The following is a 71,801-nucleotide window of genomic DNA, read 5'->3' on the forward strand; positions in this document are numbered from 1 at the left end:
TGCTGTGCTGTTGTATATTGTACATTCACTTGTGATGAAGTCTCTCCTGCTTGCTTTCTACTGCTGCTGTGGTTACCTGCCTTAGCTATGTAAATGCTACTACAGGTATGTCTGCCATGGGATATCGCACTTTCATTTTGCTTTCATTTTAGTCAGGTCTCAGCATCTTTAACATCTCAAACTGAACTGGATGAAAGTAAAAACCAAACGCTTATCGTGATGGTTTTTACTGGTGTAAAGCTTCTCTGAGGGATGCTCTACAGAAGGGGGTATTGTCTTTTGAACAATCAGCCACATCAGGTTTCTTGGAGTATTTGCACTTTCCTTCATTATACTGAAACAGAGGGATTCTGCATGCCACAAAGCTGAGCTGCACTGGATGCACTAGTATGACCCTAAGCGGGAGCAGGCTGAGGTAGGATTAAGGTTCACTCAGTTGTCATTGATGAATTGCCAACCATCAGTTTTAGGAACTGGTTTAGAAAGGATGCAATGAGGGCAGCCCTGTAGGGAATGTCGTCTCTTCAGCCATTTCTTCGATACCTCTGGCTGGGGAAGGAGGGGAGGGAGGAGTTAGTGTTTTGAGTGTAACTGCATGCATGGTAATAGACCAGATGAGAGTTTGGGGTTTGTACTACATCATCTGGGTTTTGTGAGACCAGTGCAATTTTTTTCTCTTACTTTTTAAACCTTGCACAGAAAATAAGAATTGTCTTATTTAAATAAAGTGTACAGTATTGTCATGATAAGATATTGCTAATTACTTGCTATTGGGTATAGTTCTATGATACCGTCTATTATAAATGCTGGTTGCTTACATGAACAAGAAATATATTGATATTGTCTCTGCTCCAAAGAACTAAAATTCAGCATATCTTAAGTATTCAAATTATTGCATTATTCTAGTGCATGGCTGTCTGCATCACTGAAATAGAGGAACTGCAGCAATGCAGCAAACAAATTTTTAATAAAAGCATTTGCTTGAACAGCACCATGCTGGATAGAATCCACCAGTATAAAAGCAGTTTGAGGCTGTAGTGTCTTGTTAAACACATTGTAAATGTTTTTGACAAGAAGCCTGGCGGAATCCAACCACTTCTGAACAGCCAGCATGTCAGAGCATTTCCAAGTGAGATATATCATCCTGACCTGGACTGATAGTTTTGGATAATCCTCTAATCTGAGTGATTGCTTAAATGTTACAGCCTATTTAGTTTTACTCAGCGTGGGATGACTTGCTGCTAGAGAACTCAGGGTGACTTTGATTAGGTTTTTTTGTTTGGGTTTGTTTTTTTTTTTTTTTAAATGACTGCAGCTGAATAAGCTAATTTAACTCCAGCTGTCTAGGGTCCAGGCTGGATTTAGGGATGTTGTATCCTAATGTTCTGTTAGAGACAGCTCCTGAGCTCTGTTGTTCCTCTGACTTCTGAGGTTTTTGCTGAGGCCATCAAAGAGAAGGTGGCTTGAAGAAGTCAGCTTGTTGTTGGTTTTGCTCTGAGGACACTGACACTTTTGCTTATCCTTGTGTCTGATAAGTGTAGTCTCTAGTCATGGACTGCTTGCCCTCCACATGTACCTGTCTTCTACTCCCACTGCCATTGCTACCTCCTTACAGTGGGGCCAGACCACTTTCCACACTCTATAGAGGCATGCAGTAGCCAAAGAACAATTAGAGGCATTTTTCTTCAGCTGTCTGCTTGATGGTAGAGCAAAGTTGTTTTCTTTTGCACTCTTGAACTGCAAAAGAATGGTAAGTTGAAAGGCCTGCTTGGAGAATGCTGTGGAGTGAAGCATTTCCACTAAGAAGACTGTCCAGTTACTGCTTGTGAAACAGCATCACATCAGGATTGTTGATTTTGCCCTTGTTTTGGGGTTTGTGGAGAAAGTCAGGCACCAGGGCAGTGCCTCAGAGTCCCAGTCTGCTTGCTGGCCTCTGCCTCCCACCAAGAGGACAGAGATGGGGGTGATGTCCCTTGTGCCTGGGTTGGGCTGGCGTGCCAACATTGCTGCAGCAGAGCAGAGCTCTTCTCCGGGGGGAGTAAGAACCACCCAGAGCCCACCTGTACCTCGCGTCGCTGGGGCCTGCTCTTCCTCTTGTCTGGGTTTTTGGGTGGCTACATGCTTGTTTAATCCCTTCTGCCCTTGGCCAAGGAAAGTTACTGCTTGGACTCACAAGTGAGAATGCTAAGAAACAAAAGATTAATTGCTCTCACTTCTTTTCACCTCCTTTTCCTGGCTCCACTCTTTATTGCTCTGAGAATGGAGAGACTCCTCCTCCCTCCTCCTTCAAGAATCACAGCCATTTTTTGTTTTGTCTTTTACAGATCAATTTTGTAGCCTGTCAACTGTTTGCACTTTTGGCTGCGTTTTGGTTTCGTATTTACTTGGGTCCCAGTCATGCCAGCTCTGCTGTTCGCCATGCATTTGCCACTCTCTTTGGAATATACTTTGCTGTCTTCTGCTTTGGGTGGTGAGTATTTAGTCACCATTTAGATAAGGCTTGGGTAAAAATATTTCTTAACTTCATATCAGCTTTTCTGGATTACATCTTTTTAGTCTTAAGGGACTTCCTATGTTATAAAGAAAAAAAAATCATAACCAGCATAACCATCCCAAACCCTCACAGTAAAATCAGCCATGAAAGTATTTGTGAGTGAAGTATTTAATCTGTGATGTTTGTTCTGGAAGTTAAAGCCACACCAGTCTACTGTAAAGATACCTCTTTTCAAAAAGATGCATCCAGTTTGAATATTCACTTTGAGCCAGGTTGCTCTTTCTCTCCATGATGAAACATGTTGACAATATCGTGTCAATAAGTATTAATCTATGTTGGATATTCAGGCTATAAAGGTGTCATTGTGATAATCCATGTTTACTGATACCCTGATATGACATCACATTTATGTCATTTGCATGGAAAAATATTCCCTCGCTCTGAACTGCCAGCCTTTGCAGGTCACATAGAAATTATCTAAATACCCACTTTGTTGTTTTTAAGGTATTCCATTCATCTTTTTGTCCTGGTGATGCTGAATTATGGCATTATGAATATGGCGAGTATTCCCAACATCCACAGGTGAGCTGATGTGGCTGCAAGTGTGGAGCTGCCCCTCTGACAACTTTTCTCCATTCATGGAGAAGCATGAGGGGCTTTTAGGACCACTTTCTTTTCTTTTCTGCTTTTCTTTCCCCAGTTCCTTGCAGGAGGTTTGTTCATTCAGTTACAGAAGCAGCTGTGATCTCCATTTGTGGTTTTTGCATTGATATATTGCATTTCCTTTCTAAATTGCTGCCCTCAAAAATTGGCTTTTGCAGTCTTAATAGTTTATGCCTAAACCTCTGGTTTCTTAAACATAATGAAGTCATATTCTCCTTGGTCTTGTGTCCTTGAGGATCGCTTTTGATAATCCTTTTTAATGTGTTTTCCCCCATGCTGTTTGGCCTTTAGGTATTTTCCACTTCTTCTTGAGTTAGGTAGTTCAGATAAGGTCACTGTGGCTGCTTAACTTAGAAGTCTTGCATTTGGTACTGGGCTTTGACCTTGAAAAATTAGGAAGTACCGGAAATGTCATTGCTTTGAAGCAGAAGCTTAGGGCATCATCATGAGAAGTTTTGCATCATGGGATCTTTCTTTTCCTTATAGAAATGTCTCAGAGGAATGAAGACACCTAAGACTGCTAAAGTGCTTTATCAAACAAGTGCCTTCCTGGCTAAAAGACAAGAAGCACTTTCATATGAAAATGAAAACTACATGGTAGTTTTATGTGCTTCTTTTACTGCCTAAGAGGAAGTTCATGTAGAAGAACTTCCCTGCTCGGTCACTGAGCCTTCTTGTGTGCGTACCATACTCTCTCCTAGAGGTCAGCACATGAGAGTTTTTAAAACTGTGTAGTTGGAGTCATTTACTTCACATTAATCTGCACAAATGGAATTTTTTGTTTGTAAAACTGCAACTTTATAGTGGGCTAGAAGGACAAACTGGCAGTGCTTCCCACTTCTTTACTTTTGTGTTGGTCTCCCTCACAGCATGTGGTTAATACTGTGGTTTGGGTGTGTTACAGGTGATTTCTGTCTCTACACTGTGTGGCAGTTTCTGTAGCTGTTGCTGAATGCTCACATTCACATCAGTCTGGGCTGGGGAAGGGAAACCCTTTCTTCTCTCACCCGTCTTCAGGGTCAGGGCTGTCTGAGGATCTGATGCTCAGATAATCATGTCCTCTTCTTCTTTATCACTTCCTGAGGTGACACCTCTCTAACATCTGCACGGGAACCATCACTTAGGATTTCTCCAGGATTGTTTAGAAACGTGAACCATAAACGACAGTCTTGTTTATAGCAGTCACTAGCATTTTGAACCAGCAAGATCGGTATTAATCAAGGAGACTTTTTTCACTCCCTCACAGAGTCCAAAGCCTGCAAGTCCGAGTTATTTTTTTTTTTTAAAGTAATTGGACAGTGTTCATGGAAGAAATGCTATCCAGAAACCAGAAGGAAAGTGTGTATTACTTTCTTCCCGGTCATTGTCCCTGCCCATCACTTGGGGGAAATGCAGGAGTTGCTGACTGTAGATCAGAGGAACCAAGTCTGCAGAGGGAATCATCCAATATTTATGTCTTCTGAGACAAGCTGAGGTGGTGGTAGGGAAACAGACATAGTTTCAACAGGAAACCCACTCACTCTTACTGTTTAGCCAATTAGGGAAAGAGAAAAATAGCTGTATACTGCAACACAAATTAAGCTGGTTCATATAATGTTGTCCACTGCTACAAGATGGTCATGTCTTGATTTGAGTTGATGTGAAATAGCAATCCAACATGCTGAAAAACTTTAAGGCGGCTGGGGTGATTGGGTTAGGACTCTTCTACTGTATTGCACTAGCCATGACAGTGTGACTCCAAGTACATCCACATTATTAATTTTGGCAAAATAACAGTGTATTCAAGCTGCTTGAGAATAAGCTTGAAAAATGCCAGTTTAAGGGCTGGACCTGTTCATACAGAGGGCCTGTAAGAGCACTGGATCCCTCATAGCGGTGATCCAGGACTTGGCTCTTTTCCTTCCCAAACACAAGTGGAAGTGAAGAAGAAACTACATAGTTTAACCTGCATGCTCTTTTCCCTGGTTATTTTCTGGTAGTTTGCTTTCCTGGTGAGGCTGCCAGCCTTAAATGGACAGATTAATCCAGCATCAGAAATATTCCCAGATGCAGCAGCAATTCAGTATATCTCTCTCTGATCACCCCCTTTCAATCTAGGTGCTTTATGCTTAAGCACTGAGGCTTATTTTGCTTGATCCCATCTATCACTGTTAGATGTCTCAGCTGGGTGGCTTGCGTTTGGAGGGATGCTTGCTGTTCTCTGTTGATGAGAGGGAGCCCAAGGACCTTGCTGAGGCTGGGCTGGATGCCTGACCCAGATAAAGTAAGATACATTCTGCTCTGAATCTCCTGAAGAAGCTATCATGTCCTCTCAGTCTGCCTTTCATCCAGCTGTTTGCTGCGGGCCATGTGACCTGCAGGTTGCCTTGCTATCCATCACTGTCATTCACACTGCACTTTATTGGTCCCCAGGGAGGAAAAACTAATTTCTTCTAAAGCCAGCCATGTTTTGACAAAGGCCTGGCTCATGTTTAGTCATCTGCTAACTTTGTCGAGTCTGATTTCACCTTTAGTTCCCCACCATGATCAATCCTCCTGTGGGTCTGGGGGGACCCTGCTTGGCAATGTGTGCTTACCAGGCTGCCTGACCTCCCGTGGCCCAGCTCTGCTGGGTGTGCAGGATGTGCAGTCTCAGTCTGTAGTCTGCAGGTCGTTGCATCTTCTCTCCCATGTGGCTAACTTCTGACACAGGGGGCACCAGTAGACCTGGTCCTGGCCTGTCCATGTGATGCAAGCCTTTTGTTCTGGTGTTCCAGCTCTCCATTGCACTGTCTAGCTTGCTTCATGTGTCAGTCGGTGTCCAGATACCCATCTGCTTCTTTCCTCCCCAGTATCCTCTTTCTTGCTCAGGGAGAAGTGAGTTGTATGAAAGGTTGCGTCTGGCCCACCTAGACACTGCAACACTTCTAGTCCTCAGACCATTCAACTCTTAAGATAGTCATGCTACTGTCCTGCCTAACATAATTTTGTGATCATCTTGAAAAAGAGAGAGTGAAGTTGTCATATTCCATTTAAGGAATGCTGCTTCGGTTGGACTCGATGATCTTAAAGGTCTTTTTCAACCTAAGTGATTCTATGATTCTTCTGGAAGATGGCATTTAGAGCCAAAAAGATTAAGCTATATGTTATTTATCAAAATCAGAAGAAAGAAAATATCTTGAAATATTTTAGTTTCTGGTAGATCTGAGGAAGACTTGTACATGTGAATAAAGAACATTTACAGATAAAAAAGTTAGTGGATAACTTTGGCAACACACATACAGTATCATCTGGTTTCAAATACGTGAGTCAGAAATTTCAAAATAATACGTGAGCATGGGATGTCTGAAATTGAAATGCCCAACTAGAAGTGATCCTATTTCTTCTTTCCTTTTTTCCCACCCCAGTGTGAGGAGATGCATCTGTAATGTTTTAGCTGGGTACACAAAACTATCAGTCCTCTTTGAAAATTTCTGCCAGATCTCGTAACATAGCTTCAGACTTGTTAACAACCTCATTTGCAAAAATCAAACTCGACTCCTAAACAAGCCCAAACCCAATTTAAGTGATTTTAGTTCTTGTTGGTACTTGTGTTGGTAACTATGTGTTCTGTATGTTATTGTTTTAGGTACTCCTTTGTCGTAGCTATGGGATACCTCACGTTGTGCCACATAAGCCGAATATACATATTTCATTATGGTATTCTCACTACAGATTTTTCCGGGTGAGTGAGTCTGCAAGCTGGGTCCTGTGTCAATTAGTATTAGTTGAAATCAGTATGTTCTAAGAACAATTTTTGTTACCTGTGGAGCACCTGCAATTTTGTTTCTCTTAAACTTTTTCCAAGACTTTTCTTTCTAAGGAAGGAATAAACACTGTATGATTTTTGTATTGACTCATTGTTTCTGATGTTTTCTTGCTAGGTGCTATCTAGTTAGGAAGGTAGAGCTTGGTTAGTTAGACTTTCACCTAGAGCAGGTGATAAGTCTGCCCAGTCACTTACTGGAGCTGGTGGAGTGCTTACAGCCCTGGTAAGCAGCATGGCTGGTGGGCTGTCCTGAGAGGTGTGGTGGGCTGCTCTCCTCACACCTTCCTAGTCACAGCTGTCGGTTCTGGGTTATCCTTTCCCCTATTCTGATTTATCTTGATGCCCCAGCTGGGAAGGTGTTTCCTACCCCAGTGGACTTGGACAGGGAGTGGATGACTGGGGGAGCTGGGAGGTGGGTGGGTAACCTGGGCACTAGACACTAGAATAGCTTCCGCTTTTGGCGCCGTTCTTATGGGTTCTCTCACAGCAGCAGGTTGTAGCTGCTATTTAAGTAGCACAACTTTTTAAATGCCATGCATTTCTGTGGAACAGTGTTTTTCACATATACTGTAGTCTCTGATTTCACTGAAGTAGTAGAGGATGCTTTGCAAAAATACCAACAGCTAACCCTATATATTTTGTTATGAAGGGAAGGTATGCTTTTGCATAATTTAAAAGCAATGTGGTAATCTGTATTCCACTTGTTTAATTAAATATCTGAATACAGAGTAATTAGTAACATACTATGAAAAACTTATGTAAACTGGCACAGTAAATTGCAGATATCTCTTCCAAGACTTTGTCTTCTTTGAGGCATAGAGTAGGAAATCAAAAGGTTTTGCTGTGTATGTGCATGTGTCTCTGTGTGAGGTGGTGGGTTTAAGCATTTAATTAAATTTCAGGGGGCAGGGGGAAAGTTCCTCTGAAGGGGCAGAAATGGGAACTCATACAATTAAAGAAATAGAGTTCTATAATATTTTCTGTGGTTCTTTTAATGCACAAAAGCATGTCCTGAAAGAGCATTACATACCAAGAAACCTATAAATGGGATTGGAATGTTGTAACTGTGCATGTGAGACAGAGAGAGAAACAAGAGAGCATGCTTTTCTCAATAGCGCGTTCAGAAATGCGCTGTGAGGCATATTAGCTCTCTTTCTGTGAAGACATTTAATAAAGATCCAGCTGAGACTGGGGGTGGAAGAGGAGGAACGGTGGCTGTTTATATTATAGATTAGGTAGGATTTTCTGCTCTCTTGATGAAAAAGAAGCTATGCTTACCTAATGATGAGCTTGAGGATAATAATGATACTGAAAGAATAATACCTGAACTTTGTTATTTGATTTTGTCCTGATGCTTCAAGATATAAACCAATTTCTAAACTTCAGTCAAACATAAAACTGCCAAGTAGTAAACACCTGGAAAATGTAGTATGGATATGAACTACACCTTCATGGTATATTTTAAAAACTAAGAATAAATAAATAAATTGTAAAGGTATTATTAAAATCTTGCAATCCAAAGTGCTGAAACACAGTTCAGCCTCATAAATCTGTCTTAAAACCGTTTTTCCTCAGCTGCAAATAATATGTGCCCACTGAGGCTTTATGTACATTCCTAAACAGATGTGATGACCGAGAGAGACAAAATATACTCCCTGACCACAGAAGTACCATGTATGAGCAGCAACTGAACCTCCTCTTGCTTATTCTTTCATGTTTGATGGTTCCACATCTATTGCATGTGGTAACAGGGAAGCATTCAAACAGGCTCCTGGCTGAAAGGGTGGCCTTAAAGTTCTCTCTCTGGACTTCAGAAACAACCAAGACAGAGTCCATCAAGCGATGCCCATCTCCCTCCAGCCTCAGATCCTTTTGGGTGAACATGGCTGGGGATGTACGTTGAGAAGGCAAACCACTGGATTTAAGGGAATCTTCAAAAGGGAACAAAAAGCTTGTCATCTGCTGACTGGTATTTGAGGTCTCAGTATCCCCTAAGTCTCTGGTGATAACCTGATTGCAAGGAGGAAGTTTTGATCCAGATCAAATAGGCACATAACCAGTCCTAGTGCCATCAGCTTTCCAATGTCAGTTCTCTAAACTGACAAGCCAGATGCTAAATGGGTGTTTCCCAGTGTCGATGCTGAAAGCTGGCATACATAGTTTGCTCTCTTGACCTGCTTTATACACTTAACAGCTTGCATGTGTAACCCTTTTGATGTGTGCTTGCAAATCCTTTTCTTTTTTGTTCTTTAGTAATAGTTGATTGTGCTATTTGTTTGGGTCCCCCCAGTTTGAGAACACAGCTTGTAAAATACAGGTAGAGATGGAGAGAACAAGCTAACTTTTGAGTCATGACTTAAGTAAACTGGAAAATTGGAGATCAAACTGTGACTCATCAATTAAGGTTAAGAACTAAGGAGACTTGTTCCCTACTAGTGACTAGTTAAGTCTTCTAACTCAGGCAAAAGGTAGGTTTGGTCACTGACTCCACAAGCAAAACTGTACTCAAGCTGCTTGCAGCAATTCCTTGATTTAAGAGTTTTTCACGTGTTGCATAGTGCTTAGGTGAAAACTCCATTTTATTTTTTTTTTAAACTACATGCCAGGTTTTAATGAAAACCAATTCCAGTTTGCTACACTTTTAATTACTTTTTAAAAAATATATATGTATTTTATAAAAGTTCTTTATGTTATTTCACAAAATGTAGTGACATAGTTTAGGAATTTTCTCTTGACTGCTTTCTCAAAGAAAACTATTCATTTTTGAACACTAATCATAAAATACCTGAATGCTGTGCTTCTCCCTTAATTGAAATCAGTCTTTGAGAGAAACATGCATATTTTATTTTGCTTGGTTTGCCATGGCATTTATACATTGTACCTAGGAAAACTAAATCCTAACTCTTTCTCTTTTTTCTCTCTCTTATTTCTTCTTCTTTATGCTAAGAGGATTATGCTGGTAAGTTGTCTGGTTTCTATACAACTTTATAAAAATGGTAATGCGAGCGTACAGTTTTGGGTTGGTGGTTTTTTTGTATCACAGGCTCAGACCAAGTATAGTAATATTATGGCTTTAGAGAGAAATTAGTTTAAAATAAATCAAGGGATCTTGATTGGGATTTTTGGAAACTAGTAATAGATATGGTTTCAATCTAGCAAGCTACATGAAGAAATGCCATATGCATATGATCATCTGTATGGAATTCGGAAGAGCGCCTTGTCCATATGAAGCTCTGTCTGCTTTAATCCTTTGCTTGATTAAGACCATAGAGGTTTTTGGTTTCCTCTTCAAATGTGTGCAGTATCTGAGCAAGGTTTCCTAATATTGCAGCTCATTCAGTGAATGTCATGGAATGGTTATGCATATGTGAGTTTGTGCCATTCCTTACAGAAAAGAAACTCAGTTTGTGAAAATCACCCCACACACTGGCATTGCTTTTAATCTTCTGATGGTCTTGGAGGTACCAGAGCTGAATTATCAGGGGGACACGAGCAGTTTTCCTCCCTGCAGATGTCAAATCTGTACCTCTTAGATGAGTGTTTTGGTGGACATCACTCTCCAGAAGGAATGGGCATCTTGATGTGTTTGCTTTATCCCAAATGCAGAACAGCAACAGCATTCTCAGCAAACAGCTTAGAAAGGGATGGCCATTCAAAGAGTGCTCACCAGAAGCTATGTAAGCAGATACTTTAGTAACAAGTGTCACTTCACACAGTGAATTTCTGTCGACTGGTTGTGCTTTGTTGCTGGTTTTGCCCCTCTCAATGGCTTAGTTGCAAAAGAAAGGAACAAAGGTATAACAGCTGGTTTTTACAAAGGAAACACACTTGCTGATGGAAACAAGCATAGATGTACTCTGTTACCATGTTAAAACACAATGCAGAAATACTAACTGGCCCTGCGAGTTCAGTTGGTTATTTTTATTTTCTTGTCTTTTTAAAAAGTGTATGAAGTGCAGTAAGTTGTTGAAATGTGTGTTCCAGCAGCTCTGGGTAACTTTGGTCAGCAGCAAGTCCCCAGCGGCAGTACAGCAGCGCAGGTGAAGGGGCAGTAAGGGGAGGTCAGTCAGTTTTCTGTGCCCGCTCGCTGCTTGGCTCCTCCCCTGGGCATTTTTCCACTTGAAACTGCTCTGAGGTCATTTACCATTCGTTACACAGAAGCCCTGCAAGAGCTGCAATGTGGGAATTAGCCAGAATTCAAGCAGGCAGTCATTACTAGAGCTCCATGCTAGTGCATCCCAGGACACTTCTCCAGAAGTAAATACTCTAAGTAAAGTGGTTTCTACCATGAAGGTGTAAGAAACGCTCTTTGGAAGCAAAAAAAAAAAAAAAAAAAAAAAAAAAAAAAAAAAAGCAGCAAATTGGAAGCTGCTTTGGAGACATTAGTGTGTTTAGTGAAGTATTTTTTTTCCTCTGTGAGCTTCAGCACTTTTTCATTTTGTTGTCGAAAGCAAAAGTAAGTGCTCACTGCCAGCAAAGCTGTGGTGGTGCCTCTGGCTTGACGATCCCCTCGGCAGTAACAGTTAGTGTTGTATCAGTGTGACTGTGTGAACTTCTCATCATGGCTTCAGGGCTAAAGAGATAAACCTGAAATAAATGTTTGCTGTTTTGGAGCCTTGTCTGCAATGAGCCTTTTGACTCCACCTCCTCTCTTAGTGAAATCAGGTCAGTGGAAACTATTTCTAGCAAGCGTGTGCCAGACTCCTCCACAGGATTACCTAAGGTCAGACAGACTCTACTGGGTAAACGTCATTTCTGTCATAACCGTTGAGGCTTGCTCAGTGCAGAATCCAGCCTGTGTTATGGGGAGGATCCCCACAGCAGGCTACAACCAATGCTGACATCTTCAGTTCCACTGGCCTGTGCTTCTGGGCAAATTTATTGTGTTGGGGCAAACCATGTTTAAAAATGACACTAACTGGTATGTTTTCGTTTGGAAAGTTTAATTAGGAGGTTAAAACCTTTTACTGATCATTCTCTGTAAACTGTTGCATCTTTGACTTCTGTTACTTTTCAAGGAATCTAATGTAAGGTAAAGACAGTTTGGGGGCTTTTTAAACTTTTTTTTTATTTGTTGAAATTTTCTATTTCATACCAACTCGCTGGGACAATTTCTTGATTTTTTTTTTAAATATATTTTTTCTAGTTAAAAGTTGGCCTCTGTGGTTTGTGTGTGGGAGGTACAAGGCAGCTACACCTAAGATTAAACTCTTAGCCAATATCTAAAACATTGGGGGGGGGAGGGAGTCACACCACATGTAAATCAAAATCTTTGTTCCCATGCTAATTTGTAACTGTAGTGCTTAATAGGACAGGTGAAGAGGAGAGGATGTAGCATCACTACTCTGCATGTGGCTGCAAAGCCTTTGGAAGGTGTTCAAATATAATGGAGTTGAAATAATTTAGACTTCTTAAATGTGTTTTATTTCAAATGATTCCTTTCTAGAGGTAGGTCTTCATGCCCAAAGGAGTGCCAGAAGAAGGGAGAGCTCCAGTACTGCCATTGTTTTGTTGTGCTCTGCCCTTTCCTGCAGTGAAGGGTTGGTCCCCCAGTGAGATCAAGTCAGTGGGAGAATGGTAGACAGGTGAGGGATGAGCAAGATGCTCCCTGTTCACCTGAAACTTTGCTTACCCTTTGTGTGAGGCGTTTAATGATATCTGATACTGATCTTGTGAAAGATTTAGAGGATGTTTTCCCATTGCCACTGTACAGCAGGTTTCCATCTTCCCGAGTATGGTATAGAACAGGTATGTAGATGTGTAATACGATAATGGCAGGAAAGAGAACTGAAGGTATCTCAGATGCAGTTTGTGGGTCTTCCTCACCCACAGTATCAGCAGCATTGCTTTTGTGCTCACTTGTCTCATCTGGGGTTGGGATTTGAGGGAGGCAGACCACTGTCTTTTCTGATTAAAATGCGTGAGAGGTGGTGAATTCCTAATATAGATGAAGAAAACCACTCTTCTCTGTGTTTATACATTGTATGACTTCAGTGCAGAGTTCATTTCTGCTTCCCTTAGATAATCAGCACATCAGGATTGTTTGCATTTTGGTTCTCTCCTGCTTACGATGGGGGGCCCAGTCTTCTAAGACAAGTGTCTAAATTTAGGCACTTAAAGGCACACAGTTTTGGCTCTGAGCCTGAGGTTTAAAGTTACCCACTTCAATATTGGCATGAAGTGCTTGCTGTAAGAAACATATGCATCAAATTGAACCAATTTGAAACAAGTGTTACTGTTCACCCATAAAGCTAAAAGGTCAAGCACTGACAAAATAAAAATCTGTGTTTATTGCAGCAGAACTGCTTGTTCACTGACAGCCTCTGTCTCTCTTAAGGATTAAAAAAAAAAAAAAAATCTGCTTTTTGTATGCTTAAAGGATTGGGATATATGTACCTTTGAAATCAAAGCTAAATTTTTGTCTGAATAGGAAAATTACTTGGAGCAATAGGATGTTGAAGATAATGGCGGAAACAACTTCCAAATGACTTTTCTTGAAAGGTGAATTGGAATAAAAATTACAATGACTATTTCACAGTATTGGAGTTGTCTGGAAGGTGAAAAGTCATTGTTGAATTTGTGCATTCCTTAACTGCAATCAGTGGACTAGGTGACCCAAGGAGAGCTGCTGGACAAACCCTTGTGTTATAGTTGTATTCCAGATCTGTGTATATTTAAGGTTGTTCCGGATTTTAAGTGCAAGATTTTATACTGACATTTCAAGTAGAGACTGTTGAACTGGTAAAAATAGTTTCTGATTAAGAAATTGGCTGATATTGCATGTTCTCTGGTTTTGCCATGCAGAATTACATGTGGACTCTTGAAAAAGATCAGCTATATTTAGTATTTAAAAAAAAGACCACTTACGATGAAAGAATGTCTTTGTCCAGTATTCTTGTGTTTACCATGCTCAGCATATTAATTATCTTGAAAATCAGTTTGATTTATCATAGTGGGATAGTCAGATTGCATACAGTTTATATTAGCTATTGGGTTTACATTTGGCTGTAACCAGTAGGTTGATTTAGTCAAGGGTGATTCAGAATATCTTTAAAATCTCTGCAGAACATGAATAGTTGACTGTTATTTTAGACAGAGGTATCATTGAATGTAACTTGTGCTTTTATTTTCTTACTTTGAGAAATGAGTGGGGAAAATACAGTGCTCAAACTAAAATAAAATCCTTCAGCTTTTTTTTCTTTCATTGAATTCCAGAAAATATATTACAATATTTAAAATGAATAGCCATAATATTTGGAGTAATCATCTACGTTCCTTAAAAAAGTTCCATATACTTGTCAAACTCTGGAAATAGCAGGTACACAAACTTGGGTTTTAATTTCCATGTTGAAAACATTGTTTATGTTCAAGCAGAAACCACTGTATGGTTTGTGTTGATAATTTATCACCAAGTCGAGAAACAATTCATTGTACTAATCCTCAGCAAAGCCAAATCTCTTATGTTGAACTGGTTTTACATATAATCACCATGATTAGTGATTTGAAAATAATTATGTATCCTCATCACCCATTACAACCTCCTGGCCATTGCGGTGGTAAAGGTCTCGTAGGTAGTGTGAGATCTGGGCCCCCTGTGCTGGTGTCCCCAGTGGCAGAGCGATGGGAACAGGCATTGTTAGCAGGTGCTCGTCCCTTGCTTTGCCTGCCATGGGTCCTTCCAGATTACAGATGTTCTGTGCCAGGTTTTGTGTTTTGGGCTCCACAGCCCTTAGAAGCTGTATATGGACCACAATTAGCCCTGGAGCATCTGCCTTTGAGGGACTGGTTAGTTGTCCCCATGGTTTCCCCCCATCTTTCTTCTTGTGTGACTCTGAATCTGTGTCCTTTACCCTCCTGGGGGCTAGCTCCTGATGCCACCAAGCTGAGTTTTGCCTTTTTTCTATTCCTTAGCTGCAGCAGCTCACATTTGCCTACAATGCTAAGAAGCTCCATAAAGCTGGATACTGGAAGTATAAGCAGCCCCTACTGAACATAGTTCGCTGCTTGTCTGGTTGGCCCCAAAGCTGCTGGGTGGTTGTAGCCTGTAAGCATGGCTCAGGTACAGATAGCTCATGTTTTTGAGAGGCTCCAGATCCCACATGCCCAAATACTCTCAGCTGGATGGCACATCTGTGTCCACAAGGCTGTCCACAAGGCACTTGCATGGCCAAGAAGCAAGTGGGAAACTGCTGGGCTGACAGCTGTTGTGGTATTTGAATGCAGTCCTAGCTGATAGGGCTATTCATGTGGGGAAATAAGCACGTGTATCTGCAGTCAACTTTTTTTATAGGGCACTGAGGAGACAGACAATAGGAGAGTAACAGTAAGAAGAGCCAGAGTTATGTTACAACAGCATTGCTGTATTCTAGTGTTGCATTGTGTGGGGCTTGAATTTGGACTTTGCCTGAAAGGAAGCCCAGTGGACTGCAGAAGCTGGTTGTTTCCTAGTGGTGCGATTCCTTCTGAATTACAATTTGCACTGCTGCAGGATGGGAAGACATAAAATAAGGCTTTGTGTGCACTTAGCAATTAAAAATTCCAGTGCAAGTTACTGTGGGGTTGTTTTGAACCCAGGCAATTGTCTTATGCCTGAGTTCCTCCTTCAGTTTTAATTGGATGTTTTTCACTTGTTGCTAATAGAGTTATGCCTTTTAAAGGGATAAAGACATTCAGTAAGAATTTGGGAATAATTTGTATTACAAGACATGTAACTGTTGTTTCTGTCTTTGTTATAGTCCACTGATGATAATTACACAGAAGATCACAACACTTGCATGCCAGTTACATGATGGTAAGAAAAGGAATCTCTTCCCATGTCCTGAAGACAGCGTTTTTATTCCAGTCCATTCTGTGGTTGAGTTACAGAGTTGGATGAATATAGTTCCTCAGATTGCTCCAAATGAAGATGAATGCTTTGTGGAGAAAAACGAGAAACTTCAAGTTTTGATCAGTTTTCTAGGATCAAACTGTCTTTGCAGTAATGAAGACAACTGTTTTCCTCTTTGGGTGCTCTACTTCCTTGGGGCCTGATTTGGATTTTAGCTAGTACCAGTATCTGCTGTTTAGATGCCACAGTGCATCTCCATTAAGCGCTCTGAAGCTGTTATTGATTCTCAAAAGTCAAGAGTTGTGTTTGCTTAGGTTCAATCATTAATGTTAATGTCGCAAAAATATGCTATCATTGATATATTCAGTGATAGTTTACTCCATGAGTTGAGAGATGGAATTCAATAGCTGTTTCCCAGTGCAGAAGGAAGCACAGTTGCAAGCAAAATAACATTGTCTTCAGTCTTGTGCTGTGCTGTGACAAAGAGAACTATTATTTCCCAGTAAAATGCCTGTGTCTAGTTCAGTGCAAAGCCTAGAAGTGTCAGATGTCATCAGTACCGTTATTGCTCATGTCTACTGATGTTGCAGTGTGAATTTCTGATGGTCTGAGGCCCACTGCCTTATAAACAGTGAGCGGCTAAGTAAGTAGCCTGCTATAGAGTTGTTATGATCTGGGATTTAGCTGATGGCCACACCGCAGACTGCAGGGTCTGGTATCGTTTGCAAGTCATGTTTACGCCGGTGGGTCTGCTGTTTTTAGCTGACTATAATGAGTGCACCTTGAAGCTTGGCTAATTGTCCTTACCATTGACATTCATGTTGCTGGGGCTTCTCTGCTTCTGTCATTTAAGCTTGCCGGCTCAAGTATTCTGCGTGCCCTAGTGGTGTGCAGCCCAGATTCACACCTAGAATATTGAAGGTAAACGAACAGACAGAAAGGAAGAGATAACAGCAGAGGCAGGAGCATTTTAAGCAAACCAGAAATCCACGGGTTAATGACAGTGGAAAAGGATCGTTACTTTGTAAACATCCATATATGAAGCAGTTGATGGGATGGAGGCAGCTTTGCAGTTCAAGCATCAGTGACAACTTTCTATTTGTAAAACTTTAATGTAATTGCCCTTAAATGGAAACAGACAAACAAAATCCCCAGCCCTTTAAGTGCTTAATTGTTTCCCTGGAACTTGTATTCTCAGTATTTACAAACTGAAATAAGGGAGAGAAAATGGAAATCAGCAGTTTATCAGCAGTCTTTTTAGGAAATGGGTCTTGTGTGTGTATTGGTAATGGCCAGTAAGTTTAGAACAGTAGTGTTGATGCCAGGCCCCTGATCTTGTGAAGCTCTATATATTGCATGCTCAGCATCAAGTGCTGTGATTCATCCCACGGTGGGTTGTTCTGCTGAAGTCAGTGAGATTTCTCACAGTATGCACAGCTAAAACTTCAGAGTCAAGGTTTTGAGATACCAGCTATGAACAACATCTGTTTATACGCTGGCCATCATACAAGACTTTTCCATAGTTTTCCTGGGACAGCGAGTCTGTGCTCTACCTCTGGCCCCAAAGGTCTCGTGCACTCAACAGGAGGTTGCCCTTCCAGTCTGGACCTTGTACAATTCCAGATTATTACTGATGTTTGTATTTAGGCTTGCTCCAGCAGCAGGCAGCCAGGCTGCTTGTTCACACCAGTGGAGCTTCTGTTCCGAGAGCCCTTTCTCTTCCACTGCCCACTCCTCCTGCTGTGAAATGCTCCATTTCTCACCAAGGACCCAGCGGGAAGCTTGTGTTTAAATGAGCCAGCAGCTTCTGGGAACAGAGGTTTTTCCAGCCCCGGACTGTTAGTAGAGGCTGCTGGGGGGTCACTGCCTATTGGTGGCATTGGGAGTGGCATTGTGTGTGTGGGAATACTATGGCTGCTCTTCCTGAAAGTGTAGCAAGGGTGAGAAAGGTGGAGTGAGGTAAGGAACTGGGTGAAGAGGTAGGGTAGAACATGAATATACTTGACCTGAAAGTTAGGAACTGCCTGTGACAAAGCAACCTTGAAGCTCGAGGCTTTAGAAAGTTATCTGTGGGATGCAAATGTAAGGCTTTGGGGATAGCTTTCACAGTTTGACTTTTGGAAAGATCTAAAGTGACTTCTTTCTTTCTAGGAATAGGGCGACAAGCTGAGGAACTCACTGCTGAGCAAAATCGGCTTGCTGTGAAGTAAGATTTTAATTCCCCTACTAATTTGTGTTTAATTTCATCCAAAGAAGTCCAGGGTTTGGGTTGTGTTTAGGGTTTGGTTTTTTTCCTTTGCAATGTCAGGACCAACTTCATGGCCTGGCCATGAAAATGTTCCTTGCTTCTTTCCAGTCCATAATAAGACAAAAGTCCTACCTGCTTTTTCTATTTGCTTGAAAAGTTTGGGTTTTCTAATGTGGCTGTCAGTGCCCTCCTTACACAAACACAGCTTCTTTGCTATATTCCTTATTTCTTCAATCCAGGACTTTTGCCTCTGTCACCCTGTGCTGGTCTACTGAAGTACTTGGCAATATCTCATTGACTTAAATATATACTCCATATGCAACAAAACTAGTCTTTGCTGAAGCGACTTTTTATATTCAGGCTAAGACTGTACTATATAGACTTCTTAGCTGTTGTCTTCATCCTATGTATAATATGCTATTTTACCAAGTAGAATAATCCTCATCTGTCAGCAACCCACTGTATAGTAAAAATCCATTTTGGTTTGACTCTGACACTTCAAGTACTGCTTTTCTTTACTGTCATTTTTGGACACTGGAATTTTATTTATCCTTTCCCTCTCCGTAACATTAATACTTATGGTCCTTCATGTTGTGTGACTAGTTGTCTCATTATTCAGAGGGAGATAACATGCTGATCCCATGATTGAGCACCTTTCTTTTTTCTATTTTGTGTTTCAATACAAATGCAGGATGCAGGCGAATCCCTTTTTTCCCTTTTTTTTAAAGAGTAATTAGTGTTACAGAATTTGTCTTAGAACTGTAACTACTTTTTACGATAAAGTATTTGTTTAAGGCCAAGGCAATTATTTTCTTAATTTCTAAGGCAGAAGATTCAGCCATCAGAAAATCTGCCTATGAACTTCTAAAAGTAAGAAGAGAGTAATTTCTTGAAAAACAGAAGTCCTGTAGGGAGACTTGTAAAACTTTTGCAGTGGCCCATAGCTTTATGTCTATTTTTAAAACTTAGAGCATAATGTTTAACTGCACTGAGCCCTTGTGACCATATGATTAATTCTAGTCAGATTCTCACCAAACAGGCTTTTTTTTTTTTTTTTCCCCCCTTGTTCAGTAGATGAGCTCATAATAGAAAAGTGCATGCCAATAGCTCAAGTGTTGGTGGCAGACAAGTCATAACTGAAGAGTTTTAAATCCCCTTTGGTAATACAGCCTTTTGTCTTCCCTCCTGTTCTTGGTCTGTTTTTGTTTCTCACTCATCCTCTGTACATTCCTTCGTGCATTGCTCATGTCTCCCCACCCACCCATGTGCAGAATCTAAATTGAAACTAATGACTTTATTTTTAATCTTACTGTAGAGCTCAGAAACACAAATCATGGACTCATTTTTCAGAACAGAAAGATGAGCCTTATCCCAAATTGTTTGCTGTACCTTTCTGTGAAATGCTTTCACAAGACAACATATCATTCGGGCACTAGCATAACCAGCAGGGTGGATGCAGAAAATCCTGGCCAAGCTAACTGTTTATTCAAACTAATTCTGCTTCAGAATAAAAGTAGGCAGCAGCAAATGTTTAACTGTTGATTAGTTTTTCTGCTAGAAATTTATGTTTTGGTCTGAAAGAATTTTAAGTGAGTTTCAGTTTATGCGTGTCCATCTGTCTTGGACAGGAAAGTCTTGAAACACTGTGCCCTAATTTCTATTCTCATCTGGGGACTCCTTGTTTACTTGGATGGTGACTGTTAGCACATTTGTGGAGAGCACTGTGTATCCCAGTGCAGAATTTAGATGTTGGTGTTCTCTTCTGCATAAATAAAGCAAGCCCAACAATTTACTAATTACACTAGCGGTTAGAGGCCTGTGCATCTTATTTTTCCATCCTACTGATCTGTAGCAAAGACAGTGAATCTTCTTCATTTTACATCTAATGTAAAAACCCCCCAAGGAACTTGTGGAATATGCACTTTCAAAGTGGAAATAACGAACATAATGGACTTTCCTTGACTTTCATCTTCCGTTGTCTTTGATTTAGGTGTATTTTCTCTTTAGTTCCTTTTCCTGTTCATGATGAAATAGAGGCAATTACTTCCTTTATTTGCACAGTAGGACAGAGTGCCTCTTCATTCTCTTCCTCTGTCTCGCATCCCACTTCCCATTTTTCAGAAGGCTGAACTGAAGGGTGGGTGAGAGTTCCTTTCAAGCCTGAGAGTCCTGGTCTTAAATGCTCCCTGCCCTGTGGTTTGCATAATGAGGCAAGGTACTGCATTGCACAACTTGGTGAGACCAGCGTTACTCAGCTTGTGGTCTGCCAGCCGTTACTGGTCCCCAATATGCTGGACAGATGTCCAAAACCAGTTGCTGGCTTCTTGCTCCTGGTACTGCTGGCCTGTTCAAAATACGCAAGTCAATTTTTTTGAGAGTGGGTATTTAAGTTTATGACTGGTTTTAACTAAAATGTTTCTAGTAATAAGATTACAACTTATCAAATTAGTAGCATTCGTTCACCGGTAGCTTAAGCACTTCCATGTTACCCTTGTTCTGACTGCCATCTGCCAGACATCACTGGGATATAAGAGAGGCTGTGCTTCGTTTTCTCCAAAACAGATCTAGTGAGCCTTCAGCTGGGGGGAGGGTGGTAGGAGAGAGCTGGGCATGGAGGCAGACAGTACAACAAAAAGCATTTGTGAAAACCTTTGCTGGGTTTTACCTTGATTTTATTTTTTTTTTCTCTTTTGTCATGTGTGGATGATTTTCACAGGACAAGACCTTCTTTACTGGAGTATTTAAGCTATCTCCTCAATTTTATGAGCATCATAGCTGGGCCTTGCAGCAATTACAAGGATTATATAGCCTTCATTGAAGGGAGGCATGTGCACATGAAACTGTTAGAAGTGAACTGGAAGCAGAAGGGTTATGACAGACTTCCTGATCCTTCTCCAACTGTAAGTTTTAAAATGACAAAGATTAATTGCAAAGGGCAGGAGAGTACAGCTTTGTACATGATTCTCATAATTAAAAACTAAGAAGAAAATCCATTTTTAGATTATCTTTCTAGTAAATGTTATGGTGTTTGGTTTTTTTTTTCTATGAAGTGGCTGCTGTTTTTATCACAGGGTCGGGGTGAAGGGGCTAGTGTCTTCCTCTTGTATTCCCCAAATGCCTTTGGCTTGCAAAACAGGTCATTGGTTAATGGGTGTCCTTTGTGCAGTGATGGGAATGGTCTGCAGGTTCTGGCAATGACGGGTTGCAGTTCAGCTCCAAACAGAAGAGTCAATGTCAGGAAGAAAAAACACAACTATCAACTCTCACCTGTAGTGCAGGAGATGTTAGAAATACATGAATCAGGGCTACTCAGAAGCTGTAGCTTGTCCAGGTGCTTTGCAAGAGATTTTCACACTTTAATATTATTCAAAGGTAATTTTTCACATACAGTTAACACTTTTTTTGTTGTTGTTTTGAATGTGTAGCTTTGTGAGTGTGTGCAGAATGTCTCCTTTGAAATTAAGTACCTATACATACCCCATTTCTGTTGCACATGGTTGTATTTCTACTAATTTCAGTGGTGTTGCTTCTGACTAGTCTGACTGAGGTCAGAATAAGGCCCGTATTGTGTTAGATGCAAGTCAGCAGAGGATATTAAAATTTGCATTGTAACCATTTAAAGATAATTGCACAATTAATTTATTCCTGAATGTGAAGAAGATATAAAATGAGTACTTGGGATCAAAAAACGCATTGTTGTTTCAATAGTATATTGCACTTTCATTAGTCTTTTGAGAACATGAGTCAATTTTTACATGGTACCCAAGTGCCAGATTTGCCTTTTTAATTAGGACTATATCAAGGAGAGTTTATTCCTAATATGTATTTGAAATTGAGCTTCTAACTACTGACATGATTGTCAATAATATTAGTATATAGAAAGCTAGGGGGTGGTAACAGAAAACAGTACTGCTTAGCAGATACCCTATATGATAAGAAGGTAGGCATGCTGTGTAAAACGTTTTTTTTTTTTCGGACAAGTGATTTTTAGAAAGACCTCTGGATGGTAACTGGGCCTACTATTGTACTAAATACTGATCGTATTGGCTTCCAGGAGGAATCGAGTCTTTAGTTCCAGGAGATGGCAGTCCATATAGAGAAGATTTCTCCTTTACATTGTAGAGTTTGATGTTTTATTTGCTTCCTTTCTCATTTTAGGACTTTCTCTAACTGATGTAGGAGTCTCCTATGAAGTTAATCACCAATATTGACTTCTAATTGCCCTTTGTACCTATCTATAGGTAGTTCAGTAAAACAAACCAAAGCTTTTCTTTGCTACTTCTTCTAAATTAATTATCAACTTTGTAAGTGCTAACTTAATTGGTTCCTGAAGTGCATTGGTTTTGTATGTCATGAGTACTGCCTTTTTTTTTTTTATTTTTCCTTAGGCAAATGTTTCTAATCATTGTTTCATTGCTCTTTGTGCTTTTTAGGGAGCAGTAATGTACAAGCTGTGTATCACACTAGTATCTCTCATTTTATTCTTGACACTTACCAAGAACTTTCCTATGGCATATATTATTGATAATGAATTTCTTGATAAAACACCCTTCTTGTCAAGACTTGGTTACCTGTATGTTGTAACACAGGCAGCAAAACCAAAGTATTACTTTGCATGGACACTAGGTAAGTCTGGCTACATAATTTATTTTTGTAGGTAACAAATAAGTTCATTAATGAGGGAGGGGATCTGAAACATTGGGGGGCGGTGGAATTAGTTCCTAGACCTATAGTTCCCATGGGAGATGTACACGTGCTCCTGTAGGCAGTGGACCCCACTGAAGTGGAGGGATGTCAAAAGTTTTGAAAAATGTGCATATAATCTCTTCTAGCTTGTTTGACATCCCCTGCCTCTGGAACCAGATCACTTTTCAGCTTCTTGCCAGTAAAGTCAATGTAATGATTTCCTCTTATTTAAAACTTTGTAATTGTACCAAAATATTTTTTAATGGGAATTCTTAGGGGAAGAAAAGTTTGCCTCTTCTAAACCTTGATTTTTATGCTTTATTCATAATTTGCCACTTACTTCAGTGGGGTTGGGAGGTTAAAATTGGTCACACTGGCTCAGGCTTTGCAAGTACGTTACAGTGCAAGCAGACCTCTCGCTTCCTTTAAGGACATCTTTAGCACACACATCTGTATTAGAAAGCTGTGGTGCTCATTGGGGGGCTGAAGTTAGGCTTTGCTTCTAAGGCACTGTGTAATCCTGTACACATGTTAGCTTTCAGCAGTCAAGAGAAAGGATTGGAGAGCCATGGGGAAGGTGGGGAACAAAGAGATGATGGGAAGGACCCAAGAATCTCTGCAAGGAAAAGGAGAAAAGGAGGAGGAGGGCTAATTATATAAAAGCAGATTTCTTTTATTGGGAGCTAGCTAGACATGTGAACAAAATAATCTTTCTTGTATTTTACCTTCTTCCCTTTTAGAAGTCACCTTTCCCATCTATGACACAAATCCTTCTAGGTCAGGCTGAGGATTGAGAGACTGAATTTTGTTGTTGATATTACAAGACTTTTTGTGTAGGGATGATCCTGGAAGCCCAGCCAGCAGTGCATACACCTGAAACTGAGAAGTGTGTCATTGAGCTGGGATGGAAACAGCCAGGGAAACTCATTGCGAGGCTGTGATTAAACTTCTGGGAATAAAAAAAAGCCTGACAGATCAAGGGAAGACAGCCAGGACTGGCATGTGTGGGATGGGAAACGCTTTGGGATAAAGCGTTGCTTGCTGAGAAACTTTATTTTTGTGGGATCCAAAATTAAATTGTTGCCTCCTTTTTTTTTTTTTTTAATTTTTTTTTTTTTTTTTTTCTGGCATTATAGTTAACTAGAATTCTATTGTTATAGTTAACTAAAAGTCCTATCAAAGAGATAAAGTGAACTTGGATTTGTGACATGACTAAGCTGTAGAAACCGTAAAAATATCTTGCAAATGAGGGGGTTTGGGAAAAGCATGTATTGCATACTGGAGGGTGAGGCCTCCATTATTCACGTGTCAAATCCAGGCAGCAGAACAGCAGACACTTTATCCCTTCTCAGTTTAGCTCCTGGTGGCATGGCCCAGGGCATTATAAAAGTGCCTGCTGAACCGCCCGATAAGCGCTTCCTGTCCTCAGGAAAGGACAGTCACACTATTGTGTGGGAGCCACAATTCCTCCAGATCCATGGAAAGACAGAAAATTCGGCTTCTCGCTACATTAGCAATAGTCATGGGAATGTGACTGCAAACCTAACTCAGAACTGTCGATGAAACCAGTTTGGGACTGAGCGCCTGTATCCAAGGAGCTGTGAAAGCGATGGGCCAGAGGCGTTGGAGTCAGTAGGGAAAGCGCTGCTGGGCTTTGCAGTGCTTGGGGTGTCATGAGCAGTTCAAGGGTGGACAATTGCAATTCTTCTGCACTTTATACCTTGCTCTGCAGACAGCAGCTCGGGAGGCGAGAGCCTGAGAAGTCTGCTGTATTCTTATGCCCCTGAATTTCTGGTTTCTTGGTTTTGGCAAAGAACACTGCCACCCTTGGAGCAGCAAGGAGTAGAAATCCAGGAAACCCCTTGCTTTTGGGGGACAGTTACATGCAGCTCCAGTCTCTGTGATAGGTCAGGGTCTTATGGGCCTCAGAGCTTGTTACCTACCTCATAGCAAGACACTGGCAGGCTGTAAGATAAATATAATTTCCACTATGGTTGTTGGCTTTTTTGAGGGTTTTGGTTTTTGTTTTTTAACAGAGAGAATGAAAAACTTGGAGACCTTTCTTTCCATCAGTAAAATCTAACTCGTTTAGTAAAGTGGAAAATAAAATTGAAAGTTTCAGGTTAGAGAAGGCTGCTAACTTATTTATTCATTTATTGTTACTCTTGTTGCTTTTAATTAGGTTCTCTCCCTAGTGTTGTGCTTTGGGATTCCTCCTTGAGCCTGTACTCATATTCATAGCACTTACAAAGCAAAATCAGTTTTCATTCTTGGGAAAGAAATGCTGACCTTTCTAAAAGCATAACTTAACCAGGCATGTATTTGGTAAATGGTCTAGAAGAAAAAACCTTACCTGTCTTTTCGCTTTCCTTTTTCTTGCAATAATCCTTGGTCTTGGCTGTACCTAGTGATCCAGAGGTAATGAGTCCCTCCTGGTTTTTTAGGACAGTGAGAGAGAATTTCTGGCAGGGGTGCGTTAGAAGTAGGGTCTTGAGATCCAGTGATGAGATGGCTCCCAGGCAAGTCTCAGAGGGGTGGTAGCTAATTGGCACCCTGGGAAAGAGAAAGAGTTCAGCATGTGAAATGCCTACAGTTACCCAAACTTTTATTTGCACTTAAAGTAAGACTTAAGTCTTCTTACTTAAAGACTTAAAATAAGACTTAAGTCTGTCATTGAAGTTATTCAGTATTTGATTTGTAGAGATTTTGAGGTACTTAAGGAGGCACTGAGCAACAGAAACAGCAAAAGGCTTTGTCTGTGGAAGTATGAATGAAAGTCTTAATTAAAACAACCATGCTGGAATTCTTAATAGGAATGGTAAACATGTCTCTGAGACTCTACAGTTTGACTTCTGGAAAATGCTGTGACAGGTACCCTGTTGAGGAAAATGCTAATTCATTTTATGGCAACTTTTGTGTATCCATCTCAGATGGATAATAAAGGCAAAATAATGTGAAAAGTGATTTCTAGCCATTGCTGTTTTATTTTAATTTGTTTTATTCTGCCAAGGAGTAGCTAGTCTTTCTCTTGAGGAAATTACTCTTGTGTTGCCTTATAGCAGTGCCCTTTTGCTAAGAAGCAGCTTCTCATTGAAAGAGAGGATGCTAATTGCTACAAAGCTGACTTGAATGTGTATTGGGTGCCATAGTGACTTGTAAGAAAATATGGTTCCTCCAGCAGTCTGATTTGACCTGTTTTGTTGTGACATTGCAGCAGATGCGGTCAACAATGCAGCTGGCTATGGATTCAGTGGAGTTGATGAGAGGGGCACTTTCCGCTGGGACCTGCTATCCAATTTAAATATCTGGAATATTGAGGTGAGTTAAAGGAGTGGCTGCACTGGCATAGTTATAGAGAAATGGTCATGCTGGAAGTAAAATAAGTCCATACCACCAGGCTGCCTCTTTAACATGAAGAGGTTTTATATTTTATCTGTTGGGCAGATAAAAAGCATCTGTCACGCAGCCTTTGTCACACTCTGTATTCAGGTTGCATTTCTAAATAGTTTATAGAGGGCTAATAAATGATTAATCAGATGTTTAATAAATGAGCAGTCAATTACTGTGGATTGTGGCTGAGTTCAGTGGGTCAATAAATTGCTTGCAGCTATGATTCTCCACCATCTGTGGTGTATTCTGTTTATTTACTTCTAACAGTCTTCCACTTCTGTAACTCAGATGAGATGGGTGATGGTAGTGAAAGGGGCCGCCTCGAGTAGGCACGGCACAGGCATGTGCAAGAGCTGGCCCCCTGCACATGCCTGGAGTGCCTCTTGTAAATGGCGAAAAGCAAGGGTTGGAGAGATAACAGGTAAAAACCGAGCAACCTGAATGGGAACTGGCAGGGCCGCATAGAGCTTAGATGGCTGCTGATCTAGAGCTCCATCCAGCAAACCACACTGTTTCTCAAAACATTTGTCACATGTTTCTTGAGACTGCAGTATCCTTTTAACATCCATTAGTTATTGTAAGCTATTTATGTTTGTTTCTCTAACGCAAAAGATGGCCAATGTAATTTGCCCTGAAGAATATTTTGTGAATGCCAGGGGGATGTGAAAATGTTTACGCAACTGAGACTGCTTTCTAAAGGCTTCTTTTCTCTAGAAATAGGAGGAGCTTCCCCCTGTAGTCCTGTAGTTATGATTTTAAAAAGGAAAAGCAGATGAAAACAAGTTGACTGCTTTATTACTGAATGATATATGACTAAGTGAATGTCCTGTAATAGCTATTCTCAAAAATGAAAGAGCCCCTCTAATTCTTCATTGAAGGATGCCAAAGCTGGAAGTATCATTATACATTCTCTTTCTCAACATCCTTTCTCTGTTTTTTTTAACCTTAATTAATCCTCAGTATATATCTCCCCTCGAGTGGTACAGAAGGCGCTGCCCAGAAATGCTTTATGCTCCTCGATGGCGTCAGCATGCCAGATATCACTCTGAGATCATGGATCAATATCTGACTCAGTTTTGGGGCAGGAGATGATTCCTACCTTGATGGGCTGAGGCAGTTCCTGCTTGAAGGAGGGAAATGAAGTGCAGGCAGTGCTTTTTAGACAAGCCAAATTAAGGAAACAGTAGCCTTTGCTCCTCTCTACCTACTGAACTGTAAGGCCCCTCAAGAATGTTTTTTCCCTTTACTGGTCACATGAGCAATAGAGAATTGGGATGGAGAAGTTATTTCCAGGAGCATAAAACAGAGTGCTCTATTGATTTGGTCATATGTGCAATGAGAAGAGAGGCTACAGAGACCATTACTTTGGGTAAGCCTTGAACTGTCACCTTAGGCACCAACAACAATTCCAGAAGCTGAAGTTTAAGTGCTTGTTCAATCACTGTGATTGTACAGTGCATTTTAAGGAGGTATAGCCACCTGCATATGTAAAATTGCTTAAGAGTTGGGAACTTGAGTGTTAAATGTGTCTAAGAACATGTCAGGAGTTGTGAGGGCATTAAAATGTGATGGGGCTAAATGCATGTGGGGGACTTAAAAGCCTTGGCAGCATGCATATTTTGACAGCCAGTGACTACTTTCTCTCTTGGTAATGTTACAGGGGAACTTAAAGGAGGCCAACAGAGAGTGACAATATTAGTTGGAAGAGAAATTGTATTTTTCTTGGCTTCTCCTAGTGCAGTAATGTGATTAAAATGCGGCAGTACTGTATTGGGAATTGCTAATCACTTTAACTCTTTAAACACAGAGGATGAAGCACTAGCCCTTAGGATTCTGCATGGAAGTGCAAAAATATGTGCATATGCCCCTTTGCCTTTAATCTGTCTTTTCAGTGTGTCCTCACCTTCAGCTGATATGGGAAAATAATGTCACTGAATCGTGTTCCTGCTTGGTGAGGAGATTCTCTGAGGTTTCTGTCAGCAGGCAAGGAACAAGGGGGAGCAGGGGTCGGGAGCCACCAGAGGTGAAGTTGACCAAGATTAGGGGAACTGGTGCTCAATGGAGTCAGCAGTCCCCTAAAGCTGGGGGTGAAGAGGTACATGTGGTTCTACCAGGACCCTGGAGTCCATTCTAGTTTCTCAAGCTAGTCCGTGGGCTGAGAATTGGCTTCTAAATTCAGTCCTAAGATTTTTTTTTTGTCCATATTTTTTAGTCTTCCCCCAAATAATAAGGCGCTTTTTTTTTTCTTTTTTAGTTTTTATAACACTTTGTTTTAATAACACTCTAGGGAAATTCAGACTGTGTAATGGGTAGCAAGATATCTCTTCCAAAAATGAAGCTGTTTATGAACTGAAGGGAAGGCCAAGCATTTAAAACAAGAAAGCTTTTCAGATTTACAGTAATTTGAAAAATAACCAAATATTGTATTTAATTTTACAAAACTAAGTGAGATTTTACAGCAAGTGCCAAGTGTTAACAGTGAGCAATCGGCCTAGATAGTGTCCTTCCCAAAAACATATTAGTGTGACGACAGACTGTGGCACAGTCTTCACAACAGTTACCTAGTAGAATTAATATTTTTCATGTATCTCCTCTCTAATTTAAAATGCAGGTATTATTTTACAGGTTTCAGTGCTAACATTTCATGTGAACTTCTTTCTTAGACTGCGACAAGTTTTAAAATGTACATTGAAAACTGGAACATTCAGACAGCTGCCTGGCTAAAACGGTAAGAGTAGTGAAACAGTAATTTCCTTGTGACACCCAAAAACTCTAGATGGCCTAGAAAAACTCTGACTGGCGAATCTTATAAATGTATAGCTTCTTGGTCTTTCTTGGTTTCTTGTGTCTGTACAGTTGGTGGAATAAAAGGGTATTTGGTGCTGTAAAGTTTTATTGCTGCAAATGTAAAATGCCTGCATTTTATATATGAGCAGCAAAGCCATAAATTAATTGTTCAGATCTTCCATAATAAAAAGTAATATCATTCTATTGGCATCTTTTAGGCTGCTGTTTGCCTCCATTATTCTTGATTTATGGTTTCACTTTGTTATGTTATATTTCCCATACATATTACTACCAGAGGTGAGCCTTGTTGTGTCAGTGGGGTCCAATTCAGTGGTCAGTTCAGCTAAAACTGGAGAGAAGTTGAAATCTCCAGAGCCCCAGTGTAGTCCGGTTTGGAGTTACCAGAAGATGCTTTCCAGGGAGTCCCTGTTGGCTATATGGAGAAGAGACTTCTTGTAGCACTGAGAGGTTCTGGTGTTAACCCATGACTGTTAAGGCATATACAAATATTAGCATAAGTCTAAAGTTTGTAGATTGATCTGTCTGTCATTACTTGTTATGCACTTCTTGGCATGATTAAAACTCAGCGTACAATCAGTGTGGTGTCTGAAATGCAGGTAGAGTTTTATTGTAGTTATCATAACTATTTTTGTTCTAAAGATATACATCTTAAAAGTCAATGTCTACTATTTTTCATGATTCCAATGATGTTCCTGGTAAGAAGTGCATTATCTCGACTAGTTTCTTTGGAACACAGCAAACTTCAGATAGCCAAATAGACTGGTTGGTGTGTTCTTGAATGGGTGTCATTTGCTTGCATCTTTGGAGTAAGATTTTGGACTGCTAAATCTAGCAGGAATCCCCAGTTTTGCAATAGCTTACGACACTCCCAGTTGTTCCCAGCATCTGCCAGATAACAGTGCTTAAAAATACGTCCCTTTGCCAGAGAAGGGTGGGGTCATATCTCTCTGTCCTTTGACTCACTCTTGATCTGCCATCAGAGTTTTGAAGGGTAGTGTGTGATTCCAGATAGAGGTATAAAGGTGAAAGAGAAGTCTTGGGTGCCCTTTGCCCTGTTATTTGTTTAAATGCTGTGAGCACTGGGAATATTTGTACAGGCGCTCTCTGGAAACTCGGTGCATAAAAGCATGCTTCCTCTTTCTGTCTAACCCTCCATCTAAATGAAGGGAGAGTGCCGCATGTTCTGGTCTGTAACAGAGGCAAGTTAAGACCATGAAGAAAAGAGTAAGACCTTAAAAATGGAGAAGGATTTGAAGTGCCGTGTCCCTTGATCAGTTGTATTCAGCCTCTTCTTGTTTTGTTTTTATCTTTGCAGCGTCTGCTATGACAGAGCTCCCTGGTACCCTACGGCTTTAACATTTGTCCTGTCAGCCCTGTGGCATGGTATCTATCCTGGATATTATTTTACATTTCTCACTGGAATCCTTATCACACTCGCAGCCAGAACAGTATGTACCTTTCAATGTTCTCTACTAAGGCCCATGCAGCTGTCAACAGCAGGGACCACCCTGATATGGTCAAGCAACATGTCCTTGCTGTGAGCCCTCTTCCATGCCTTTGCGGGCTTGATGTTCACTGAAGCTTTGTTCTGTATCAATGCTCATTAAAAAGTACCCCCAGCAGCTAGAACCAGCACCAGTTCCGTACAGGCTGCAGTGCTGTCCCTGGCTGTCAGAGGAAATGTTGCTTGTGGGTGTACAGTTGGTAGTGCCACCGGCTATGTCCAGGCAGTCAGATTTGCTAGGGATTCAAGGTCATGTTGGAGTCTATACTTCTGGGTCATGTTGCCTATATGCTGGCGTGTAATTGGCTCTGGGCCCAGTCTTTCACAAGAAGCTTCTATGGGTTGAGCATTAGCCCAAACTTGAACTCGAAATTTCATGTGGATGCAACTGGTCTCTGTGTTTATGGGCCTCATGTTGGGTAAAATCACCAGAGACAGAACAGGTTTCATGTCTCACTGTTGTTAAATTTATTACTGCTGATCTTTCAGGCTGAACCAGCCAGTTGTGCAGGGCTGGGAAACACCACTGTTGTCTTTCAGAGTTTGGTTATGGATAAATAACCAGGTCAGTTTGAAAGGTGAATTAAACCAGTGATCAGTATTAACCACTATGGATAGAGCAGGCTGCTGAACATGTGATCTTAACATGTGCTTTGCCTCTCATTTATGAGGATTTCATAGAAGTGAAGCTAAACCAAAATCTCTAGGGAACAGCACACACTTGCAGGTATAAACACATATTTATTCATTTAAAGTAACTTTGTTTCACTGTTGATAACAGTAATAAATCAAAACCAGGAGGAAGGAATATCAAATCATACCAACTCCCCAAAGATATGGTGCCAGATACCCAGCATGAGAGTCTGCTCCTATGATTATGACAGAGGAAATTGGGGGACACTTCTCTGTTTTCCTCTGTTTGACTGTGGGATCTTAGATATGCCAGTCAATACACTTTTGTCTTCCTACTCTCAGTGCTCTCTAACTAGAGTATAAACTTTTCTGTAATACTAATGATAAGTGGAGAGTCATATGCTACAATGCATCCATGTGACTTTGCCTAAGAAATGAATTTATATAATTTTATGTTTTGTTTTCCCTAACCTTTAGGTAAGAAACAGTTGCAGACATTACTTCCTCTCAACAGTGTCTCTCAAGATAGCCTATGACGTTGTTACCTGGGTTGTCACTCAGCTGGCTGTGTGCTATACTGTTGCACCATTCGTTATGCTGGCTGTTGAGCCCACCATTAAGTTTTACAAGTAAGTTCTTTCCTCTTAACTGTTATTCTCCAGACCGGCACAGGCTTTTGTTAAATAACCCAAATCACACTGAAAGGCAGTTGGGCATTTCATCAAATTTGAAAGGACTTCAAACAGGATGCTTAATAATATGTAAGGGGTGATTATTGCACTCCTGTGTCTTAAGATAATAGTGCCAAGGCAGAGCACCTCACTTGTACTTCTCAGTCTTTCTGTGTCCTTATGTAACTTTTCACATACTCAGTTTGTCTTTTCCAAAACAGTTGAGTCTCAGCCATTAACAGTGGCCAAAACTGGAGAGGTTAAGAGTGACATTAGTTGGCGGTAGGAAGGACTCGCTGAGAAAAGACCAGGTTTCCAGCTGTCTAATACATAGAACAGGAGATGTGATTGGTCAGCAGGAGATAAGGAGGGTCTGTGGCAGAGTGTTACTTGAAATGAGTATGCTTTTCTTTTTGAATACTTCCATAGGAAGGGAGTACTTCTTTAGGTTCCTTAAAAATAAGAAAACACTGATATTGCAGAGTATAGTGAATATACTCTAATAAAAATAATTTGAAATAGGGAAAATAGTTTGCAAAGGGAGACTGGACTACACTGCTTTACTTTTCTTTCAACCTACAGTGTCAACATAGAGTAAAAGGTTTTGATTTAGAAGAAAAACAATTCCCTTCTCTAATGTAAAAGACATAAAGCTGGTAGTCAAGATAGCTGCTGTCAGTAAGTGTTTGAAGGGGGTTGAATTTTGACGTACTTTCTTGCTGTTTCTTAAAATATTTGATTTCAACACAGAAAACTTATCATATAAAAATTACTCCAAATCTTAGTTTCATTCCTTAATATTTTTTTCCCCAGTGACTTTGAACATAGTTAACATTTAAACTTAGAGACTGTTAAAGCAAAGAAATTGTAGACCTTTGGACCAGGGCATGGATTTTTGAAGCACTTCACACCTAGCAGTGGTCTTAAGCACCTTGCAAGGATATTAAGAGCTAAGGTAGGAAGTATAAATGAGACCATAAAAAGGTGCCTCTCTGTGGTTAAGAGCTGGACCCTACTGCTCCCAAATGTCATCCTCCCCAAGCTGCCAGAGCCTCACGTAATTGGTTTAAGTATCTTTTATTTCTGTTCAATCTTAATGTATACTGAATTATTTGAAAAAAAATTGATATTTAATAAGATATCAAATAAAGATATCTGAGTAGCTGACTTCAAGAACACAACCCTTCTGTAAACATCATTACCTGACCTTCCCTAGTTGAGTGTTTTGATTTATTTCAGATCTTGGCACTTGGAATTAATTTATTTCTTTCTGTCATACTTACTTTATTTTTTTAAAACTTGTACAAGCTTTATATTCTAAGCATGTGGGATGTTTCTTCAGAATGTAGCCTTGTATACTGTAACATTAAAAGAGAGATGTGCTGAATAAGTCTGAGGTTGAATTACATGGGTTTGTTTATCTGAGCTGTCAGACTTTGGATTTTGGAGCTTGATTGGTTCCTTGCCTCATTAACATTCACAGCAACATTTTCATCGATGCCAGAAGATACCACATGCATAGGCTGTGTGAAATTCAAGGGTGTATTTTTGTGCTTTCTAGTTCAGGTTCATACTTTCTGCATTCATCCCTTATGTCATGGTTTAACCACAGCCAGCAATCCAGCACCACACAACCGCCTGCTCACTCATCTATGCTCTCTCTCCCTGCGCCCCAGTGGGATGGAGAGGAGAATTGGAAAAAGGAAAGTAAAACTGGGTTGAGATAAAAACAGTTTAATAAATGAAATAAAATAAAATATTACAATAGTAGTTATAATGAAAAGGAAGATAACAAAAAGAGAGAGAAATAAAACCCAAGACAGACAAGTGATGCACAGTGCAATTACTCACCCACCCACTGACTAATGCCCAGCCAGTGATCCATGCCCCCTGCCCCCCCATCCAACTTCCCCTTTCTATCCTGAGCATGACATTCTGTGGTGTAGAATATCCCTTTGGCTAGTTTGGGTCAGCTGATCTGGCCATCTTCCGCCTCAGCTTCTTGTGCCCCTCCTCACTGGCAGAGCATGGGAAACCAAAAAGTCCTTAACTTAGGATAAGTACTACTTAGCAACTAGTAAAACATCAGTGTGTTATCAACATTATTCTCATACTAAATCCAAAACACAGCACTGTACCAGCTAAAGAAAATTAACTCTGTCCCAACTGAAACCAGGGCAGCTTAGCACTAAATTCTGCATGGACTTACTGAGGTTGCACAATTCATGTTATTACCAACAAAAATATAATATTCTCTTTCTGCTTTTGTTTCCAGGTCTATGTATTTTCACATGCATATTCTAAGCATCCTGGCATTGCTCGTGTTACGGATCAGACCTGAAGCCCACTCCATAAGAAAGCCTCAGAATCAGGCCATGCAGAACTCTGTTAAAAGCAAAGACAAATGATGCCTCCAAAGAAAATTGCTGACATTGGGAAATTGAACTGTCATATTGGAAACAAACAAAGAAGAAGAAGAACGAGTGGGACGAGGTTTGAAGTAGAAGACAAGTGGCATTTCTAGTGGTTATCTTAAAATCTTACTGGACAGGGCAGAAAAGAGCCTGAATGACTGTATATCAAATTATTCCAGTTAAGAGAGATTTTACAGGCAACGTTTACAGGCTCATGGGGCATTTTGATTTTTTTAATAAGTATTTTTATGAAGTGTTTTTATATATTTAAACTTTTTCACACAGAGAGGCATTTTTGCTCTTTTACAGAAATATACAATTATTAATCAATAATCTCGTGATTAGAGGGACAGGAAGCAGCTTGTAAAGCGTTAGACCAGTTGCCCAGTAGCCTGGTGCTGTGGGCAGCTGCCAGGGGAAGCTTTTCATCTCTTGGCAATGAAGAGGGACGGTGCAAGTAGAAAACTATGGCCATGGGGTTGCTCAAGGTGCTGGTGCTGACTTCTGCCCCAGCAGGGAGAAGGGGAAGCAGGGCTTTCTCTGGCAATCCCTGGAGCAGGGACTGCAGCCTGAGCTTGGCAGCAAGGGTATTTCACACCCTTCAATGTGGCACCTGCTGGTAATGAGGGCCAGACAAGTCCCTTGGGAATAGGTGTTTGGGAAACACTGGCAACTGGCTATGCCGCGATCTAAAGCCAAGTAAAAGCAAAACAAAAGGCAGGGAGAGGGGGGAAACCCAACCTAGAGTAAAAGAAGGGACATAGGCCCTGTGATCGGTGGAGCTGTGCTTCTCTAATGATGCAGCTGGTGCTCACTGCTACATGAGCATTACTTTGCAGTTTTAGCATGATGCAGCACTTCCATTTTGGTATCAAAATATCTGAGGAGTCATGCAGGTTTAGTATTTTAAAGCTCACAGTTATGGGTTAAATATGAAAAAAGTTTGTAATGGATCAGACTGTTCTCAGAAAATCCCATCTTATGAAGGGTTTTCTTTCCAGCAGAGTAACACTAATATGAAACCTGAACAGTAATTATCATAGTCATAATAAATCATTCTCTACAAAATATTGTGATGAAATGTTCATCACAAGAGTCAAGACAGAGCCCTTATATGATCTTTACATGTGACTTAGCCTGTTGATTTGAGTTTCTCTGCTTGTAAAGTCCTTGGCTTACAGGGATGTTTTGAGAATTAATTTCTAAAAACTTCTAAAAGCTTTGAGATAACCTGCTGCAAAATGCTGTGTCAGGTTTTCTTATTTTATGTTTTTTTTAAATCCACTTACCCCAGTAAAATAGGCTGGTACAACACATCAAAACCAACTAAAACTGTTTTCCAGGAATGTTTTTATTTTGTAGAAGCAATTCCCTTGTTAAAGTATTGGTATTGCTTTATGATCGTTTAACTGATGTGTGATTGAGCAAAGAATATGCTGTTTACTGCATTGTGATTTTTGTGTCAGATTAAAATTTTGCAGAATCCTAACGTTTTGGAAAGAAACAAATAGGTGAAACCAAAACAAGTTCTAAAAAAAAGTTTGATTTTTTTTTTTTTCTTTGGTGGAAAGTTTTTGTCCTGTGACCACCTTATGATTTAGAGCATAGTTCATGGAAGAGTTTATTTGGTAATTTATTTTGAAGGTCAGATGGGATTAAAAGGTTGATCTGAATAAACAAATTGCTTTGTGTCACTGCCTGTCATTATTAATCATCAATGTGTAGTGTGAATATGGGTGAGTGGGTGAGATCCCTCTCACTTTTGAGGGGAGATGTTCAGGTCTGGTGGGTTTTACAGAGCAGCTGAGCTTTACATCCTGCTCCTGCTGAAATGGAGAAATGCAGTTTGTTTTCGTGGCAGCTTTGTCCTTAACTTGGCCTGTTTTTATTTATCCTCATGTGTGTGTTCTCCTTGTGGCACCAGACTCAGCTTCATCGTGTTTCTTGTGAGAGGGAACCAGGGCTCATCCTCAGGGAGGAGGGGGGGGATTGGGCGCTGCTGGCCGTGGGATCCTGAAGCTGATGCCAGCCCACATTTACCTCCCAGAAACTGGAATGAATTGCTATGAGGTCTGGCAGAGCCAGCATAATGTGCATCAACTCCAGGCTTCGGCAGGCCTGCAGAAGGCAAGTGTTTCCAGCAGGTTGACTTTAGCACCTCCTTTGGCAAATAAATACACTCAAAGCGGGATGTGGGTTTGTATCTGCTGCTCTGTACCCTGAGATCTGCCTCTACAGCCCACGCCCTGGTCTGCAGCCCTTCCCAAACTGCATTCAAGAGAGGCCAGATATTATCAGTGGAATTTCTTTTCTAGTGTTTCACATAAGTGGAACTTGTTTAGCTCTGATGCCATCGACTTCTACAATGTGATGAATTAGTCAGGGCTAGTGAGCAAACTCTTATTTTCCTGTCACATGGTCTTCTCAGCCTGAGCCTCTCCATGAAAACAGGAACCCTGGCCTTCAGTGAGAACTGGTCATATGGATTTAATATGGTATGTTATGTGAATTAAAATGGAAATGGTCTTTTTGAAACATTGCATTTGCAGGCAAACTTAATGGGTGAATTGGTCTTAAAGCAGGGGGGATGTTGTGATTTAACCCTGGTCAGCAACTAAGCACCACACAACTGCTCTCTCACTCCTCCCCCTTCCCAGTGGGATGGGGAAGAGAATTGGAAAAAGAAGTAAAACTCATGGGTTAAGAACAGTTTAATAACTAAAATAAAATTTAATAATAGTAATAAAATATAATAATGGTAATAAAACATAATAATTGTAATGAAAAATAATATAACAGAGAGAGAAATAAACCCCAAGAAAAGTGATGCACAATGCAATTGCTCACCACCCACTGACTGATGCCTGAGCAGTGATCCACCCCCCAGCCAACTCCTCCCAGTTTCTACACTGAGCATGATGTTCTATGGTATGGAATTCCCCTTTGGGTGGTTCAGGTCAGCTGTCCTGGCCATGCTCCCCCCCAACTTCTTGTGCACCTGCTCGCTGGCAGAGCATGGGAAACTGAAAAATCCTAAACTTAGGATAAGTGCTACTTAACAACAACTAAAACGTCAGTGTGTTAACATCATTCTCACACTAAATCCAAAACACGGCACTGTACCGGCGACTAGGAAGAAAATTAACTCTGTCCCAGCTGAAACCAGGATAGCGGAAAATTGTCTAAAATCTTTACTGTACTATGTTACTGCGGTCTAGGCAGCTTACCTAACCAGACATAGCAGTCCTGCAAAGCTAACAGAGCGGATTTAAATCACTGTGAAATATTCCTTTGAAAAAAGGCTGTTCGCTTTGGTACTACCTTTCTCAATCCATTATACGGAATCTTCCTCTTCTTTTTTTTCTCGAGGGGAAAAAAATTTGGTTTCATAGAAAGGCTGTAAACAGCCACTACGATTTAGAGGAGACTTGTACTAGTAGTGTGCATCTGTTTTGCACAGGAGTATATAACTCTAAGAGCCAAAGTAGAAATTCAGGTTATAAAAGTGTGATGTTGGGAACCTGAGTACTGACCTTGCGTTACTTAGTGTCTATTTGGAAAACTGTAATTTGAGGGTGTGCTTCAGTGGTTAAAATACATGATTGTGGTTACCAATGTTAATCGTTTCTAATCCCTCTCTAGGTTCCTTGTGCTGCAAAAAGATGAGAAACTGAATCTTCTAGAGAGATTTTGAAGACAAAACCAGTCTTGATAGTTTGAAAGAGAAAAATATGGGACTGTCAGAAATGAAAAAGGTAGATTGTACTGGGTTGACAAAGGCTTTATTTTAAATATGGGCATACCAAACACCCCCACCCCCCTTGGACTGCAAATTATAGCTGCTATTTTTCAGCACATTTGGCTGCATTTAAACTAAACTAGAAGTTGAGACACACTTAGGAGAGGGGACTGAATGAAGAGCAAAACTTCATTTCAGCTTAACTGTGGATCTGATATTTAAAGAAGCAGCAGCTCAGCAATTTCCTTAGTGGGCTGGAAACACAAAGTACTTTCTTTTACTGTTCTGTAAGCTGTCCCCCTCCATGAGTACATTCCTGCATGTCCCCCTCGAGCATGCCAAATGATGGAGGCAGCACAAAAGTGGGATACAAGGTGGGCAGACATTTTTCCTCTCTTTTTGGCTGTTCTGTGTGCATACATTGCACATAGCTGGGATTTTTGAATCACTTTAAATGAGGTAGGTGGTGACAAGGCCATAGATTTTTACTCTATTGGTAGGTGTTTGCATAAACCTGCACTTACCTCTCTGCACGTGAAAATGCAGGCTCAGCAAACTAGATCTGGATCCTTTCTTGGAAATACAGGTTGAACTCCCAATACCCAAGGAAGTCTAGCGGTAAAATTCATATCAGTGAGCTCAGTGTCTCTGATATTTAAAGTCTTTATCTCCTTATCCCTGAACTGGGGACTTTCAAAAAAATATTCTTTTGGCTGCAGTAGTGAAGAGACTAAATAGAAACTTGTCTTTGAGGAATGTCTGTAGTCCATACGTTGTGGACAGAGAAAGAGCATGTCTCGATTCATCCTTGCCCAAGACAAAGTGACATGCATGGCTGCATATTGAAATATCAAATATCCTTCGAGGTAGCATTCTCTTTCCTTATGTGACTGATGTACTTCAGCTCTCTGGGGCTAGAGGCGTTCTACTGTGATACAAAGTGGGAAGCCTTGCCTGACATCTCAGCGTGAGTACAAATGCACATTATGCGCTTTAGAAACGTATTCTTTTGTGCGGTATCAGCCTGCTGCTCCCTTTCTTCTTAGAGATGACAGTAATAATATGCATGAAGTGTTTGGTTTGCTCTGGTTGGAAACCGCCGGCTGCTGAGCGCCGATGTGACATGAAGCGGGAGCGCGCTTGCTGGGTTGCGTTTACGAGCAGTGCCCTCTGTGGGCGGCTGGACCACGGCGAACACTCGAGCGAAGGTTCAAGGGTGAGATGTGGGGGACGCTGTGGCAGTGCAACCGGGCTAACTGCAGGACAGCTGGAGGTTCTCTCATGTGTGATAACAGACGTGTTTTGCTTTGGGGCCAGAGAGCGAGAGAAATTGAAGACCTAGGTAGATTGGAAGAAAAGATTACAGGGTGAAATGCTGCCTTGTTGGTAGAAGAAAGGTAGTGTTTATATGCCTTAAGAACTCGGGGTACGCTTTCATTCTTCTGACTCAACTATGGTCTGTGGAAGGGAACCACAAGATGAGGAAAAATCAGTTCTGAGAAGTGCCCCAAGGCTGCCCTCAGGACCCAATTTATTGTCCGTCCATAGAGCTCTGTGTGAGAGAGCCCAGGCTTGCCTGGAGGTTTTTCCACTGCAGGCTGGTTCCCTGCACGCCCAGGTGAGGGGCCGTGCAGCTCGCCTGTGAGGCCCTGGCACGAACAGCAGGCAGCAGATCTGGGAGCAGGCCACAGTCAGAGTTCTCTCGATCCCTCGGTCAGATGCTGTACTTGTACATATTATGCCCGGTGGAAGAGTTTGGAGGGGACCGAGGTCAAACCAGTCATGGTGGGACAGGGTGAAGGGAAACACTACCAGGGCCCGGACATGCTAAGCAACCCTTGCCTTGTCCAGGGATGGACACTGGTACACCTCTTCATCAGAAACATCTTCAGATGGTGACACTGTCACTGCTCTGAGACGCATGGATTTCTCTTTGTTAATATTTATTCTTGCCTTGATGGCTTCTGTATTAGTGTGCTTTAGTTTTTCTGCTTTAGTTGTATCTGTGTTTGAGAAAGATACTGTTATGTGGCTATTTTATATCTGATCAGGAAGATACACAACTAAAGGCAACCTCTAAAGATGTGGTAGATAATGTGAGTATAGGAATAAATAATGTGAACGCATTTTAAGTCCATTAATTGATTTACCTGTCTGTGACTCTGACATGGGTTTTTTTGCCTGAGTGCTCTTAAATGACATCTTTCAGTGTGCAGCAGATGGTGCAGGTTTTCCCTGAAGGTGTTTTGGGAAGCAGCTCGGACAAAAAAAAAGCTCATTTCTGACACACACTGGCCCCTCAGCTGACCTGGTCCACAGCTCCTCCAGGGAAGCTGGCTGAGGAGCTGCCCGGGATGCTTTTGTGTAGCTTCAGGGTGCCTTTGTGCTTCCTCCTTCTCCCACCCTGTGAACACGTGTGCAACTGATGATGAGAGAGAGAATCTGCTTGCAACTGCAGCCCTCAATGTGCAAACCCGGGTGCAGGGCCCATCTATTATATGAAATAAGAGACGATCCTCACACAAATCACTAGCGGAAAGACCAGTCGCTTTGGGCAGCAGACAGCAGAGATAATTGTGTAGGTGGGGACTGGAGGCACAGAGAGATTGTGACAAGGGACCATGAGCAGTCAGCTTGTGCCGCAAGAACAAGCAAAGGGCGGGTTTCCAAAGTGCCAGCCTACAGCTTCACACGTCTGCTGACAGAGACACTGGCAAGGTTGGCCTGCTGCTTTTGGAAGAGTCAGTGCTCCGGTGGGGCCAGATGCAGTCCCTGTGGGAACAGCTGCCTGCCACGGCCTGACCACAGGACCTTCGTGGCACAGGAGGAGGGGACCGAAGCCTTGTTAGCACTGGGCATATGCATGTGCCTGATTGCCAGGCCTGGGTGTTTCAAATCCTGGACTGGACCCTCCTGTGCTTCCCCCCACCCCAGTGAAATCAAGAGATGCTCTTAAAATAGAAATGTCATCAAGAATCTTTAGTGTCTTTATAGTCGCCTTCTGATCTTGGTGCCTTTGAAGCTTGCACATTCAAGCTGCTCCCAGCTGCGAAGGCCAGAAAGGCTTTTGGAAACCGTGGCTGTCAGTAAGACTGTTTCCACACTGCGCCCAGTCCCCCAATGCGTTTTGCAAATGATGTAGAAATACCATGGGCATGGGAGCACCGATGGGCACAGGAGCCCTCCTTGCTCCCTCACTGCCTCCTGCCCAGAGTTTCGGCTGCCAGGAGGGACAGTGGCAGAAACTGCCCAGAGGATGGGAAGCGACATTATCGGCAGCTTTCAGAGAGCTGGCTTCTGCAGAGCGGTTTTGTTTGCAGCCAGCCGCGTGGTCCCAGCAGCGTGCTATTGGCCTGCCTCAATTAGACTTCTTGACTGATGGCCAGTTTAATGAGCCTATGTACAGAGGGTCATTCAACATGGCAATTATACCTATAAATCTATTTGCAGCAGGGCTCGAATAACCTTTTGTGCACAGTTCTTCATAAAATGACTGTCTGATTAATTAACATTAATTTATCCACTGTATGGAACCAGATGCAGTCTGTATGAAAGCCTCCGCTCTGATGTGCAGGCGCCGTGTGAACTGGGAGGATTTGGGGATGGGAATGCTCTGATGTTGTTTAAAGCCTCTCTTTCAGATTTTTTTTTCCCCTCTCTTTCTTCCTCTCTCTGTCTCTCTGGTCCCAGTTGATTAACATTCCAGGGCAGCATCATATAACAGGGGGCAAAATTCAATTAATTGAATATGAAATATTTATAACCCTACTCTATGTGTCTATCAGAGAAGGGTCCTTAATAGATCTTCTCATTAGCATGGACTGGTGACTCACTTCTCTGCTTTCACAGTCATTTGGAATTAAAATCCAATTAATCTAATGTCCCTGTGAATATTATTAAACTATTTGAAAAACTGCATAGAAGAGATATGAGGCAGGGGGTGAGGGGCTAAGAGAAGAAGAGGGAATATGTCTTGAGCTCATGAAGATTCATTTCTTCTCTGTTAAGCACATAGTCTGGAAAGACTAATTCCCTGTTTTCTGGAAAATGGATAGCTATTTCTTAATATCAAAGCCTAAGAATGGAAAAATAACTTGCTTTCTACAAGCAGAACTATGTCGTCTTTGAAGAGGCAAAGAAATGCCCTTATCTCCTCCCACCTTTCAGGTTGCTCCTACTTCTTGAATGTGAATGTTTGCCTGAAGCAGTAGACAGATTTGCACAAGGTATTTAGGCACCACAAGATAATTTTGGGGCTCCTTCCCAGCTCTTCAGCAGCATTCAACTGCTCTAAACTGTGGGGCTGGCTGTGCAGCCAGAGACCCCAGCTGCTCATCCTGGGGACCAGGAGGACACTGCGTGTCCCTCCTGACCCTTGCAGGGAATTTCTCTTCCTGTGGGAAGGGGAGCATGGAGAAGAGGGCAGGGTGAGATTGTACCTTCCCAGGCAAAAGTAGATCCCTGGGCTGGGGAGCACTCCTGGACTGCCTCGTACAGATGTAGCCTAGAGGACTATTTAATTGTTAAATATCTCTGTCTCTTCAGTGGATAGGGCACTGACCTGAAACTCAGCAAAGAGGGATCTTAACCATGAATTTCACATGCGAACTCTGAGCAGGAGGCAAGTTTCTAAATTGAATATTCCCCTGATGGGAAGGACTTGAGGACAAAATCCTTTAATGACTCAAAGGATTTCAGAGACTGCTGCAAGAGCGTGTAAGTCAGGAGATAAATACTTCTGAGCTGGAAGAATATTCTGGATATCCAGATAAAAAATGTTCTTCTTCTATTTAAAAAAAGAGTAAATTAAAAGATCTGTCTGCAGAGTTTGTTCTGGTTCTGTTTGTTTGCTTTTTTTTTGTTTTAGGTGGAAGTAAACTATTCCTTTGAACACTGCCCCTTTCTTTTTCTCTGTTAGAAGGTTAGTTCAGACATTATCACAGAACATAAATACATATTAAGATACAACTATTATGCATCCCAATGTCTTTATGAAGCCAGACTTTAGAGAGACTGAACATACTTTTCCTGTCACAGAGGTACAACCCATGGGAGACACTTAGCTGCAAAGTAATGCTGCTCTATCGACTGCAAACCAGAAACAAGGAATACTTGTGGATATTGGGCAGTCAGGCTCAGTGACTTCTTTCCTTCAGCACATTTGGAGTTTTTGTCACCCCTGTATCTATTGGTTCTGATTTATTTATTTGTTGTAACTGGCAAAACTGAAGGCTGCGCCTATGTGGTATGGTGAAGTACAATATGCAAATCTCAGCTGCTCTGGACTTGATGCAGCAAATATATCACAGGTGAACGTGTGTATTTTTCATTTACTGAGGGAAATCTATGCCTAATGTGCCCTTTTCCCCTTATTGCAACCCTAAAAGTCATCTAAGTCTTTTTAAAGTTGCTTAATTTACTAATAATGAAAACTCATCAGCAGTTTGGTTCGGTGTTCATCTGCACGGAGGAAAAATCAGACCTGTCAGAAACATATTCACATTCACAGTAAATCTGAGCCAGAAGCCTCTTAATTCAGACCATAGTTTTTCAGGGAGCAGAAAGCAAGAATTAAAATCTTAACGTTCTTCACTCTGGAGAAATCACAGTACTTGAAATGCAGTGGTACCCCACAGGACAAATGTAGAATGCCCTGAAGGTGTATTCTTGGTCTGCTGGTAAGCTGGTGCCACTGCAGAAAAGCTGCTCTTTGTACTTGGTAGCATTTCATACCTGTTTTGTCTGTCTATCAATCTATATTTATTTATTTATTGCTGCTGACTAGCCATGATGGATATAGGGAGGTGGCTGAATCTAAACCACAGGCTTAAATTTTTTTTTATCTAAGGCCCTAATTGGGTTTGCTTTGATATTAGAAGAGATTGTGGCAACACTCTTGAGTCCAAGTTAAGAGAAGGAACAAGTTTTTTCTTTCTGTAACTGCTTTTTCTGCAGCTGGTCACTAGATGTTGTCCCCAGTTTATTCTTATTCCCTCTTCCATCCTAGCCAGAGATAAATGTGGCAGCCCTTCTTAGTGGCTTCCTTCTCCCTTTGTCTGTTGTTTATGGTCTGTGTCCTAGCTTAGGCTCCAAGCCCCAGCGGTCAGGCACAAATAATCTTGATTGCCCCTTTCCCTGGGATCTTTGCAGCAGGAAAACAGAAGAAAGGCAACATAAAGTGCACTTGTTCTGTGCTGTGAAGATTGCACTCCCACTTTGCGCTGGTATAAAATGACTGCTGCTGCTGAAGGGCAGTAGAAAATCAAATCTCTGGATCATTTTTTCAATCTTCTGTAGTCCTCTGCACACTTCAGGCGCTGTATGAATCATTATAATTTCTTCCCATTGCCACTTTGTCTGTGAGCTTCCTTTGAGCAGTGTTTTCTGTTTTGTGCTCTCTTCCAGCAGGCTCTAGCTTTTCTGGAAGTGGCTGCCTGAGCTCTTTCCCAGGGCGAGGGTACGCCAGCCAGTGCATCAATCCACTTTTGTTTTCATTATGCCAGCTTCCTGTGAAGTTTTCAAATTAATTTTAATGCCTTCCTCAATTTTAAGGCCTATAAAAAGACCTTGGTTCTGCCTACCTTGGTGAATTGGGACCTTTTCAGGAATCCGGAGGATGCTTTTGCCTTGGTGCTCCGGGTAGCCATTTCCCCTGCCTGCATTCAGCAGGTTCCTGGCATTAGCAGTCCAAAAACATCCGGACCCCTCCCCAGCACCCTGGGGTCAGAGGATGGGGCCACACTTTAGATGCTACATCCCTGCTCCACACTGTGCTGAGTTGAGCAATCCCAGCAGGATGGTCCTGAGCCTCGTGCCTGCGTCCCTGTGCTTGGCTGATGTGTTGGAAACAGGGTTGTTCCATGCAAGCCCAGCCAAAGCTGAGGGGGAGTGCTGCAGCTCAAGTGACAAGCAGCACAGTGTCTGTGTTTTTCCTATACAAGGTCAAAAAAAACAGAGGACTGAATAAAGGGTTTGGTCTGTGGCTGGGTTGCAAGTCAAAATGGTGACTGCATCTTATGTGGACTTATTTATGTTAGCTTTAAACTAGTTGGCTCTGTGGCAGCATGGACCTTGGCGTGGCCTCAGAGCTGGAAGAGGTGAGGGGGGGTGAAGACATCCTTGTAGCTGTGAAAGCTGTCCCCGTGACACGCTAAGTCAGAGGTCTGTCACCTATGAATGCTTGTGTGTCTGTGAACAACTGTTGCGAACCTGATGTTAGCCTTACATTTGCAAGTTAGGCATCTTCACCACTGGTGGAAAAATGTTTTGTGGCCTACAGATGGAAAAAAACCCCTCACCATGAGACAAGATGACAGATTGCACCAGGTAACCCCTTTTCTGCTTTTTGCTTAGCTCTCTGCTAAGGATCTTTAAGAGGTCCCCGTTATGATGAAAGGATGTGTGTTGTAAAACATTTCTTGAAATGGGTTGCTAAGTCTGTGCTTCCAAGGGGCACCCTCTACCTTTCTAAGAGCTGTCTCACCATGACAGGGTTGGTGGGACACACCAGGCTGCAGAGAAATAACCGTCCTGTGCCTCTGGAGTCACAGGTCTGTGTCAGTGGAGAGTGGCCGTGAGCTGCAATAAGTCACAATGGAGCCAAACAACATTCAGCGACTTTGCACTCAGGGGAGGTCACAGAGGCAGCGTGACTGAGGCTGGAGGGAACCTCTGGAGGTCAGATGGTCCAAGCCATCCTTGCTGCTGCATGGGGCTGACATCGGAATGGGGGAGAAAGGGCAAAACATTGATGAATGGCTCCCACAGCCATCTTTCCATGTCTAGTTCTCCCTGTTCACACTGGTAAGGGACTCTGCTGCTGAAGTCAGCAAAGTGGCAGTGCCAGTGGCTTTGGGTGGGAGACTCCTGCCTTTCTACTACTCCCAGGTACCTTTCACAGTTCAGGTGCTTTAGGTAACAGAAAGGGAAGAAACTTCTAAAAACTTTCTATTCACAACAAAAAAAAGAAACAAAACTGCCAGTTTTCCTATTGGCTAAAGCCTCATGGTCTCAACTCAGACTTCACCTGGTGCATCAGGAGGCTTTCCCCAGCCAGATGGTGAAAGGAGCTCATCTGCCAGTGCTCACCTGCCCACCTAGTACTCCGTAGGCTCAGATAAGGCTGAGACCTGGGTGGCCGAGACATAACCTACTTACTATTTTTTCTTTCCCAGCATCAGGCTGCAAGTGAAAATACCTTTTCGGCCGTCATATTATTACCCATATGGATGGCACCTTTAGTATGCGCCATTCATTGCTATAACAGCTGTACCTGTGTATAGCACACGCGCTGGAGCTGTGGCAGCTGTGGACTGTAATTGCAAAACATTATTTTCTGTTTCTCCCTGAAATCTTTTTTTTTTTTTTTTCCTTCTTATTGTTGTTGCCGTGAAGGTCCATTTATAATGACTGCAGACCTCTTTCTTTCTGCAGGGCTCCCTCTTCCTATTACACCTATTTCTACATGCTGGAGTTCTTCAAAGAGCACCCATGTGAGCACAGGTACTGTCTCACATGGGTGTGCGCCGGGCAGCCCCCAACGTCACGTGTCTGGCGGCAGACGGGGTGCTTGCTGTGGGACCCAGTGCTGCGTGGTCAGGCCAGGGGCCAGGCTGCGCCCACCACCACCGCTCCAGGTAGTGGGCTTTTATGTGGGTCGGCATGGAGGCTCCAAGATGATTAATTCATTTGTTCCTTGAATATTCTGCCCCTGGGTGCCCGCATTACTGTGAATCAATTTAGTACTTTCGGGCCTGGATTAATGTAAGTGCCAATGGGGCATGCACAGGAGGAAGGAGGGGGATGGAGTAGGGGGAGCAGAGGGATATCCAGAACACAGCTAGCAACTCTTAAAAATGAAAAATACAGAGAGGGAGTGCTTTAAAAAAAAAAAAAAGGTAATAATTTGTTTTTCAGTCCTCTCAGCTATCATGCTAAATTCAGTTCACTGAAAGGCAACCAGCTAGTCAGTGTTTCAGGTTGTGCCTTATAAATCAAGGCTGTAGCAAGGAATTTGAAATGTATATTGACACAGGCTGTTCTCTTACCTCCTGCTGTAATGAATTCATGTCTGCAGACAACAGACACAATTATTATGGAAATGATGCGTACACACACACACACACACACACACACAACATTCAGAGGAAAACTGTTTTTTTTTTCCGAGTTCTTGCTTTACCCCTCCTAGTCCCGGCCTCCAGCACCTGACGGGGCTGTCAGGGCTGGTGGTAGGGTTTTGCCCACCTTCTTGGGCAGCCTCTGGAGGACATCCCCCGTGGTCCAGCCGAGCGGCTGGGTGTGGGGCTGGGGGTACCATCGCCCCCCGGGCCGGAGCCCCACGGCAGAGGCGAAAGCTGGGTGTCTGCCGCGGGCTGAGCAGCAGCGCAGCGGGAGGTGCGGGAAATAACTGGGCAGCCACCGGTCACTCCGAGGAAGGATGCTGTAATTAAATTAAAGCAATTTAATTTATTTAAATTAGGCGGCAGGGCCGGCCTTGCCCGGTAGGTGGCAGTGCTCCCTCAAGAATTTGGGAAGTGAGGTTAAAAACCCAAACCTGGAAACCAGTGATTTCTTTGCAGCTGCAAAACCGAAAGAAAATGAGGGCAGAGCGCTGGGACCCTTTTTCCTTTCTTTCCTGCCTTTTCACAGGTAAACGTAGAAGTGTTCATCTATCCTTTTTCTGTGCAGTTAAAATAAACCCTGAAGATATCCTTTCTGTGCCTAAAAGTAAAAATGAACAGACCTTCAGTTCACTATCAGGTTAGATATCCAAAGGTACGTATATATTTTCAGTGTCGCCAACCGCTAACAACATACAGTTTATATATATTTTGTATCTATATTTTGTATCAGGGAAAGGGTACTGATGGCTAAAATATTTTAGCTTTCACATAGATGGATTTACTTCTCCTTAATCTGAAGCAAACACATTTGTTTCTCCCCCAGACGCAAAGACAAGTCATGCAGCTTTTTGAAACCTCAGGTTGTGTTTTGCTTATTTTGTTCTTCCCTTAGCATAACAGGTTTTTTGGTATTTTATTTCCACATTATGGGCTCTTAATTGCTTGCTTTTTGTTAGTGCCCCAAAGGTTAAGGCAAGGGCAGGAGTACAGTGGAGGCATTTCAATGAGGCAGAAAGAAAGCCTCACAAGAAGAATCGTCCAGATAATGATACATCTGAGTGCTGCATACAAACCCTCCTTGAATGTCACAGCTTCATGAGAGTCACTGTACCAGGAACTAAAAGGCTTTTTTTAGGGTCATTTATATTGAAGCTTCCTGAATTCAAACTTTTTTGGACTGCACACATATGTAAAGGCTCTTCTGCAAGTGCAAGTGAAGGGGTTGGGTGGTGATGTGGTGCGAGGGGTGCTTTGTAATGTTATATGCGTTTCATGGCGGCCTCTATTTCTGACCCAAAAATGCTAGTGAGGAACATTTGCAAACCTTTCCTTTCAGGTCCCTTGAAATGGCACACAAAGTCCACTCTAGAAATTTTCCTGAAGAGACCAGATATCTGTGAGGGAGAAGGCTGAGAGTTCATGGCCAGCTAACCTCTGTCTAGCGCATTGTCTTTTTCCTCCCCTGTGTGGTAGTGGCAGGACAGGGAGCCCCAGAGAGGAAAGCCCTCTGTGAGCAAAGCCAACACATCAGCAAGGGCAGCTCCCCTCACATTGCTCACCTCCAGAGTCATCCCAGACCTGCATGCAAGGTTTTCATATGGTCTGTCCTTTGGGATGCTTGGACACTGTTTTGAACCTGCCAGCGTGGTTGTTAGTTAATGTTACCCGTCTCAGACATTAGACCGAGGCCATGAATTGCTTCTAAAGAGGCTATCAAGTGACCACTGCAGAGCAGCGACAATTGGTCAGTAGCTTGCCAGGCTGAAACTGTAACATGGTGCACTGAGGTGATGGGTTCCCACATAGTCTTGCTCATCACCACGAGCCTCGGCCTTCCTGGCTTGTTTGCTTTGAAAGAAATGATTTTATAAACCAACAGGACAATGCTGAGAAATCTTCCTTGTGGGCAACAGTTTCATCTGGATTTCAAAAACTATACAGAATCTTTGAACTTTCTTTTATTGCTGCTCACCTTTTTCTGTGTGCTGGATAATTCATTTAGGGGGAGCCATAAACATAGAATTCTATTATTTCTCTTGAAAATGTTGGGGTTTTTTTGGGTTTTTTTTTAATGTATTTCCTAATTAAGTAGTTAATTGCAAAGCAGAGCAAAGCATTGGGTGTAAGCTGGCTTTACCAGTGGGTTTCTGTGACCGCAGCTTTTTTGTGTCTTTATTTCAGAGAGGAAATCTTAAAGGATGGATGAGGTGTACGGAGTTTGACCGTGATACAGCAGTTCTTACCTCCACATTGCTGGCTAAAACCAGCTGAGGGCTGCGTAGATAGCTGTTACCATCTGTCGGTTGTGAAATGATTTGATAGTTTCGAATTGTGTTTCTATGGGACGAGTTTCTATTTAACAAGAAACACCAGTGAAAAAGGCTCTCTTGCTAATCGTTAGAGAAGCCAGAGATTGAATAGATGATGGAAACTGAATTTCTTTCTCATCTAGCTCTTGTCAACACCGCATGAAAAATAGAGCAGATCTTGAATTGGGAAAACAGCTTCATCAAATTTTGAACTTTCAAAGTTATTTTCATTGTGCAGGGACCAGAATGGACTTATTTTATTTCTTGTGAAATAGGCCACAACATCCTTTAATGAAATTTGTTAGCAGAATAACTCTTGATATATTTAATTTACTAAAAGATTTTTTTGAGAGAGCAATAACTTTGGTGTTAATTTTGTTGAAAATGCTGACAGATTTTTTCAAAAAAGAGGAAAAATCCTGAAAAGTGTCATTTTTTCCAGCTTAAATGTATTTAATATAAAAATTCCCTGTTGTTCCTAGGTGAAAGATGTTTCCCAGACATTACTGAATAATCATGCAAAGCCAGGTTTGGGTTTTCTAGGCTATTTCTTTTTGCATATAATAATTAGTAGCAACACTGGAAATCAGATCTTTAGCTGACATTCATTTCAACTCCCTGCAGTAGCCTGTCTTTGAACATTTTTCCAGATTTTGAAGTGCTTACACCTTTCCTTTTTTTTTTTTTTTTTCATTACAGCCCTGCCAACAGACTTGAGAGAGGATTAGGATCCTGTTGTGAGTAGGTTGCACAAGTGTGTAGCAAGACCCAGTTGCTGCCCCAAAGAGTCTTATAATCAACATAATGAAGGCAGACAACATTTGGGAGTGGAAGCAGGCAAATGGAGACAGAGGAATTTGTCCAGGGTCAAGCTGGGATGAAATCCAGATTTCCAGTGTTTTTGTCCAGGGTCTGACTCATGACTGGCTCAGGCTTTTGCGCTCTAACCCCTTCTCCAGCATTTTGCAGTTAGGTAGACTTTTCCTCTGGCATCCTCTCCCATTCTCACCACGTTTTGGGGAGCCACCTCCTTCGTGGTCAGACCTGAAAGGAGATGGCTGAGAGGAGAGGTCAGACATCAGAGGAGATGCCTCAGTGGCTGGCTTGCCGAGCTTTGAGCCCTATCGCCAGCAGTTGATGGAGCCAGATGCTTTGGGGGGGATAGAGGAGAAACCCACAGCAGGCAGTTATGAAATGGCTTACCCCTGGGAAAGTTTCCTTTGAACTGCTGTCAATTAAAGGATGACTTGTGGCCTCAAGCAGTACTTTTTTTTTAAAAAAATATTTACTATTTAAATTCTAGATGTTCTTGTTACACAGACTTGTTTATGCTTGGTCTGCCTAATTTAAGCTAAAACAGCTCCTCAGGGCAGAGTTCTGGTCTTCTTACATTTGTAAATTACCAAGTCCCCCCTAAAATCATGCAGAATGTAATAAATAAAATAGCAGTGCTGTGTCCTTCTGGTTTTGACCAGCATTTCCCAATCTTTCCTTCTCTTTTTGGTGTTGGTTAGGCACACTGCTTGGGCTGAAACCATCTTTGCCCCAGTGCTTGGGCTGAAACCATCTTTGCCCCAGTGCTTGGGCTGAAACCATCTTTGCCCCAGTGCTTGGGTTGAAACCATCTTTGCCCCAGATTTTAAAGCAAATGAAAGTTTTATTTAAAGAGAACCAAATTGTATTCAAAGAAGTGAGGACCATCTTTGGGCTATCCATATCTTTGTTTCTGTGGCCTTTTTAATTTGAGCACCTGAGGCACCAAAAAGTCCTCAGCAGTGAAATTCAGTATCAGGAGTCAGACCTTCGGCTGGGATGTCAGGCTGCTTCCCTGATGGTGAGGGGGGACTTCAGGGCATGGCACCTTGGGGTCTACTCCAGGGACACCTGCCACATGAGACTCATTTGAGGATGGCTTGTGAAGTGGCATGAGCCCCTCAGGGCAGAATTCTGGGGAGGTCACAGCTGTCCTCCTGCCCTCTCCTGGCATGGCTTTCATCCAGGCTGAAACCAGTGTGTGGTGGGAGAGGTGGATAACTCAGCTCCTCCCCAGAGTGGGCGAAGGAGATGTAGTTCGTAAAGGGTCTTTCACAAGCTAGCATTTCAGATGACTTTGATACCACCTAGCCTGGAGCTTGCAGGGCTTTTCCCTAAAGTCTGTTAACTGCTCCAGAAAGGGCTGGTAAACCTGATTTGTGTAAACACTTAAAGCAAATTTCTTGTGAAAGGTGCTCAATAAGGCTTAGCACACATGCTAAGAAGGTGTGCATGCTGAGAGTGAAAGCGGCTGCCACTGCTTTTGAAAAGGAGGAGATACCACCACACCTGTGAGACTTGGGGTCCTGATGCAAGGTGTACTTAACATCAGGAAGGGTTTGGCACCTCTATCATAACCCCTTTGGATCATATACCTCCTCCACAATATTGTGGAGGACTTTTTCTCAGAGTAGGACAAAGAAAAAGGTTTTTCAGGGCAAGATTAGTTTATTTGACGTGGTAGCTTGAGTTAGATTTCACTGTGCCTGTCTAAATGTTGCTAACCTAGTAGCTTGAGTTAGATTTCACTGTGCTTGTTGAAACGTCACTAACCTAGCTGTGAAGCAATCGAGGAAACCGCATTACAGCTACACAAATGTTGTGAATCAGAAAAGAAAACCACCATCCAAATCCCACTCTCTCTAGTCCAGTCTTAGTGAAAAAAATGAAGATAAACAAAACCTCATGTGAACTCTGGCCTAACCCCTGTCCCCAGGTCTGGCTGAGATTGAAGATGAGTCATTTACTGTGGCATGACAGTGAAAATTAACATCTGGATTGGGTTTCTAGCATGCAAAAAGTGACATTGTGCACATTGCGGTCCTGCACACGGAAGTAGATTGAAACACTGATTTTTTTCCAACAAGTGGGTTGTTGCAGCTTTTATCTATCTTCTTTCACCTCTTTCCCTCTCCTACAGCCTCACAGACCAAACTGGGAGAGGTCAAGCAGAGGACCTCCTACCCCAATGCGTACTAGGCTGCATCCTCAGAATGAAGCAAGCATGCTGCCTGCCTGCTTGGGAGTAGTGCTCAGATGTAAGCCTTCACCACAGATGGCTGAAACTGAATTTTCAGTTTTCTGGGTGTGTTATTTCTAACCTGTTTGAACCAGAAATATGTTTGTTTAAATATTTGCTCTGAAATTTCACTTTTGGAAATTTGCCTTGTAGCATTTCAGATCTAGTTCAGTTGGTGATTTGTTTAATTTGGGAGCTAATTATTACAATTTTATGGTATTCCTTGATGCCAGTTATCAGAACTATCCTGATGTAATTGGTAAGTAATACTAACAGTAAAAGCCCAAAATGAACCACCTAAAAACATTCTGACATTAGATTCTCAAATTTCATTTCAAAACTTCAAAACTGACCAATGCGTTCTGGGATGAAAACACCTAACTTATTTGTATTTCATTTCAGTATCTTTTTAATGGGATCTTTACTGAGTTCCGTACTAAAAAAATTAAACTATGTAAAGCCTTCAGTTTTTCATTAGAAATTAGTTCTTAAATTCCATGGCTACTACCCTGAACCTGCAGCAGAACCACTTATGTGAGGTACATGTCTCCATCAGGTCTGGATGAGAGGCTTTTGCCTAGGTCTTAGAGAAATGTTAAAGGTAACATCCTGTTAAGAGTTTGATTTAATGCCACAGTGAATTTATCTTATTGTGTCTTTATTTTCTTAGACCTATCTGGGCTCCAGCTCTTCTTATTAGGGGTAAATGCTCAGAAAATATGTATGTTACTGCCTAATGTGTTGTACCTGCCTGAGCCAAACCAAGAGGGATTTATGATGTCGATATTAAATATTATATGGGATATTAAGATGTAAATATGGAGATAGAGATGGGATATTAAGATGTAAAGATGGAGAGGACCAAGAAAGAGCTCCTGCCATGTTAACACATCCCTTTCACCACTCCTTCTGAGAGGATCATGGAAAAGGCTGAAGGAGAGTTCAGAAGTAACAAGGTTAGGAGATAGGGCAGCATGTCTCTAGGTTTAATGTTGCAAATGGCAAATCTTGAGGTCATTTTAATTTCTGATGGTGGCAAGTTCCATGCTGCATAAATCATGGATCTGTGTGAGAATGGCTGGGTGCTGCTGTCAACAGGGGATGGGAGAGGTGTCCTTCCAGGTGAGCCCAGCTGGGCCACACGTGAGCATGACAGGCAGCGTAAATGAGCTCTCACTGGCGGCACTGAGGAGCCTGTGTCCTGATAGTGGAGCGGGAGCAGAGTTTTCTTCCCAGGGACCTGCTTTGCTGAGCAGATGCGTTGCTCTGCTTCACACCAATGCATAGCTTCATTTTTTAGTATAACAGCATGCAGCATCAAAATTGTGCCCACTTCACCCACCCTGGGGGTAAGCAGTAAGCCATCATGGGCAGGTGGTGTGCCTGATGTTTGTTACCTCTCAGTGCTTAGTGCAGTCTCCAGGGTGACAAGGGCTGACCCCAACAGCCTGAGAGGGCACTGCCGGGGAGGGGAAGATGGCTAAGGCTGAATAAGCCTTCCCAGCGGGTGGCTGATGCTGCCGGTGTCCTGGCAGGATGCACATGGGAACAATACAAAGCCACTCTTGCCCCATCCCTATGGAGACCCACCACTTCTCCTGCCAGCCCAGCATCCAGAAATCCTTCTCCTGATCGAACTGAGAGCTGGGGTAAACCCCAGAATGGCTGAGGCTTGCAGATGGCCTGCACGGCTTTCAGAGACTGCTGTTGCTGGCCCTTTGCATGAGTCTCCTTGTCAGCAGTAGGGTGGCAGGGCTGTACTCCACACCATCACATCCCTAGTCGTCCCCTCCTATCTTTGCACTCCTTGCCCTGTGCTGAGCAGAATAGCAGAGTGATGATAATGATCCTCATTTATATCAGTTAAGGTCTCAGCCCACTCTGGAATTTACTTCATTAGGACTGTAGGCTGAATTTATTTTCATTTCTCCTACCCTAGCACCTTGCTGCAGTGTAACTGAAGCATCTCTTTTTAGAGTACTAAAGTACCAGAGTTGTCTTTTCTCATTTCTTTTAACCTTCTTCAGCTTTCTCTTCCTTCCCTTCTCACTTCTTCTCTCTCTCCCTTTTGCAAGTTGTTTACCCACTATTACCCAGCCTCTGACACCAGGCATCATCTGGATTCATCAGCTGCAGACAAAGAAAAGGCAGCGGGCAGGGACGCCTGCCTCATTCGGTACATCATGGCCTGTGGGTCAAACCCTAATCTCACTGAAGCAGACAGGTGCCTCTCCCTCTTCCCCCAGCTCCAGCAGGGCAGAAGATACGCACTTAAGCCTGTATGGGATAGGAGGTAATTTTGGCTGAGGGATGGCAGAAAGCTCCCGCTACCTCTAGGGCCAGGAATAAAAAAGCAGGAGGCACAAGAACTGAAATTTAAAAAGAAGGGGAGCAGGTGGGGACACTGGGAGTGAAGATCATGGCCCATTGCCTTTGGCTGAGAGGTGAATCTGTGTGTGGGGTGATGCGACTGTGCATATCCTACCTTGATATCGCCAAATGCAGTTCTTCATGTCCAGCCCCGTTCCCCCTCTAACCAGGGGCTGGATAGGACTGCCCTTTGAGAAGATGTCCTGTCCTCAAGGAGGCTGGGTCCTCCCCTTCCCCTTACTCCCATTTGTGCCTTTGAAGGAGGGAAGGGAAACTTTTTAAGAGCCTTTTAAAGGTCGCTGTCTCTCAGAGATTTGGTTTCTCCAAGTGAGGGCGCGGAGGTTGTGGGGACATGGCTTTTGTGGTGGTACTGCCCTGTAATGTGAGCAAGAGCTGCAACAGCAGCAGCAACCCCAGAGGAGCTCACCCCGTGCAGGCAGCCCATCCTCAGTGGTGTGACTGCCTCGGCCGCGATGCCGGTGCCTGCAGTGTCCACCATCTCCCTTTTTCTCTGCCCATGCCAGCGCGGCCGTAGTTCCCACCCTGCGGGTGGTGGATCAGCTCCATGTCTTGCCGGTTGCGCTGCACAGTCCCCCCACACCGCTGGCAGTGCCGGGGTGGGTGCCAGGGCCCTGGGACCTCTTTTCAGGGAAGGGGACACTGCAGTGACTTTATTGCCAGGTTTATCAGGTTTTGCCTGATTTGTGCCACAAGACTGCTACCTCCTCCCCTTCATTTTCATCCAAACCCCAGTGCTCCCTCTGCTGGGAAAAGTAAGAGGTGAAAGCCAACATAAAATGGGCAGAAATGGCCTGAGAAATATTAACACAGTATTGCACTTTCCACTCCGTCACACACCTGCGTAGCCTTAGCTGCAGCAAGGTCATGGCCACTGACTGCCTGTGGACATACATAGACAGAGTTTTTGTATTTTAATAGGCTTTTCTGTGAGCCTGTGCTTTAAAAGAGATGTAGGGCCTTCTTTCATGACAGCCTGTCTTTAATATAGCTTGTCTGTCCCCTCTGTTTGCCCCTAATGTGGCACTTTTTCCAAAGCCTGACCCTAAACTCAGGGTTCTGGGGCCTGGTGGCTCAGCGCACCATCACCTCTTGCTCTTACACCTGGTATAAGACCCTTAGAAACTCCCTAGATGCAAAGATTCCATCACTGGGGGTAACCTCATGGTACATATTATCCCTTTCATGTAGCACTGGTGCTGCATTGTAACACTAGAAATACCTGTTTTGACTAAGGGAAAACAAGATTTAAATGTGCGTGCTTGTGTGGTGCGCAAGCCTGCGTTTGCATGTGTGCTATCAATGGTTGGGGAGAAAGTGTCCGCCAAGCTCTTCATCCATTTTGGAGGTGATGGCAGCACATTTGCTTCTATAGAGAGCTTTATAGACTTGTTTCCAATCAATGGGCAGCCCTGACTGCATTAATTCCTTCCATTGAAACAAATGAGTCTGTGGCTGGATCTGACTGCATGGCTTTCAAGGGAATTCATTCTGTATCTTTCATGTTAGTGATATCTGTGAAAAACAGGAAACTGTTTTCCCATCTCATTCACATAATAGATAAGATGAGAAATTAGCTGCTGGATGAGCATCCTGGGGGCTGTTCATTTTGTCACAATAAATAAGGCTCTGCTGCTGCTGTCTCCTGTGTGCACGCACCCCACACACATGTGCACCCCCACATACACACTCACGCTGTCTCTCTCTCAGGATCATCTCACTTAAGGGCAGCTCTGCCTCATTGCTCCAGACTGCCTGATTTGGGAAGGTTTTTCCTCTCTCAACTTATTTTCTCGATTGCTTTCTCCCTCAGCTGCTGCCTGTGGAGTGCATCCCCAAATGAGGGGCGTTTGGGTGGGGAATGGATTTTCACCAGCACAACGTGGTAGATAATCCCTCCTGCTTGCTATTCTTCCCTCTCACATGTCCAGGGGCAGGGACCAGACAGGAGCCCTGACATGCCGCTGTGGTGAGATGAGGGTGCACCCCAGCTGGTGACCCCCTTGGGTGGCTTCCACAGCTTGACAGCAATGAATTTTCTCCAGTTGGATGAGGACAGCACCATCCTTCTGCACTGCTCCCTCAACACCTGGTGAGCAATGCCGTGGCCAGGTACCGCTGTAACCCATGGGTGACAGGCAGCACCAACTTTCTTTTGAAATTTGCTTTTTCCACCACCTCACATTTTGCCCACTTTTGGACAGTAACATGAAGCCAACATCAGGCAGAATTAATCATGTTCAAGAGCTGCAGTTAGTGTTTAGGACAAAACAAAAGTATTCCCAGGAGGACACTAGAGAAGGAGAGGGTGCTTTTGCCCTCTCTTTCTGCAGAACCGGCTTGGGGGGAAGCTCACAGCCTTGGAGCAAATTTGAAAAAAGGAAAGTGTAGTCAAAGCAGAGGTGGTTCTTTTTTTTTGTTGTTTGTTTTGTTTAATGTTTAGGAAAACTAAAGAAAAGGAAATCAATTATGAGGCCTACCTGAATTTTATTTCCTCACCAAAAACCAAATTACTCAGCAAACTTATCGCTTGCTATTGCAGGCCTTGGTATTAAAGAAAACAATCAGGCCAGCAGGATTAATCTCTGACAGCTGCCTTATCTTTAACTTGCACCTTTGTTATTTTCTGATGAGCTTCTCTTTTTTTGCTGCCACGTTGTACCATACCTCACTGGTTCCTTTCATTTTATCATCAGGCAGGAGCGGAGGACCTTTCAGTTTATTAAAAAACCTTTATTTGTGAAGAACAAAGAGGGGGGAAAAAAGGCAAACAATGAGGTCAGACAATCTCCTTCTTGCCAGGAGTCACTCACCTGTTATTTAGAGTGTTATCAGTTAGAGGAGACTTGCATCATTGAAAATCAGTCGCTGACAGCATACTCTGTTAATGCGCACACCCGCGCGTGCGCGCACACACATGTACAAGCACGCACACAAAAGCGCCCTACGATTGACTCATATCAACCTCCAGACAAGGTCCTCTCCTGCCAAGGCTATATTTTCACCAGGGGAACGTTTCTGTTCTGCCTGGGGTGCGGCAGTCAGGGTCTGTGGAGAAGGAATACAGCTTTGACAAATCTAGCTGCATGAGGCTACCTGCACCACAAACAGCGTCCTCTGCCCCCAGGAAGGCCTCCTGTCCTAACCTGCCGTGTGCTCTCCTGGCAGCTAGTGAGATGCAGTGTGACTTTGAGGTTTGCTCTCAAAAAATAGCCTTTCTCTTCTGCTGGGGTTGTTGATGTGCTTTTCTAATGAGGTTGACTGAGGTAGCACCCAAAATGACTTTGTCAGGTAGGAACATGTCATTTCCCAGCTGCAGTCCTCAGTGTCATGAAGATGCTGATCCCCTCGGTGAGGGAAATGCCTCCTGCCTTTGTCCTGCAGGTGGGTTTTGCTGTGGAAATCTTTGCAGAAGCTTGAGGGGCAAGATGAGCTCTGATTGCAAAATGTAGAGCTGTTTTCCTGCTCTTGACATATCAAGTCCAACTTGCAGTGGGTTTTTTCTTCCTTTCCTCCCATCAAGTTCTGGATTTGTAGGATGTGAGCTCATGAATGAATGAATTTGAGTTAGCGGCATCACAGTGGTCCCACAGGGCTGAGAGCTGCACCTATAAAACCAGAATTTTAAAACCAGACTTCTCTTTCTGGAGTTTGAAGAGCAAATCAGCTGTGAAGCTGTCTTTAAGGAACAACTTGTTGAAGACATTGAGATTATTGGTAACTACTTTATGATGGTGGCAATGGATTATGTAAGTTCATTGTACTCATAGCTCATCTTGATGTGTGCGTTAAACATGTATGTCAGTCCCATCTATATGGTGTAGGTGAGCTGGGGGGTACTTGCAACGTATGAATTTCCCATAGACTTATGGTCATGTTGGGGAAAGTCTCTCCTGAAGGAAGGAACAGGTCCAGTCTGGGATGAGGACTCAGTTACAAATATGTCATGAGGCAGAGTTTTAAACAAACAAGACTGAGAGCCAGACCGGTGATTTTTAAAGTCCTTTTAAGCTGTCTCTGTACAGTTGAAGGCTAGCCAAAGACTGTGTGCATGTTGCAAGATGTGGAGTTAATGCCACCAAAAAATGTCTCAGTATTTAAAAAGAGCTAGCAAGAGAATCAAGTTAAAAAAACCAACCAACCCGTAAATAATCTTAGTAAATTGGTATTACTCAACCCCCACAAAAATTAAAAAGGCCTGGAACACAAACATTGAACCAATGGATACATACCTTTAGCTTACCGTGTTCATGTGATCACATAGTTATGTACTTGATGATCTAGCAGTATAAGTGCTTTACTGGCAGGAGTTTAAATTGGTCTGACGTAAATCATGCTGCCAAGAGTGGTGTATGACATTCTTGTCCTTTGCCTCTCCTCTGAACCAGAGGGGGAAGCAGATGGTATAAAACTGTCTTCCAGCACTGTGCCAGTCCCCATCTTAGGGAAAAAACCCTCTGCAGCCTGTCTGAGGCAGCTTTCAGTTCCCTTTACACCACTGGAGAGCAAAACTCCACCAAGAAAGCTTTTCTACAGGTAAAGAAAGCATAGTTCCAAAGGGCTGACATCTCCTGGCCTTTCCTGGTTAGATGCTTTGGGGAGCGTGGATTCTCTCCTTTTCTGCATCTTGGGGTAAATTCTGCAGTGTGTTTTGTCCATAATTTTGTCCCGTGAACTCTAGGCAAGAAGTCTTGTCTGCCACACATGACTACAGAAACTGAAGGTCTACAGTTGTGATCGCATACCCAAACATGACCATGAATTGTGGCTGGTTTATTAAATAGAAATATACACAGATCTCTAACTAGGAGGGTTATAATTGTCCATGAAAGGAGTAGATTTGTTTCCAGACTCTGAATATACACAAAGAAATGCTTTTTGCAATCACGATCTATTTACCTTTGTGTGAATATATGTACATACATGTGCCTTTAGACAGAATCAGCTATATTATCTGAGACCTTTGGTTATTTTCAGCAATTTGCCTCTCTTCTTTCTAGGTGTTTTCATTTCTCTATGGAAGCATTATTCAGTCTGACGGCTCAGTTCAAATCTGCAATGTACCAACCCAGCTGAAAAGAACCTGAGAAAATGAGCAGAGACAGCCACACAAAGGGATCGTGGTGGGGACTAAAATCAGAAGGAAAAGAAAGGTAGGATAATTCTTTGACAAAAGGGTCTTTGGGTTCTAATGCTGTTGTAGGTTGTTATTTACTCTGTACTTTGTTGTTCGTTGGTTTTTTTGGGTTTTTGGGTTTTTTTGACAGTGTGTCTTGGTCAGTATCTCTGTCCTTTCTTCTCTAGACCAACGGCAGTCACACATTGCAGTGAACTCTCAGTATGAGCTTGAAAGACATGTCAGTCCCCAAGAACCCCCTTTCAAGGAAACAAATCAGTGGCATCCCATAGCATGATCTATGGAAGCGACCTGGCTTACTCCCTTTCATCTGGCCATACCTTCTTAATTCTTTCCAGTGCAGCAATATTCTACTCTTGTCTTTCCTTCCCTGGCTCTCCAGTAAACAGCACTGGCCTGAAGCAATTGTAATTATTTATTTGATTTCATTTATGCTGTGCACAATCTTAGATTGCATTAGCTACAGTTAAAATAAAAACAAATAAAAACTTATATCCCCTACTGAATTATACTGCCATGACAACAATGAAAGTAAAAGTGTCCTCATCAAAACCTCCCTTCTTAGCCCACCCCAATATATTAAACTAAAGCTTAACAAAAGAGACAAGTTTCACAACGTGCCCTGAAGGTTCACCACACAAGGAAGCAAATTCAAGAGCTGTGGGCCTTCTTCTGCTGAGAAAAAAAGCCATTTCCAAATGCGCTGCTCCAGGGACTGTCACTTCAAATGCCTCGGCTCATCTCAATGGTGGACCTAGCGTTCATAGGCAGAGGTAGTCTCTGGGGGACGGGCAGGTTCAAATCACAAGGAGATTTAGAAACTAAGGCATGAATTGCACCTGGAAATGAACTGAAAATTGGCGCAGCCTGTGTACCATCTGCACTCTATGGTTTGTGTCTGAAATGTGGATATGTAAGCAGGCAGCTGCATACTGCAATTAGCTGAAGTTTCTGAGTGGTCCTCAGACGTAGTGCTGAGCAGACCACATGGCAGTGATCCAGTCTGGAGATGAGAAAAGCACAGACAATGGCGACACAGTCCAACAGGACAAGAGGTTGAAATCTCCTCACCAAGCAGATAGGAGAAGGGGAAATAAACACTCGTAGCTCCTGCTGCCTCTGGAACATTCAAAAGCATCTGGAAATCCAGGAGGCCTTCTCCAGCCGGGCAACAAAGGGCAAGGCTTCCCTCCATCCAGACGGCAAGCACCACTTTTGCCATCTCCCCCATTTATTTCCTGCCACCATTATCGTTTTGATTTCATGTGCAGTCAGCTCTTGTCTTCCAAAACCTGAATTTGGATTGAGCCTGAGAAAGCCAAATGTCTGCAAAACCTGAAGTTCCATGAAATAGGAGTCACAGAGCTGAAACATCATGAGCATTTTGATGGAGTTGTTTTCCAGCACTGTGATGGTTCCTTTGTGAGTATCACAAACCATCTGTGGAAAAAACAATGAAATAACCCTCTAATAAACCAAAATACATGCATTTTTTTATTCACGTCAGAACCTCTTGACCATAAACTAGGTGGGTGCAGAATATCAGTACTCTGAGGTGAAAACCCTGTTATGGAAGACTCTTGCTAAAGTTTTCCTCAAAGGCGGTGGTCTCCTTGCTGCAGTGAACAAAAACTATTTGAGGCATGATAGGGTTATCACATCCAGAATTCAGGAGTGTGATGAATTCTAGCCCTAGTTATAGAAGCGAGGAAGACTGCAGAGGCTTTTCTGTGGGATTTTTTTGGGGGAAAATAGTGTCTCAGAGTGGAATGCTGAGGTTGGATTTTTTCTGTTGACCAAGAGTCGCATCAGTCTGAGCACCCAAGTGTACTGTACCATGAGTGTCTGATGTATGGAAGGGATGCTGAACTGATTAAAATACAAGTTAACGATTGCATTATCACGAACCCAATGGGTCTGACCTGTCCCTGCATTGCTTGGGTTTTAGGCTGGTGTAACTCCTTTGAAGTGAATTCTCTCTCTTGAGGCTTCCTGGAACAATACATTGCCCTGGAGCCATGTGATGGGGCAGCCAGTGTCCTTTCTGGAGGGACAAAGAGCAATCATGCCTCTTGGGGTGAATAACTAAAATCCCTATACCTCAGAGTTTAGACAACAATGTAATCTAACGGCAGCCATTCATCAGCTAAAAGGAGTTTTTATCAATAAAACAAAAAACATGTGGAAACTCAGAGAAATTAACAGGGGGAGCAGAGTCCAGTATTTTTAAGAATGATTTTATGTCAGGAATGTAGAAATCCACCTTATTCTACCACCCAGGTGTGAAAGGTTTGGTTTAAAGTTATATTGGCTCACTGCTAACTGCAGTGGAGGGTACACTTCTTTTTGTCCAGCAAGTGCTGAATAACCAGCCCATTGTGGGATACCCTTCTTGACTTTGTTCTGATACACCCAACATCCTGAGGACTGGCAGATCATTTCAAATTGAATGGCTTTGGTTGTTAGCGATGTGTAAGACAGAATGGCAACACAGTCTGAGGCTGTTGCTGACAGTTAAAATAGTGGTCTTTTTACTAGTGAACTGTGCACATTTGATCTTGAGTCAGTGAGAGAAAACAGCATGGACAGAGTTCCAGGAGGAGATTGCACGGTGCCCTCTCTAGTACAATGTTGGAGAATATTCACAGTTTAGATTTCTGCTCTCTTGATCCCAGCTTCAATTTTGTTCAGCTTTGATTTTGTTCCTAGCATAAAGTACACTGTAGTTCAGATCTGCTAGTTCATATTTATGCCTAGGAGAAGAGCAATGCAATGGTGTCAGTGTAATTGTCTGCATAATGAATTTGGTAGTCTTGATTTAAAAATTCTTTTTTGGAGCTGTGTGACTTTCTGAAACTTTGGGGGCATGCTGTCTACCAGGTCACCTACCTACTCAGATGTCCCAACACAATAAATCACTTGACCATCACAATCCAAGTTTTCTATGGCTTGTTGCATTGACCACGCCTGTCTGTTTTGAGGGATTCTTTCACCTGCTTGTCTTCCCATGCTGCATTGAACATCAGATGCATATCTTCAGTTTCAAGGCCTGATTCCCCAGCTAGCACATCACTGGGTCACCACCATCTCTGGCATACTCATGAAATATCTACTTCCACCTCCTGTCAGACAAACTTCTGGTCTCTATTACTCGTTTGTTAAATTTCCAAACAAGAGCTTCTGTGTTTTCTTCCCTGTTGCCTTGTTAAAGTTTCAAACAAGTGTCCCTCTGTTTTCTTTCCTGCTGCCTTTTGTGCTCAAGATGCATCCCCTGCAGCCAAATCCAAACTTGCCTTATTATTGCTGTCCAACCCGCCTTGAAACCATCCTTTATAATGGTATCTATAAAAGGCTGGACAACGACTTGTGGGTGTGCTGGAGTGACTGCTTGTCCAGCTGACTACTATTTTCCTGTTATTTCTTTCTATTTCCTTCCTGTCTGCATTTGCCTGGGGTCTTTTTTTCTCCTACTAAGCCTCATTTCTTTGTAGTTCAGACTATTTTCTTGTGCTGTGCTTATATAGCACATGCCACAATGCCAGCCTTGCCTGTGGCTAGGGCTCTTGGATATGATGATGGTTTATATCAGGTGAAGAGGTACTGCTGGGAGAGAGGAGGATCCTGTGCTACCTGTTGCTAGCCCTGGTTAGTGTGGGACGTGTTCCTCAACCCCACAGCACAGCTGTGCAGCCTTCTGGCACTTTTGCTGGAGTCCAGACCTATGAATTTGAGATGTAATCTGCAAAATTTGGAGAGGTTTTATAGAGATGAAATGCCATGCTGCAGCCCAAAAAGGTGCAGGGTCAAGTCCTTCCCTGATGCAAAATGACAAATTGCCATCCAAGCTAATGGAGGCACAGCCATGGTAAGTCAGCAGAAAATGAGCCCCTCTGCAGGTGGGTAAGTGCTGTGGGGCATTTCTGCCTCTGGTTTGAACCAGCCACCATGGGCTCATGGCTGTCATGAGTCACTCATACCAGGTCAGCAATGGAGAGAGGGAGAGGGAGAGGGAGAGGGAGAAGGAGAGGAGAGGAGAGGAGAGGAGAGGAGAGGAGAGGAGGAAGGAGGAGGAAGGTAGAGAAAGGAGGAGAAGGAAAGAAAACAAAAGGCATTGTTTCAACCTATTGGTCAAATATATTTTTAAAACGTAACTGCATTTTTTTCAACCTCAACAGAATATAGAAATTCTGTAAAAGTATTTTAAAGATAAGTACTAGTTAAGTAGCCCCCAAATAATCATATTTTTCTTTGAGCTTTATATTTCTCTTAAGTTAAATCCATTAGTAGATTAGGTTTTGCCAGTTCTATTCATGGATATTTGATCCTTGAATTCTTTCAAGAAAATCATGCGTGGCTTTCCAGCTAATTAGCATAACGTTAATAAAATGTATAACGTGGCCAGGATTGCCAAAACCCCACACCTTGTTTTACAAAGTCTGCGGGGAAGGTCAACAAGTACTTTGGGTGCATCAGCAGGGTAGTTGGCCAGGGGCGGGGACTATGGCATCCTGGGGGCTTGGGGGAGCATCAGGGACCAGGCAGGCAGAGATGGCCTCCCCTTCTCTATTTTCCACTCCCCCTCCCTGCTTTCTTCTGCAAATCAAAGCCGCCATCTGCTGTGACAAGTGTTCCCATTCACCTTTTCCCTCTTATCTGCTCCCTTGCAGGGAAGTGCTCTGGAGGCTGACAGCCTAATCTCTGTGCTGATGCTGCATTTCTGCAGCCATTGCCCCCCCTGTCCCCCACTGCCTGCCCTCCGTTAGTGATGAGGGGACGTGGCAGCATGGCAGTGAGGAGAATGGGGCTCCAGGGTCCTGGGGAGGAACCGGGGCTGCTGGCATGCAGGGCGAGGAGTGGAGATAGAGGTGCTTTGTACCCCCATGGTACCTCGCTCTTCCCCAGCGTCTCTCAGCATCTATCTCTGGGTGCTTGCTCCCTGCTGTATTACTCCCATTTTTGAGGCAGATGCTGGAGGGGAAGACATTACTTGTTTTCCCCTTTGCCCTCCTTCCTGCAAGCTTGTGCTGCTCATTGGTATTTCTCATTTCTGAGAGGAAATCATTTGGGTGACTGAGAAGCTTAAGCTAAAATACATAACAGGCCCTGATAAATCACGGCAGTAATGGCAATGCAGCAGATCGCAGAAATGCTGGGGGTAAATATTTTTTTCTTTTCCACCCAGTCAGCTCATGCTGACACGTCTGTGGTTGCATAGGTGTCAACAGAGAAAGAATTATTTCCCTATATGAAAGAAACCTGAGAAGGAAAAAAAATGACGAAGGAAGGGATAAGAAGCTCCCATGAGCACTTTTTTCCTGCTGTAAGGGAAAAAAAAAATTCCTTTTGTTTTGTTCTCATGTCTGGATGTGACATTTTACACCATTTCCTTTCTATTCTTTCTTATGCAGTTTTAAAGTGGATGGCTATCTCACATAAATATTTCTGTGGCAGGCTGTTAGCTGTGCCGAAGGCTGCCAGCATGGGCAGGCAGCAGCAGCTCCGTCCTCAGGGCTTCACCCTTGCAGTCCCACAGTGCTCTCAGGAGGGTATTGAGTGATTTCTCGGGAGTTAATGCTGATTACTTGAGAGTTAATGTTGTTTTATTGTAAAGTAAATTCCACACTCTCAGATTTTCTCACCCTTTGGCCCAGACCCCACTGTCCCAGTGTCCTCATGCACAGCAGCACAATAAGGCCTTTCTGTTCATTTGAACCATTGGAGGGTGAAAGAACTTTGCAAGTTCAGTAAAAGTGAATATCAAAATAACTTTAATTAGAGGTAAAATTATTAGATACTAGTAACTGATAGAACAATATCACTAGACAGTTTTACAGGAGCTGTAGATACTGTTTGAGTAGTCTACTGTACTGTAGTCTACATCTACTGTAGATTGAGTGTGAGCAGTAAGCCTGCCTTTGCCACTCCTAAACTTGGCTTGAGTCTGACTACAGGTTTTGTTGCCTTTTGACTCTCATAGGTGCTTCATCCATGAGAATGCATTGATAAATGTTCTTTTCTTCAGAGCTGACAATATTTTCATCAATCAGCTAACAATATTTCACAGAATCGCAGAATCACAGAATCATCTAGGTTGGAAAGGACCTTGAAGATCATCCAGTCCAACCGCTAACCTAACACTGACAGTTCCCAACTACACCACATCCCTCAGCACTATGTCGACCTGACTTTTAAACACCTCCAGGGATGGGGACTCCACCACCTCCCTGGGCAGCCCATTCTAACGCCTAACAGCCCATTCTGTAAAGAAATGCTTCCCAATATCCAGTCTAAACCTGCCCTGGCGCAACTTGAGCCCATTCCCTCTTGTCCTATCACTTATTACTTGGTTAAAGAGACTCATCCCCAGCTCTCTGCAGCCTCCTTTCAGGTAGCTGTAGAGGGCGATGAGGTCTCCCCTCAGCCTCCTCTTCTCCAGACTAAACAACCAAAGGTCCCTCAGCCGCTCCCCGTACGACCTGTGCTCCAGACCCTGCACCAGCTCCGTTGCCCTTCTCTGGACACGCTCGAGTCATTCAATGTCCTTTTTGTAGTGAGGGGCCCAAAACTGAACACAGGAATCGAGGTGTGGCCTCGGCCAGTGCCGAGTACAGGGGTCAGATCCCTTCCCTGTCCCTGCTGGCCACGCTATTGCTGACACAAGCCAGGATGCCATTGGCCTTCTTGGCCCCCTGGGCACACTGCTGATACAAATATGTTTAGGTTATTCAAAGCTTCTGAAGACTGTGAGGAACTTCAGAGTAACTTGATAAAGTCAGATGGGTGGATTGCCAAAAGTAAATACAAATAGTGAAAAAAGGTGAAGAACATCAATGGAAATAGTTTGAATAAATCACAGGTGCTAGTGGTTTCTCCAGAAAAAGATAATGTAAGTAATGTGTTAGAGTCCATGGGATTAAAAAAAATCAGCTCATCTTCTGTAATTATAGTGTCTTCAGCCAGAAAAGAAAATTCAGTCTATCTTGAAAAACTTTTCAGTTCATCTAATTAAAAAAAAAAAAAGAAAAAAAAACACCCTTGAGATGAAAGATGAAAGTATATGCAATATGAAAGGATTGAAGTTGGCTATGGAAGTTGTTAGAGATAGGGAAAGATAACCTTGGAAAGAGAGGTGGAAAATGCGTGGAATCTAGAGTACATCAGAGACTTGTAAGGTGTTCACAGAGGTGTGCGACCCAGAGAATGCCTAAAGGGGAAGGAGAGCTGCACTCTGCATGGTATTAGAGATGATTTAATCTATCAGTGGTATAAACCCTAATGCTTGATGGCGTAACTCAGAGACCCACTCTCTAGCTTCATAAGGCATTTTTCAAGTGGGGAGGTTATTTCATAACTACGTACTATCAATTTCTTTGACTTGTCATTGGGAATGCTCATACTGGCCCTTGTGGAGGCCTGATACTTGCCTCCACTTCTAATGTTATGGGATATAATTACATGTCTCTGTGCCAGATCTCTAAAAGTTCTCAGTGAATAAATTCCTTAGAAAAGGTTCCTAATGTCCTGCCACGTAAATGTCCTTGAAAACTGTCTCAAGGACTTCTGCCCATATACTTGGCGCTTTCTCCCAGTGCACTGTATTCATGTGAGCACAGCCACATGTCCCCGTTTGAACAAGCCGGGAAGTCTGTATGGGAGGACGTGGATCTGGATCCAATGTGTGCTTTTACATAAAAGAACCTTTCCCCAATAAAAGAAAATGTGTGTGGCTAGTACAGTGTCAAAGTGCTGAGCAGTACATTTTCTGAGCATGAAACATATCGACAAAAATTCCCTGTCTCACTAGATGGAATTATGATAAAGTGCCATGGCTTCATCACTATTACTGCTGTGCTGGAGTTTTGTTCATTGGTTTGTTTAGGTTAACATTTGTAACATTGCTAAAAAGCAATTCTCTGCTTGTTCCTGATTCAGCTGTTCTTGTGTGTGCTGGACTATGCAGATGTCCAAGTGGAGAGCAGTGACAAGTGGCATTACTCAGGAGTCAGTGTTGGGACTGGCATTGTTTAACATCTTTGTCAGTGACATGGACAGTGGGATTGAGTGCACCCTCAGCAAGTTTGCTGATGACACCAAGCTGTGTGGTGCAGTCGACACCCTGGAGGGAAGAGATGTGCCATCCAGAGGGACCTGGACAGGCTGGAGAAACTGTACAAACCTCATGAAGATCAATGAGGCCAAGTGCAAGGTCCTGCACATGAGTCAAGACAATCCCAAGCACAAATACAGGCTGGAGATGAATGGATTGAGAGCGGCCCTGCAGAGAGGGACTTGGGAGTAGTAGTGGATGGGAAACTGTGAACCAGCAATGTGAGCTCGCATCCCAGAAAGCCAACTGTAGCCTGGGCTGCACCAAGAGAAGTGTGACCAGCAGGTCAAGGGAGGGTTTCTCTCCCTCTACTCTGCTCTTGTGAGACCCCACCTGCAGTGCTGTGTCCAGCTCTGGGGACCCCAGCATAAGAAGGACATGGACCTGCTCGAGCAGGTCCAGAGGAGGCCCATGAAGATGATCAAGGGGCTGGAGCACCTCCCCTGTGAAGACAGGCTGAGAAAGTTTGGGTTGTTCAGTTTAAAGGGAAGGTTCCAAGGAGACCTTATAGCAGCCTTCCCGTACTTAAAGGGGGCCTAGAGGAAAGATAGGGAGGGACTCTTTATTAGGGAGTGTAGGGATAGGATAAGGAGTAATGGTTTTAAACTGAAAGAGGGTAGATTTAGATTAGATATAAGGAAGAAATTCTTCACTGTGAGGGTGGTGAGACACTGGAACAGGTTGCCCAGAGAAGTTGTGGCTGCCCCCTCCCTGACAGTGTTCAAGGCCAGGTTGGACGGGGCTTTGAGCAACCTGGTCTTGTGGAAGGTGTCCCTGACCATGGCAGGGGGGTTGGAACTAGATCTTTAAGGTCCCAAACCATTCTATGATTCTGTAAGTAAAAGGACACAGGGCGGGAATATGGTGATCTGTGGCTGGTGTAGCTGGGATGGAGGGCAAAGCATGGGACTGAAATGTCCCCACTGTTGCATTGTAAAGTGTGTGTGTGTCTTGCAGTGCTTTGGGGGCATTGCCAGAGGACACAGAACTTTGACTTTTGATTCTCTCCATGTGACAGATTCAGACTGCTTTTCAGCTGGGCTTGCTCTTGCACCCACAGCAGCGATGCCTCGGTCATGGCTCGGGTGGTCTAGCACATCAGCAATGTGGAGGTGACGCAGGAAGGTCTGACCCAGCCCTATGGCTAGAACAGAGGGAGCTGCTAGATGTCTGCAAGAATGAAAGACATTTCTATCGTCTTTCAGGAAGCTTCACTACCTTGAACTGACTGGCAAAGGTTAGACTAAACTTTCTGTACTGATTAATAAATCCTCTGTGGACAGGGTCCAAGCCAAACCTGTGAACAGTCTCTATCTCTGAATTTCAGTTTGTTACAGCATTTACATTAACTTGTAGATAATGTGCTCATAAAGCATTAATCTAATACTCTGAATTATGAAGCAGTTGCAGTTGAATTAATGTCTTTTTACAATCAAGCCTTATTTTGATACCCTTACATTCCATTTCCCCCCAAAAATCTCCCTTTACCTAAAATTTGCATATCTGTTTTTTAACAAATCTGGTAGAACTGTTTGACGGAAAGTATGAGGTAGATTAGCGAAGGTATTTCACAGGCTTAGGCATGTAAAATGAGCTGTAGTACGTATTTTGCAATAGCTTCCTCCATTTTTAACCCATGTCTCAAAGTTGTCGTGTTTCAGAAGCATCAGCCGTAAGTAAAATGCAGATTGCAGAAGATACATCCTGTTGACTTTGAATTTAAATCAGTTAGACATGCAGCAGCTCACCTTGTGAGTTTAGGAAGAAGTCAGTTCAAGGCTGGAAGATAAATTTGGCACACATTTGTAAAGGTGAAACTGTAGGACCTGTCAGCCAGGCATCTTGTTAAACTCTGCTGGGACAATCCTAAACTGAGGTGGCACTGGAGTCAGAAGCCTGAACGTATTGGGGTTCACGTCCGATTTCTGGTGGCAGCAAGACAGACCAGGACCTTCACATTTCTCTGTTGAACCTTATTCCAATCACTTTTCCTGTGTCAGGAAATACCTGATGTTTATTCACTAGAATGAACTACATCTCAGAAATCTCAGATAAAAATCTTTGCCAACAGGGAGTAGACTGCCTGTCCACACTTTTAGGTAACCCAGATGAGACAAGACATCAGGATCATTTGTACCTAGCCCAGCTTTCAGAGGACCCAAGCAGTACTTTGTACATAAAGCAAATCTATGGTAAGAAGTGACTTGAGATGTCCGAAGAGTTGTATGATCATTAGGTAATCATATTTAAAAAAAAACCCCCACCACTTTTTCATGATGGGAAAACAAAAAGGACATAAATTTGATTTTTTTATTGCACCAATTGGTTTCTGTGTTAATGAACTGTGACATCAAAGTTTTGAGCATTACAGTATTTCTCAACAGATCGGTTTCCCAGCCTGTTTTGTTTACCAGCTAATTATTTGATTTGGATTATCAGTAAGGTAGAGTTATTAGACAGCAAGTAGGGTATGATTGTTATTTTTCAGTGATTTTCAATGAGTCCTTTTAAATCTTCCGGCTGACTACCTCAAAATACTCCAGGAATTTTCAACAAAGTTGTTGGTTATGTTTACTACCTGCAGGAGAAAAAAAAAACAAACTTGGCAAGTTAGTTTTGTAATGATATATATTCTTAATATCCAGATAAACTTCTAATCCTGCTGATTTTTTTTTTTTTTTGCTTCAGTCATATCTGTTGACAGTTAGCTCCAGAAGTTACTTGCATGTTGTATACAAATAAATAAATCCTTTTTTTTTTTTTTTTTTTTTTTTTTTTTTAGCTATCTCTTGTTCTTTCATTATGAGAAACAGTAGATAACACAAAAGGAGATTTTTTTGTGTCACATAGGCTAGCAAGTCCCTGTTTTCATTATTTCTCTACACTAGAAGTCCTGTTCTTTTCAATCTCTCTTCCTATGGAAACTTTCCTCATATCTCTATTAATATAACAATGAATTACACAATGATGAACTGAAGCAGGATGTTTCCTGTTGTGCAGTTAGCTTTGATGAGTGGGTCTGCCAATACTATTGACTATCAATTGTCAGTTTATATCAAGTACTTGGGGTTCAGGGTCCATGAATGGAGTAGACTGACACTCTTCCTGGCGGGAAAAGGCCAGGAGGGATTTGCTTATCTAATTTTGAAGCGGATGGTAAGCAGCACTGTTGAAGGGGCAAGATGCCAACTTCGTTGAAAGAAATAATTGTTGAACACTTTCTCAATAAATCATCTCTTGTTTCTGATAAACTCACCAGTGTTTGTTCTGCTTCTTCTTTCCTGGCAGAAGGATCAGACTAAGCAACAGCAGCATTATCTGAGCGTTTTGCCTTTCTTAACCCTATCGAGGTTGATGTGTGCTGTGGGAACTCCCTGGGAGCAGTGCTGGCCAAGGTGTTTGATAACACTGCAGAGGGCCACATTGATCATGCTGACTCCCCAGGGTCTGGGACAGCTGGGCACACCATGTTTGTCTGGTGTGGAAGTGCATACACTTCCCAAGAGAACACAAACCTGATGACCACAGTGGTAGCATGAGCTCCACGCTGGGCTATAGTTGTCCCAAGGCTTTCCTTGAGATCACCTACACCTTTGGTGGGCCTTGCTTCTGTTCTCACTCCTGTCATCTTCAGAAACATGGCATTTGTGGACCACCCCAGTCTCAAGCCGGCTCCTAGCTGAGGACCTCCCAGGTGTTTCCTTCAGCACCCACCTCTGCCTTTTTCCCTCAACCTGTGCCAGTGGCCCAGTGCCCCTCTGACCCCTATCCCTTGTCCAGGTCCTATCCCCATCACTCATGACTCCCTGTGGAATCTTG

General features: G+C 42.7%; 1 protein-coding gene across 1 annotated transcript; it reads left to right on the forward strand.

Moving 5' to 3' along the window:
* Window positions 1-2,367: 2,367 nt before the first annotated feature.
* On the forward strand, window positions 2,368-31,673 carry MBOAT1 (membrane bound O-acyltransferase domain containing 1). The gene is made up of 11 exons (XM_026842550.1): window positions 2,368-2,470; window positions 2,999-3,076; window positions 6,765-6,860; window positions 15,680-15,735; window positions 17,923-17,977; window positions 20,736-20,919; window positions 22,453-22,645; window positions 25,920-26,023; window positions 28,759-28,823; window positions 30,219-30,351; window positions 31,518-31,673. The coding sequence occupies exons 2-11, from the start codon at window positions 3,027-3,029 to the stop codon at window positions 31,671-31,673; spliced, it is 1,092 nt and encodes a 363-aa protein (XP_026698351.1). The 5' UTR covers window positions 2,368-2,470; window positions 2,999-3,026.
* Window positions 31,674-71,801: the final 40,128 nt, after the last annotated feature.

The sequence above is a fragment of the Athene cunicularia genome, assembly GCF_003259725.1.
Source record: "Athene cunicularia isolate RWA chromosome 2 unlocalized genomic scaffold, athCun1 chr2_part1, whole genome shotgun sequence".
NCBI lineage: Eukaryota > Metazoa > Chordata > Aves > Strigiformes > Strigidae > Athene > Athene cunicularia.

What these genes read in the sequence shown, in the direction of transcription:
- MBOAT1 (XM_026842550.1), top strand. Translation starts at nt 3,027, where the DNA reads ATGCTGAATTATGGCATTATGAATATGGCGAGTATTCCCAACATCCAC. An exon ending in CTCACTACAGATTTTTCCGG is followed by an intron (nt 6,861 to 15,679) that starts GTGAGTGAGTCT and finishes TCTTTGTTATAG; the next exon opens with TCCACTGATGATAATTACAC. An exon ending in TGCATGCCAGTTACATGATG is followed by an intron (nt 15,736 to 17,922) that starts GTAAGAAAAGGA and finishes CTTTCTTTCTAG; the next exon opens with GAATAGGGCGACAAGCTGAG.